This window comes from Nelumbo nucifera, chromosome 1 (genome assembly GCF_055504915.1).
Source record: "Nelumbo nucifera cultivar China Antique chromosome 1, China Antique-T2T, whole genome shotgun sequence".
Classification (NCBI taxonomy): Eukaryota; Viridiplantae; Streptophyta; class Magnoliopsida; order Proteales; family Nelumbonaceae; genus Nelumbo; species Nelumbo nucifera.
The window spans coordinates 144558196-144630284 of NC_142649.1; the positions used below are offsets into that span (position 1 = coordinate 144558196).

The 72089-nt window shown below is 38.7% G+C and overlaps 4 protein-coding genes across 7 annotated transcripts; 2 read left to right on the top strand and 2 right to left on the bottom strand.

Moving 5' to 3' along the window:
• The first annotated feature begins 455 nt into the window (after positions 1 to 455).
• LOC104610912 (polyadenylate-binding protein interacting protein) lies at positions 456 to 19667 on the top strand. Of its 4 annotated transcripts, none has more exons than XM_010277765.3 (13): positions 456 to 952; positions 1381 to 1502; positions 1596 to 1741; positions 11133 to 11307; positions 11419 to 11453; positions 13011 to 13086; positions 13196 to 13226; positions 13335 to 13612; positions 14060 to 14323; positions 15196 to 15297; positions 16298 to 16348; positions 18007 to 18094; positions 19191 to 19667. In XM_010277765.3, the coding sequence occupies exons 1-13, from the start codon at positions 781 to 783 to the stop codon at positions 19367 to 19369; spliced, it is 1719 nt and encodes a 572-aa protein (XP_010276067.1). In that variant the 5' UTR covers positions 456 to 780; the 3' UTR covers positions 19370 to 19667. The 4 variants fall into 4 exon arrangements, with proteins under 4 accessions (XP_010276067.1, XP_010276069.1, XP_010276068.1 ...); XM_010277767.3 differs by having other exon boundaries at positions 457 to 952; positions 18019 to 18094; XM_010277766.3 differs by having other exon boundaries at positions 462 to 952; positions 14069 to 14323.
• An 8751-nt stretch (positions 19668 to 28418) lies between these two features.
• On the top strand, positions 28419 to 29105 carry LOC104610913 (uncharacterized). The gene has a single exon (XM_010277769.3). It carries the CDS (start codon positions 28519 to 28521, stop codon positions 28843 to 28845), a length of 327 nt encoding a protein of 108 aa, XP_010276071.1. The 5' UTR covers positions 28419 to 28518; the 3' UTR covers positions 28846 to 29105.
• A 7338-nt stretch (positions 29106 to 36443) lies between these two features.
• Positions 36444 to 48396, bottom strand: LOC104610914 (protein DETOXIFICATION 40). The gene is made up of 7 exons (XM_010277770.3): positions 47809 to 48396; positions 47078 to 47709; positions 46905 to 46961; positions 46461 to 46699; positions 45450 to 45568; positions 37406 to 37492; positions 36444 to 36730 (listed from the first exon to the last, which is right to left on the bottom strand). The coding sequence occupies exons 1-7, from the start codon at positions 48145 to 48147 to the stop codon at positions 36665 to 36667; spliced, it is 1539 nt and encodes a 512-aa protein (XP_010276072.1). The 5' UTR covers positions 48148 to 48396; the 3' UTR covers positions 36444 to 36664.
• A 4485-nt stretch (positions 48397 to 52881) lies between these two features.
• Positions 52882 to 61185, bottom strand: LOC104610915 (Rho GTPase-activating protein). Its single transcript, XM_010277771.2, has 5 exons — positions 60852 to 61185; positions 58908 to 59739; positions 58564 to 58807; positions 55523 to 55585; positions 52882 to 53346 (listed from the first exon to the last, which is right to left on the bottom strand). Exons 1-5 carry the CDS (start codon positions 61183 to 61185, stop codon positions 53284 to 53286), a joined length of 1536 nt encoding a protein of 511 aa, XP_010276073.1. The 3' UTR covers positions 52882 to 53283.
• Positions 61186 to 72089: the final 10904 nt, after the last annotated feature.

Genomic DNA, 72089 nt, shown 5'->3' on the forward strand with positions numbered 1-72089 from the left:
TTGATTGAATATGGCTCGATAACACAACAACACTAACGCACCGTAACATGGCCCAGTAGAGGTATCATGGTCAATCATTATATGCAAGAAGGGTTTTGGTGTTTGTGAGTTGTGACAAAGAGCTTGGGAGCTTTTTCATCTTCTTGAGGAAGAAGATGATGAACACTGTGTTTTATTTTTAAGAGTAATTTTGACATTTTGAAAAGTCTTAAATCGTACATGAGGTCACGTGATATATATAACTACATAACTAACATTCCATTAACGACAGGTACTAGATTGTCACATTTAAAAAGGCCAGGTACTGGCACGGGACTAAATTATCACTCAAACCAATTTACAAGATAATGATCGGAAATTTTTCCAAAAAAAAAAGCCAAACGCCTCCTCGGAGATGAGGTGATATATATGATCTTTGTTGTTTGTGTACCATCATTGATCCATAGACTAACCCATCAATCTAGCGTCCATAAATATGCTTATGGTCTAGCAGCGGTTAATAGAGCATATGGCATTGTACTCGGGCGGGAGCGAGAGAGAGAGAGACCGAGAGAGGTGGGTCATTGTTGCTCCGGCAAGTAAAAGCTGCACGAGTTGGATCCATCGGTCCATCCACATATACATTTTCCATTTCAATTCCCTCCGTTGCAAGTAAATTCCGATCGCCATTGGAGTACCCTTTTTCAATCTCTCCATAAAGGCGAGAAGGAAAAGCAGGACAAAGAAAAAAGGGTGCAAAAAAGAACAGATTGGCAGTAGCAGCGGGCAGGGGAAGGCAATATGGGTTATAAAACCAGAGATCTTTCGGACGAAGGTATCGTCTCGCCTTCCCTGAGTGATGCATTACTGTTCACTACCATGTGCATCGTAGGGCTACCGGTGGAGGTTCAGGTCAAGGACGGCTCTACCTATTCTGGCATCTTTCACACAGCCTGCGTCGAAAAGGAATACGGTGCGTGGGTTAAGCTTCACTTTCATATCCAGCTTTCTTGAATCTGTTAGGTTGTTCCCTGAATTGGGTCGCTGGACTCCTTTCCGGATTATGCTTATATAACGTATTCCTACTTAGGTTTTGGTTTATCATTATTCATTCTTTACAAGGAGCTGTCGTAGTTATATTGGATTGGAATAAATTAGTATAGGCTTTGATCATTCCCCCCTGATTATCTTCCTCAACTAGTCTTTGTCTCCATTTGTATTTCGTTACCAGTTATTTGATTCAATAATTTTTAAATTTTTGGCTTTCCTTTGTATCTATTGGATTTATATGTGATTTTGTCTTTCTTTTGGTTGTATTGTCATCACATTAATGTTGATATTTTTTTACCCGTCTACTGTTCGATCTATCGGGAAATTCATTTAACATATCCTGTTCTTCAGCTATTGTTTTGAAAAGAGCAAGGATGATCAAAAAGGGAAAAAATGACGCTAACTTAACAAAGGGTGCTATCGTAGATACACTTGTGGTACTCTCAGGTGATCTTGTTCAAGTAGTTGCCAAGGTATTTTTCGCTTGGTCCCATTTTTCATCTGGGTACTTGTTTCCTCTATATTGCGATAAGTAATGCTTTGATATGGTGGTGTTTTTTATTTAGGGAGTTGCACTTCGGGTAGATGGAACCTTTGACAGTGTAGCTGATGATGAAGTTGAAGCAGTCGCAGGATCTGTTTCTCATATAGAGCGCTCAGAAAGTGAAGCAAAAGTTGTAGCTACGGATGCAAAGCAGATTAATCAAATTAGGTATTTGTTGATATCATAGGCTCTATAACATACAAATTGGTGGTTGTTTTACATGATCACAAGGGCTTAAGGCTGGTTTTCTCTTACATTTTTTCCCACTCATGTTCTCATTTCATTCCTCAATACTAACACGAATGTGAGATTTTATGTTGCATGCTTTTCTTTTTTATTTTCTGTTTTAATTGTATGCACTTAATTTCTAAAAAAGAAATCTGCATATGACCAAAATTATAAAATGTAAAGAAGAGAAAAGCCAAGCAAACCCATTTTATAATCATCCTTGTTTTCTGTGCTGGCATTGGTGGTGGAAGCACTTGTAAGGAGTACTTGTTTTTGGATGGCCCCATGAACAATGAATGAAATATCATTGAGCATGCTAGAATCTCATATGTAAGCCTGAGTGCTTTGGACAAAACTGGTAACTGTTAAATTTTTACTAAATAACAATAATGAATGGTTCATGTACAATTATTCCAAGCATCCCACATTTTTAGGATAGCTTCTGCCACCTAACCATTCGCTTTTTGTCTAAATTCCTTGGATATTCGGGATTAGATCCTTATGAGTATGGGAGGCTTATCTACCCTTTGAAGAGGAATCATTGAGTTGAGGACTACCCTTTTTTGCATTAATTAAGTTTCCTTATGATGAAAACAAAAAGTGCTGAAGGACTCAAAAGTTTCACATGTCTGGAAAGGGATAGAAGCCACTTTGGGAGGACAAGAGCAGTGGTGGCTCTTTTCTTTTTTTTTTTTTTCTTTTATTTTTTATTTCTTGGCTACACAACGGGGGGTAACCCATCCCCCAACCCCAGGTGCAGGCGGGATTCTTTTCATCACAACTTTCCTTCTATTTATTGATTGAAGGTTGTAAGAGTGTGGTCTGAGGTACTGCTTGAGAATTTCTGTAGGGGAATTGTGTGGCAGTAAGATTCTGGCACAGTATGATTGGGGGGTAGATTAGATGATTATGTTGTTAGCATGCTTAAATCAGATAACTGTAAATCCAAATTTGGATGACTCATGGATGTGGGGCTTGGAGCCCACTGTGCTTTCTTAGCAGAGCAGTTCTTATATGCCTTCTGGAGGAAGGAATAATGATGCATTTCTGTGGGATTTTATTTGTGACCCTCACCTTTGATTGAAGATCTCCTTTCCTGTGGAGTACATTTCTTGAGATACTTATAGTAGACGATATTATCTATAGAATACACATTATGGATGATGTCTGCTTCTTAATATGGATATAGAGGAGGAAGTTGTTCAACTTTTGACTAATCATGGATTCAGATATGGTGCCTTTTCAATTCCCTATTCCAAGAGAGCGAGTGATTCCTTGGGCATGGCATTGCTTGTTTATAGTAATTTGTACAAAGAAGTTTTGTCTTCAAACTGGATAACCTGGAAACTCTTGCAAATGCTATAACTTGTGGAATTGGAAGGGTTTCAGTTACATGTTTATGGGAGCATTTTACGGGCTTGCATTTGTTTTGGATCTAGTCATTTAAGAGAGTGGAGAAAACTTGTTCCATGGAAAAAAAATATCTCTCTGAAGGGACCAATCAACTTTGATCAAGCAGTTGAACCTCTATTCCTTGAACATCCATCTTTTGAACCAATTCTGAAAGTTTCATTTTTCGATTTTCTGCATATGAATGGTGCACCATGCAACAAGAACCCACCAAGATGTTCTTATGAACAGACTCAACAAGCCCTTGCATTTCATTGTTATCTTTTTGTTCTTTTCTTCTCCTGCTTTAATCTTGCTAAAAGGATCACTTTGCCTTCAGATACCATGAAACTGCCCATAAGTTGGTTTTACTAGTTGTTTTTTCTCATTCCCCCCCCCCATAAAACCCCTGAACAAGGATACGCTTTTCAACTTCTTTTACAACATTTTTTTTTTGATAATTGAAAAGAGAGTTATTAATGATATATCAGAAATGTTACAAGCACCCCAAGGAGAGGCACGAGGTGCAACCTCCCTTGAGATTAAAGTGTAAAAGCTACACTGAAAACATTACAATGTTGCCCAGTACAGGTGTTCCTTCAAAACCCCTTGTTTAGCAAGATGATCGGCCAAAGCATTTGCTGACCTGCTCACCCAATGTGAGCTAACAGACATGTTATTTGTTGACCAGCTTGCCTTTTTTAGGAAATCCTTGTAGCACCAAATGACTGATCCCGGCTCTATTAACCAGCCCACAACAATCTTAGAATCTCTTTTGATGAGAAGATTCTCAACTCCTAAATGGTTTGCTATCTGAATACCCTGTAAAGCCACTAATAATTCAGCCCTGACTGAGTCTCCTACTAGGGGTGGCAATGTTGACCCCAACCCACCCGCTTAAAAACCCACCCATACTCACCCATTTAAGATGTGGGTCATGGTCACTATGGGCCGAATCACCCATTTGGGTCAGGGTGGGGTTGGGTCGAGGGTACCCATTAGGTTGTGAAGGGTTAGGGTCAGTTGGGTCGAGGGAAGGGTCGAAAAGGGTCAGGGTGGACTCTCTATTTTGCCAATCCGCCAGGTTGGGGGAGAAAGGAATGAAATGTTCTCAATAGACGGCGATCAAAACCACCGGTAATTTTCTCCCTTCTCCCCTTCTCTCTCTCTCTCTCTCTCTCTCTCTTTCTTTCTTTCTTTATTCTTCTTCCTGGGTTCGCATAGCAGATCTCTGTCTGCTCTTTCCGCCATGGCAGATCAAGTGATAGGTTGACTAGATCTGGTTCAAACCTTCATTGTCTTCCTCTGTGAACACAGATCATGGTTCGCAAAACAGATCCACCGCAGAGATCACTAGATCTGGTTCAAACCTTCATTGTCTTCCTCTGTGAACACAGATCATGGTTCGCAAAACAGATCCACCGCAGAGATCACTAGATCTGGTTCAAACCTTCATTGTCTTCCTCTGTGAAGACAGATCTGGGTTTGCAAAACAAATCCAGATCACTAGATCTGTTCAAACCTTCATCGTCTTCCTTTGTGAAGGCAGATCTGAGTTTGCAAAAAAGATCCACCGCAGATTGCTAGATCTGGTTCAAACCCAGATTTGTTTTCACCGTCTTCCTCTGTGAAGACAAATCTGGGTTTGCTGCCCGTGTAAAAAAGATGGAATCAGATCTATTTTCTCAAAATTTCTTGTATTTTTCTATATATATATATATTTAAAATTTTCTATTAATTTAAAAAAATGATGGAAACTTGTATAAAAAATTTTACCTACATTTTTACATTTTATTTTCTTGTATTAAAAAATTCAAAAAATCCATCAATTTTTGTAGTTTTTGTACATTTTTTACGTTTGGTTTTCTTATACTTTAGGTATTTATTTGCATTTTTGTGTTTTGCTATAATTTCTGTTGTTTTTTCTGTAATTTTTATATTTTTCTAATTTTTTGTGTTCCCTTTAATTTTTGTGTTTTCTTTTCATTTTATCATTTTTCTAAATGTTTCATAAGTTCTGTTATTTTTTTTGTAGATTTATACATTTTCCTGTATTTTTGGTTATTTATTTGTAATGTTTGTGTTTTTCTATAATTTCTTCAGTTTTTATGCAACTTCTGTTTTTGATATTTTATATTTTCTAAATTTCTAAATTTCTAAATTTTTGTTTTTTTTTGCATTTTCTGTATTTTTCTATGTTTTTTACAGTTTTCTGTTTTTATGTGAAATGATACTTTCATTTACATTTTTTCTCTATAATTTTTGATGTTTTACATGAAATATATTTATCATTTTCAGTGTTTTTGTAATTTTTGTTTTTATTTGAAAAATATTTTTTGAACTTTTTATCATTTTTTTGTTTTCTTTTTTTTTTTTGTGAAAAATCCCAAGGCTATTTGAAAAGTGTTTAATGCATTTGAAAATAGAGAGAAATTAGAAAACATGTCATAGTTTGAGTTGGGATGGGTTGTATAGGTGGGTCATGGTCAGGGTGGGTTGTGAGTAGACCTGTTCATGGGCCGGGCCGGGCTGGGCTCGGGCCGGGCTTTTAGTGTTCATTAATGGAAAAATAATAGGCCCGAGCCTGAGCCCGGCCCGACCAACGGGCCTAGAACTTGGGCCCGAGCCCGGCCCTGATAAAAAGCCCGAAACCCGAGCCCGAGCCCGAAGCTCGACCTAATAAAAGAAATTAAAATTTTTCCCTACATTAACCTGCCTAATCAACCTGCCAAATCCAAAGCTCTGAGCAACTTCTGTTAGGTTTAACAAGGCTGGTGTCGCATTGATTAAATTGAGTCTAGATCTCAGGGATGGGCCTCAATTAACCCTAAACCTGGTTCAACCTGCCCAAATTGCAATCTTATTCTTTTCTGACTTCACAAACTCAGATCCAGAATCTTCTGGGGATCAAGATGATCAGATTATGGCTGTAAATGTGCTGTTCCTGGTCTGTGGCACTGCAGGAATTTTGAAGTAAATCAAGCCAAATGTAATTTAAATGAATAAATTTAGGTCTGAGATGCTAATGGCAGCCCAGAGCTTACACCCTTACACCAGATCAGATTGCCTAAAGCTTCCAAATAAGGACAAACCCAGTACTGGAAGGACAGAACAGCTCCGCACAAACTGCCATGAAGAAAAGATCAAAAGGTGAGTTATTTTTTTTTTAGAGTGTGGGAGATTGGTCCTCCAGCAACATTGAGAGAGGATTGCAGAAGCGCACCCACCAGCTCATCCTGTCTCAAGACACCCACAAAAGAATAACATACTTTCATCCGACATACTTCGGCTTCATCAGTTTTGAAAGGAATGATAATATCTCACTTCCCTTGACAGAACTGATAAAAATAAATCTTCTTTTCTGTAGTAAACACTCCTCAGTGTTGGCTGAACTGTATACAGAGTAAGAAAATGATTCTTTTGGACTCCTTTTCCTTGCAACTTTTCTCTACTTTTTCTTGTAAGGCTTTCCTGGCTTCCCATTTATCTAAACAAAGGCTTCTGCTCCTCATGTTACCATGATAAGTATTTAGGAACAGAGCATATTTAATGCTCTGCTCCTCATGTTACCATTTATCTAAACAAAGGCTTCCCATTTCTCTGCTCCTCATGCAGAGAAGTTGACTGAATTCATATTTAATGGAAACACAGTTATACCGCTAGAACATTTTCATATTTTTTAATAGCAGTTCTGATACTAACAGAATTTGTAATGCAGAGGCAAACCTGGTGGTGGTCGACTGGAAGTTGCAGAAGTTTATAAATTTCACGTATTGAAATGAGAGTAATAAATTTCACGTACAGGAAATATTCTGTGAATTGGGTACGAATTAATCGCTGATAAAAATCATGTTGAATCTTGTGTATTCTTCTTCCTTTTTTGACTTTTGATTTTTAACACAAAACACTTTTAGAGTTTAGAAAGCGCTTAATAAAACGAAAGAATAATGAGATAGGCAGATAGGTGGGTTGTGTCATTTATCTCCAACAGTTATAAAAACAGTAAACACTAAAGATTGTAATAGAATAAAATGGTAAAGAGGACTCACCGCCGCCGCCGGTGATTGTATTTGTCGGAGAGTTCGCGGTGAGTCGGTGACTGTGGTCTGTGAGCTGCGAGCCTGACCTGCGATTTTGACAATGATCACTTGATCAGTTCGCGTCTGAGAAAGAAAGAGAGAGAGAGAGCTCACTGCCGCCGCCGGAGTTGTTGCGCCGGTAAACGTTCGCCGCCTCGCCGTTTGTGGCTGCCTGAGAGTGTGAGGATGAGAACTGTGGTCTGTGGAGTGTGGAGGATGTGGAGATGGAGATGAAGGGTTCGGCTAGAAAAAAAAATTGGAAGAGTCAAAGATGTCTCGAGTAGGGTTTTAGGTTTAACTATGGTCGGGCCGGGCCGGGCTATTTTGGCAAATCCCGAGCTCCGCTCGAATTTATTGCGGGCCGGGCTTTTTGGCCCGAGGTTAAGCCCGTGGGCCCATATACCTGTTCAAGCCCATCCGGGGGCCGGCCCATCGGGCCGCCCGACCCATGAACAGGTCTAGTTGTGAGTTGTGACCCACTAACATCAATAAATATGGGTCGCAAATGGGTTGCAGGGTCAATATGGGTGGGTTGATACTCAACCCACACCCAACCTAACCCAACCCACCCATTTGCCACCCCTATCTCCTACTCCCATTGGACCAGAGTATAAGGCTAAGATGTTGCTGTCCTTATCTCTCAACACTCCTCCTATTGCCTGAGGTGCTAAGGTTTCCTTAAGTGCTTCCATCGAAATTCAACTTTACCCAACTGTTAGGTGGTGGGGTCCAAGGAATGATGACCTTTTCTTTCCTGAAGGAGCTGTTTGCCACTACTAATCAGTTCCTCCTAAGGTTGTCAAAGGAGAACAATTGGAAAGAATTCAGAGTTTTCAGCCAGTGAATTGCCCTTGTTAAGATACTCTTTTGTTGGGCCACACAAAAGCCGATGGATCAAAGAGTCGGCTTATATCTGCAGGTTGGTTCCACCTACATCCAAACAAGGCAAAAATCCAAACCCAAACATCTGCAACAAAGGTACAGGAAATTAGTAAGTGGAACCTCACCATTTGCTTTGCAAAGAATACACCAAGAAGGGGATAGGTGCAAAAAAGGTTTTTTCTTTTGCAAACAGTCCAAAGTATTAATCTTCCCAAGAAATACTTCCTAGTAGAACAAAGTGATTTTAGGGGGAATAGGCTTAGTCCAAAACTCCTTAACTGGAAAAACAAGTTGTGTAGTGGGAGTACAAATGGCCTTGAAGAAGGAGGCACAAGTAAAGAAACCTTTAGGATGGGGGGACCAAATTCTTTTGTCCGGCTTTAGGGGATCTAAACAGACACTATCTAGGACACAAAGAAGTTCTGAAACAATATCAAGTGTTCAACATCCCTTAAACCCCTACAAAAACCAAAATTCCAATTCAGGGACATCGAGGAAAAGGGGGAAGGGAGAAAATGGGAAGTGACCTTATGCTTAAACAAGGAAATGGAATAGAGTGAAGGGAAAAGGTCTTTGAGGGATGAAGAATCCACCCTAACATCTTCCCAGAACAAAACAAAGTTCCCAAAACAAGTATCATACCTGAAAAAGTTAAGAAATTGGGGAAGGATACTGTGAATCGCTTTCCAAGGATTAGTCGAAGTAGCCCGATGAGATACACCAGCATCCCAACCGTTCTCCAGGCAGCCATGAATACTTGCTATCACCTCACCCCATTACCTCTCTCTTTTTGGGCCATCTCCACAACCACTTACCTAATAAAGCTACATTCTTTAGGACCAAGTTCCCTATTCCCAACCTCCCTCTTCTTTACACCTGCAAACTACCTCCCACCTTACTAAGTGACTCGTCTTCTCTTCCCCAGGCTCCCATAGGAAATCCCTCATTAATTTCTCCAATTTCTTTGCCTCCCTATAGGGTATCCTAAACACAGAGAGATAATAAATTGGCAAGTTAGCTAGTGTGGCTTTAATCAAAGTTACCCTACCTCCTTGAGATATATAGTTCTTTTCCCAAGCCGCTAGTCTTTTTTTTTTTTTTCAAAATTTTCCAGGATTGGGGGTCCAACCCCCACTACCAGCATTTTCTCCGAGCTCCATTTTCATCATTGTTTTTTGATCAGCAACACAAAAGATTTTATTGATTGATTAAAATACAAAGAGATTACAACAAGAGGTTGTGGATACAATTTTACACACACACACCCCACCACTAGACTTGTTCATAGGCTGGGTAGCTTGACGGGCTGGCCCGACCCGGTTTGTTGTTAAGTCGGGCTTGGTTATAATTTTAGGTCCACGGGCTTGGGCTCGGGCTTTCTCAAAAAAGCCCGGCCCGAGCCCGAGCCCGAGCCTGACTTGATACAATATATTAAATAATAAAAATATATATACAATATTTTTTCTTTGTTCTTCTTCTCTTTTTTTCCAAGTAATATTATTTTTGAGTTTTTGAAGGTTTTTATATAAATAAAACACTTTTTATTGAATAAAAAAAAGAAAAAATTCTGTTTTTAAATTTTTGGCCGGGCTTGGGCTCAGGCCTGAGTGCATTTTGTTGATACATATACAGAGCCCGGCCCGGCCCATGAACAGGTCTACCCACCACCCTATTACAATTGTGCCTAAAACATTTGCTGTTTATGGATTGTTTGTTTCTTCTTACCCATTTTATTTGAATGTTCAAATCTATTGAGAGCCACTTGAAGCGTCTGATTTCATTTCTGAATTGCCAAAGCACCCCTTTACATTTTTTTTTCAGCCACCCTACTATGATCTTTGAATCTCCAGTTTCATCAATTCTCTGTCCTTGGAGTGGAGCCACCAGGTCCACCACCATTATTCCACCTTCAACCACCTTTTTCATTTGTTATTGCAATGAATGAGCTGAGAAATCTTTAAATGACACTTATAGAAGAGAAACTAGTTGTATAATCTTCCCAAAGCACATTTGAAGGCGCTCCATCCTTGATGTTTTTTCCCATTCTAGGGCATCACAGAGGATCAATGTTTGGCAAGGATTGAGCATTGTCCTTTTTAAAGGGCTCTTTGTATCTTATTGCTTCTTCTAATTCAATAAAGTCTCCTTATCATTATTGATCAAAAATAAAAAAAAGAAAGATTAGCTCCCTTTGTTCTCCTCATTCATTTCATCAAACCTTCAACTTGGGTGTCTAGCCATCTTAATTTGACTTTGTTGAACCATTGCCTAGGCAACTAACTTCCTAACTGTGGCAAGGGTATAGGCAGTTCGTGGCTTCGTGGATATTGGGTTGTTGATGACTATGAGGTTGCCTTATTTTTATCTTTTTCCTTCTAATTGATAATAAATGTTTTATTATTCCTGGCCTTTTCTTTATCTTATTTTCCCTGCTGAACTTGACTCATAGACTAAAAGGCATCGCTGAACTCCATTTGAGACCTTTGGCTTTTGATGAAAATCAAATGATGGTATAGGGCTAAGATGAAGAAATGATGGTATAGGTGGAGTTTCAAGGTGATAGGGTTTTTGAATGTGAGCATATCTTCCTCTTGAAGTTGTTCCAAGGAAATGTTGGGCCAAAAGATCTGACAATTTTTTGTTACAATTTGATTTCTTTTTTCTTCTTTCAATCATAAGAAGTACATTTACCGGCTTTTTTAGTTTTCACCTAATATTATATGAAAATAACATTCTTTGTTAAAACATGATAATGCTTTTTTAATTAACACGCAGAACACTGTCACCAAGAACAAATGAAAACAAAATACATATTTTAGACTCTACTCATTCTCATACAAAAAAATTAAGAGAAGCACAAAACCTGTGATGCATATTCATGTGCTGAAAAAAATTGAACTCTGCTAAGTTTTGAAATTCTCTATATTGTCTTCAGGCTTTTGTCAACGGAACTTTGTCCTCAATTAAACTTATTAATGCAGGAGTTTGGATCAAGATGAGAATAAGTCTTCTTATGATTTGACAAACACAACCTCTGAAGATGGATTGCTCATGAAAGTTGAAGAGGGCACTTTAATGAATAAAGCGGCAGCTGAGTCTTTTGGAAGTGGGCAGGGAGTTGAAAATGGGAAAAATAATAACATGATGTTAACAAAGGTTATCTTTTTGTGAACTTCCTAGGTGGATTTTTCTGTATATAGAATGTTCGTATATATTTTCATCTTTTGGGAGCATCTTCTCAGTTGTTGCTTTCCCTCCTTTTTGCAGACTGAAGAAGCTTTCTCTGTTCCAGTTGACATGGGGTAAGGGTTTCTTACAAATATATCTGTAAAGAATCACAGAATAATAATTTGCCCTTTTTGATGAATGGTGCATGTATCATATTATTATAATTGGGGGAACCCCAGAACAATGTAGAAACTTCATATGGTTAATGCATTTAAAACCATGTCCATCAATAGTATTTTTTTGATCAATGTCCATCAATAATGATTTGTTCTATTTATATTACTTAATGAAGAAACAAATAATAATAATTTGTCATATTAATTATTAAAATCTTCTAATATCATTCTATTCCACTAATCTCATGGTCTTTGCTTTTGCGTAGCTGTCAAGAATGGTAGAGGTTGGATACAATAGATTGTTGACTTCGAGGAAAATCCTTGATTCCTGAATTGATTCTGCTCTGAAGTTTGTTATGTCAGGTCAATAGAGTGACTCTGCATATGGAGAAAATTGCCTTAGTCCTATTCTTGACTCGTTGATTGGTTCTCCAACTTTAGCACTAGACTCAAGTCAAAAAACACTGAGGCCAAAGTGAAGGGCTTATAAGTACCTTTTATCAAAGAATTTATTGTGAAGAAATGCAAATTTCTTAGATTGTTTTGGTGAAGAATGGACTTTAGGGAGCCTCTATACATTAAACTTTCTTTATTTTATCTGTTATCAGAAAATATAAATTTACATTCTTTTAGATTGTAATGGAACTTAGTGATCGTTATTTTTTTTTTTTTTGGGGGGGGGGGATGGTTATAGAGTGCCAAAGTAATAGCTGCTTTATGCCTATTTTTTCATTTTTTTTGATAATTCCTATTTTTTCATATTATTGTATATTTCTTTTGTTTCTTATATTCTCTATTTGTTTTGATAATCCTAGTTTCTTTTTTTCTATTCACCAAATTGTATGGAATAATAATCCAAGTGCTGAGTTGTGATAAATGCTCATTGGGTATAGTAATATAGCTTATGTTGGACTTGTTAGATGTGAAACATTATTTTGAATAGTTGAATAATGCATTTTTGAGTCACTTGTGTATCCTATATTGAGCTAGCCCTTATTCTTTTTTCCAAATTATTAAATGCAGTGCTGCTTTGCTGATTTTGCATATGTCAATTTTGATTTTGGGTTCATCCTCAGTGCAAGGAAAGAAGTTAGCCTCTTTGTAATGATAAAATTTAATGCATTAGGTTACTTTCGTCTTTTAAAACAAGTACTGCTTGACAAATAGTTAAGACACACTCAGTTTACCTATAATAAGATGTTCATAAATTATCATCTAATCTTAATGACTTAAGAGACAAGACTTACATGGCTCCTCAAGACGACTTTACTGATTTCTGAGTAAAAAGTTGAATTCTGGTATTGCTGAATTGGGTCAATATTTTGAATCAGTGACTATGTATGGATTGTTGGTCTTGTATGTTGTGCTATCCATCAGTCTTTCCCGAGCACTTGTCCTAGCTGTATCTTTCTCGAAATCATACATAAATTTAGTTATGCATACATGCACTCCTTTTCTTCTTTCTTTGGTGCAAATATTTTTGACATCATGTTTTGTTGGTTAATCTGCTGACAGACAGGTTGGGAAAGACAAGTCACAAGGGAAAAAGAGTGGGTATGATCAGGAGCATGGGGCCCATAAGGAAGGCAATGTATGTCAAAGCAAATATAACCTGAATAATTTATATGAGATGCATTTTTAGTTAAAAAGTTGTATGTCAAAGCATGCTGTATTTAGTCTAGAATTGTTTTCTTTTGCAGATTCATGAAGTTCAGAGCTCAAGTACAATCAGTGAGTTCATCCTTTTTTTGAAGAGTTCATTCTTTTCTTACTCTTTGCAGGGTTGAAAAGTTTTTCAGTGCTCGTGTTTTAAATTGATTGTGATTTTTCTTTGTGCAGAGGTCTGTGATATGCAAGTAAAATCCGTGGATGGAAAGAATATTGTCGTTTCATCTAGTATTCTTCCCAATGGAACATCTTATGGTTGTCCTGAACCTCCACTTGCCAAGACAGAGGTTCAAGGTTCTGAGAGATCCACCTCAATACACTTCCCACAATCAGATGTTTCTACTTCTTCCACGTTAGTTGTAGATGGTAGCTCACAATCAGGTCCCAGTTCGTCAACATCAACTGTTGTGGTCCCTCCTAGAAGCTTGGTTTCTAATACAGGTGCCAAGGTATGGAGGTTGTTTGTAGGAATTATCTAGAACAATACCATTTAGTAAATGGTACTGTGGTTCCCTGCTTGCGATCTATTAGTGTATGATCACTTGTCTGGATCATCCAATTTGTAGTGTCTATTGACTGGTTAATGGCCTCAAAATTAAAAATCAGTTAAATGATCCTATGATGGTTAGCCTCTTTTATTCCATTGCCTATAGCCCTAGTAGACATTCAAAGTCAATTGCTGGATGGAAAGCTTGGATGTTCTGATCCTTGTGATGTTTTGGTACAAGAAGTTGCCTCCACAAAATACATTTACTAGTTTTATGGCTGATAAGAGAGTATGCCTTCTACAGTTTTACTGAGTGGCAACACCCTCACCAAAATCTTAGCCCAGTCATCTTCCTTTTGTTAGTACAGGTTATTAGCCAGCTTTTGAATAAACTGAATTGATTAAGTAGTCTGTGCAGGAATTTAAGCTTAACCCTGGGGCAAAGACCTTTTCACCATCATTTGCAATTCCAAGGTCGGCTACACCTCCTATGGTTCCAGCTATTGCAAACATGGCTTACATTCCAAACAGCTCTCCAGTGGTGCCTGTTGCTTGTCCACAGCCAGAAATTGAAATAAGTCCTTTTGCACCTCGTTCATCTCTGCCTGTAAAGCTTGTCCAATACAATCCAGTAGCTGGAAATGGTAGCAGTGGTTCTCAATATTCACAACCTGTACGCACTCTTTAGCCTTGTTGTGTTTATATAATTCTTATGTAGGTGCTATTTTTGTATTCCATTGGGGAACTGCATCTTGTTCCTTAATTTTCTTCACTTTTCTTTTTCAGGGGTGTTGCCTCAAAATTTTTGATATTTTTATATTCAATATTGAGATTATATGTATCTGGATTCCATTTTGTTTGTTTGTTTTTTTGAAATTAATTACATATTATCGAGCATTTGAGAATCTCATCCAATTTAAACCGAAATTAAATTCAGAATGAGGGAACTGATCCCAGATAATTGGGATAAAGGCTTTGTTGAGTTGATTTTAGATTAAGAAAAATTTTATATTGTTTTAAAGCCTGGGAACTTGATTAGGTCAATTTAGAAACTTGTTCGAGTTAGTACTAGAGGAATATGGTTTTGTGTCTTACCACAAAGTTGCTCCTTTTTAACCAAAGGTAAAAATTTCTGGTTTTGTTGCACTGTTTTTTGAGGGACATCTGTTCTCCAGCCATATGCAAATAAACAATCCTCCACGTTTAGGTGCTGCAATTCTCATGGTTTTCTTGATATCTTATAATTTTTTTTTGAAAAAGGTAACATATTGTATTATAAGCAAAAGATTACAGATCACAGACAAAATATAAAGACACTATAGGATTATACAGTATCCTGTGATTTTTTTGTGCAATTCCTGTTATGCCTAAAATCTTGTGATTTTTTTGGTTCTATAGAAGTCTGTTTCTTGATTTCATGTCATTTCAAAGCTTTTCTACTGTATTAATGAGAATTAGCTTTGAAGATCAGACTAGTCAGCAGCATTAGTATTACTGAATTAGCTCAAGGTGATATTCTCGTCTGATGTTATTTTGTGGCCATAGGTTGTGGGACATGTGGGAGGCAGGCCGCAGGCCATAAGATATGGTGGTCAACTTCATCCTGTTCAAGCAGGTCCTGCATATGTACATCCAAATTCTCAAGCTGTAAGTAGTTGGTGGATTTTCTTTTGTGTTTTTTGCAAAGTTGGTAGATTTCCATATACTTTGTTACATGCATGTTTTATAGTAAAATGGAAAATACTACATTAATTATAAGGGGGTGTTGAGAATTGAGATATCACTCTATCAACAAAAACCTCTCGCACAAGAACCAGACATAAAATAAAAAATCTAAACTTTCTCTACAATATCAAGAATATGCCAAAAATTGATCTTTCAGCACTTTTCAAATTCTTGGATAAACCATCAAATAGTCCATAGGAGAATTGCTATGAGTACAACATCTTCTATTATCCTGCCTCCTTCCTTTTGAACAGTCTTCTTGTCCCCTCTCTCTCTCTCTCTCCAAATCCCTCAATAGGTACAATTGTACAAAAGGAATAGTGCTTCAGAAAAGAAAAAAACCTCCCTTATTCTGGAAAGAATGCCACAATGAAAATATTTCATGAGGATCAGCAGGCCTGTATGGTGGCTTTCCTAATAAACAGAAAAGAAAGATCAAATAAAACTACAACCCTGAATTGATAAGTAAATGTCTAACGCCTTTTCCATTCTTGTTGCACATAAAGCATAAACTGATCTGAAAATGGTCAATAGTCAGACAAATATACAGTTGGGATTGGACTACCCCAAATACCTCCAAATTGTGAGTGATCCACCTGATTTATTACCACAGCATCATAAAATGATTTCATTGGAAAGCAACAGTTCATGCATTCCTTTCACCATCTTTCATCTTAGACCATGGGGAGATCTATGACACCTTAAACTTCCTGAAAAGAATAAGAAGTCCCTCAATCTATCTATCCAAATGTGGCCTTCTTAATGTGAGGCACCATACATCCTTGGAAGATCCATTTTCTTCCAAGTAAATTGTCTTAGTTTGGTAGCAGCAGTATGAATAAACTTTTCTTGATTACATTTGCTTATGATCTGTTAATTCTATTGAGATGATGCTATGCTATGTTTATTTTTGTCTTCACAGGTCATGGTCGGGCGATTTGGACAACTTGTCTATGTGCATCCTGTTTCGCATGTAAGATGGGATAACTAATATGTCAAATAATTGCATGACAACGTACACATCAATATTATTATTGTCAGTATTAGGCTGGAAGTTTACTTGTCTTTGTATTTATAAAAGTATTATTTGTTTAGATGAACAAGCAATGATTAACCGGGGGGGGTGTTCAAAATATTAAGGTGAATGGGACTGTTGACAAATTTTCCCTTGTTCTCCAAACATATTTTCACCTGGCAAGAGGAAGAAAGTAATCATTTTGTGGAGAAATAATGCAAGAGTAACGATTTTGTGGAATGCTAATTCATTTGCTGATACACTAGCAAAGCAGGGGGTGGGAAGGGATCATTTATTTTGGGCTGTATTATAATTATGTTGTCTGTTTTTGGGAGATATAAGAGAGTTTATCTCTCCCTTTGTCCCCTTTGTATACTCTCCTTATTATTCTAATAAATCAGTTTCTGATATTCATAAAAAAATAGAAATAATGCAAGAGGAACAGCCCTGGGGGGGTACCTTGATGCTAAATAAAATTTATGCTACTATCAAAGGGCCCCGCTACATTCTGCACAACAACAATATCAAAGGATATTTTATTCAGTACTTTGAAAAAGAGTGCAATCATCTGGCTGTATAGCTAGACAGAAAAACATCAAACTAAACCTCACAGTAGAGGTCAGCTAATAACATGTAACAAATAAAACAGCGATCCTTGTTCTCCTCATCTTGAACATTTGAGAAGCTTGACCAACTAATCCGTTGCTAGCAGCAGTAAAATTGATATTGACTTCAAATGAACAACATGAATGTGATGGATATAGAAAGAGGTCAAGCTCTCCAGCAGGTAAACTTATTTTCAGGGATCATGGCATGAATGGGTGATGCTGCACAAATGTTTGGAGTTTCCTTTGTTGGCTTGTTACTTCAAAGATTAAGGCCTTTATTTGTGAAGTGGTGCAACATACTTAACACATAAAATATACTTCAATCTTTGAACAAGAAGGCAGGAGCTAAAGGCATTGTCTCTCATAAGATAAGAGGGAGAAAAAGGCAATTCCATTATCCAATGATGGTCCCGACAATACTGTGTCTTGGGAGTGGTAGACTGGATATGGACCCAACCTTTGACATCTTTTTTCCTTGCAAAGGCATTCTCTCCTATATTTGTACATAACTCCATACTGCCCTATAATGAATTGGGATTAGTTAATTGATTTTCCCCAATTCGTTATAGTGTGTGTGTGGTGTTTCCTGTGAAAGTGGTTAATCTCCATGTCCAGTGGATGTAGGTTCCTTTTGTAAGAGGGAAGAGATCCTATGCAATATTTTGCTCCATGCTGTCTTTGGAGTGTTTAGGATGAACGAAACAAGAGTAATTGTGCACAAAAAATACCCATTTGTCTCCTCACTTGAGTGCTCCTCAACATAAAAATGAGAAAATATTCAGAAATAATTCCATGGAGTTAAATTCTACTTTTTTTTTCTAATTGTTTTCCAATTGACAATAATGCCAAAGTTTGTGGTCATGTTAATATGGAATTATTTCCTTAATTTTCCTAGATATTTTACTTGCTTTTCCTTGTGCTTCAATAGCTGGACATTTTTAAAAGTGGGATGCCTATCATTTATGTGATGATGTGATTTTTGGACTGACTAACATCTTTTATTCGAAGGATGTGGTTCAGAGTGCTGCAGCTCTCTCACAAGTACCTGCACGTCCTCTACTTGCTCCACATCAGACACATTTGCCGAAGCACCAAGGTATGAAATCATGCAAGATACAGTTGTGTAAATGTATAACAAAAAACTCAATTATGGTTCAAACTTCAAAAATTTTATCATGTGTCAAGGATCTGATGGTCGGGCTTGGACATGTAATTAGGCCCGCGGGCCTGACCTCGGGCCCAAAACACCAAGCCCGATTGTGTGTTGGGCCGGGCTCGGGATTTGTCAAAAAATCCCAGCCCAACTCATTTATATAATATAAAATATATAATATTTATTATAATATATATATATATATATATATATACATTAACAATTTAATATATACATTTTTTATTTTTTTCTTTATAATTTCTCTCTCTCTCTCTCTCTCTATTCAGCTGCTTCAGCACCGGCATATGCTATATACTTCGGGCTCGGGCCTTAAAAAAATCTGTTAATGCAGAGTGAAAGCCCGACCCATGAACAGGTCTAATGATGGTCAATCAACAGGATACACCAAACATGTGATGTATATGTATTTCATGGGGGAAAAATTTTGGCTGTTCGGAAAAAAACAGCCTGGTTTGTTTTCCAGCTTACTGTACATGACATGTTACCTAACTCAGGTCCTTGCTTGACTTTTCAACTAGAAGAATATTGATTGCAAATATTCTTGCCCACATTCGGGATTACGTGTCATGCGAAGAAGGCTCCCAAAACAGCCCAGGCTGTTTTCTCCAAACAGCCAAAGTTTTCCCTCTTCATGGTGCTTTGGATGGTTGGATGTTTTTAGATTTGTAACTATTTGTTTCATTTGAATGGTGGGAAAGAGATTGTGGGGGTGGCAGGAAAGAGCCTACATGATGGATGGTATCTTCATCCTTGTCTTCATCTTAGGAGATCTCTCAGATGGGTCTAATGAAGTGTAGGTCCTCTGTTGCATGGATGCCATTTACATCAGTATCTTCTGGTAAACCATAGCATTGCCTAATGGATGCCCAACCAAGTTTTATATTCGTTTGAATATAGATTAACCTTATACTTCCCATTCATAATGATATGGGATCTGGGTCTGCTTTTAAGCCCAAGAATTTCTACCTTCTTTTAGCTTTGATCTCTCATTGAGGCACATTAATGTTCAATTTTTTAGGGAGTGCAGCAGGCCAAGCATTGCAGCTTTGTGTGGCTCCACCTTTTGTAGCTGCTGCTGCTGGACAGCAACCTTTTGCAGTGCAAAGCCACATCCCATTCTCGCAGCCTCCCTTCCCTGCTATCCGCCCAATTCCAGTCTCTGGTCCCAATGGTTTCTTCAGCAGTAAGTTCCCGTGACTGTGTATCCATTATTACCCACTCACCAAATTTTGGTCAAAGTTAAAGCTTTATTATCATCTAGGAAAGAATTACCTGTTGAGAGTATTATTTTAGTTGTATGTGCTTGCACTGTTGCTGTTTGTATCTGAGTTGAACACTGTAAAGGCTAGTTTAACAGTGCAGCTTCATTGTTTGGAGAAGCGTGGGATGCTTATTTCTGTAAGAATGTAATTTTGATAGTGTTGAAAGGGACTTCAGAACTGAAAATTATTGACGCAAACAAAGAATAAAAGAAAAATATTTACTTTTTCTTTCACCCATAATTTCCAGATCAACATACGTTTGCAACTATAAGCTGATATTACAATAAGCCCTTGGGCATTATTTTCAACTAGAAAAGTTTGACTTGCAAGAACGTTATTTCAATTTTCTGCACTCTGCAAATGGCATAGTTGGAAGCATCTGTTCAACCATGTGGAGCATACAATATGTGCTTTGGGAAAGTATCAAGGTCTTCCTACTTATCTTAGAATCAAGGTGTACCTACTTCGGCAGTTGGTTCATGCTACACTTGGAATTGGGGAAGCTACTAGGTGTAGCTATACTATGTATAGCTCTTGCAATGGGGGGATAGAATGACACGAGCTGATTTTTTTTTTTTTTTAATCTTTTACAGCACTTGATTTGCATGGTGGATAACCATTAAAATGACCTTGAAAAGATACATACAGAACGCTAAGAATCAAATGGTTGAATTCTTTCTTTGTGCAAGTGATGCCCTTTGTGTCAGGTGGGAATCGTCGGATGGTTTCTATGGCTAAACTAGTGATATCAGATAACTACATTTAAAGCCGTTCTCTCTGCAACAATTAAATACAGACAAACCGTCTAAATTAAATCGATATGCAAATTCAAGCAGGTAGGTTTATGTTAACCAGATCCAGATGACCCCCAGCAGTGCTGTATTGGAAGAAATTTGGGATAAAATCTGAGTCACCACTCACAACCAATACTAATCAGTTGGTTAAATGCTCCTCGTACGAGGTTGCAAGCAATTCTTATTGACTCGCGGGTTGCGACTTAAACGGTACCTTTGGACTTTGAAGTACCCAAACTCTATCTCAGAATTCCAAAATTAATTCCCCAAATGTATTTATCCCCACCCCATTTCACCAGGGGCTCGGACCTGCTACCTACTAGTTGTTTTTACATCCCTACCCAGTATCTCCCCTTTTATTCATAGGGAGATGTTTCACATTTTGTGGGTAGTAGATCCAGAGTGTTTTGCCAGAACCCCAACAGCAAGTTCAAGCTTCTCAACCGAGGGCTGTCTCTGTCTGATGTTTTGCACTTTTCTATCAATTATCCACCCTACACTTGGCTGCAGTCAATCACAATGGTTTTTTATTAGAATTAATAATTAGGGTAAAATATAAAAACTTCCCCTCATTTTTCTTACAATCATATAAATCTCCCCTATGTTTTCACTATAATAAAAACCTCCCTTGCACAGGTTCTAAATATTGATATACCTGAAATGCCCTCGGGCAGTATCGATACTTTTTTTTTTTTCAAAACCGGTTCAGGGGGGCCGTTTTAAGGTTCCTCCACCCCCTGAATCAGTCAGAACCCCGATACACCCTCTGTAGGGGTGTATCGGAGTACTCCCGATACGATACTTATCGGCCAATATGATTTGATACGTGTCGATTTTTTTAACCTTGGTTTTAGGAAAATGTACACTTAATTCCCTTCTGTGTGTTTCCAAACGAAAAACCTTGGCATGATGCATTTATTTTTTAAAATACCATATTTATCCTTGATAAGATTTTAAATCATAAAATACAAAATACTATCCTGGAACTCCGGTTTCATCCGTTGAAACAACGACACTGCAGTGGAGCAGCAATCTTGGACCAGAGATTTGGTTAACTACAGTAGAAATATGATTAAGTAAAAGATGAAAAAAGAAGAGAAGATTCAAAAAAAAAAAAAAAAACAGACGAATGGATAAGAGATGAATAAAGAAGAGATTCGAAGGACAAAGAAAACCTAATTTGATCATGGAAACTATGAAACTGAAGTAGAAAACCTGATTTGATCTTGGAACTGTGAAACCAAAGTTTCTCCTATTCATAGGACTGGTGATCCATAACGATAACAACAATATGAAACTTCCAAAAGATTTATACACCAACATCTTCCTCTTTAGAGTTATAGATGAAGTTATATAATCGTCGTTACAATTTTGATAAGCTCTGATTAGGCCTGGTAGAAAAATAATAGGAAAAAGAACCAAGTTTCAGATCAAATCATGTAAACCCAAGCAAAAATTGTGAACTCTGTAAATTGTATAAGAGAATTTTTATTAAGACTCTCATAAGCAATTAATAAAAGAAGAAAACATTTTTCTAATAATAAGAGTTGGAAATATTCACGAAAAGGACAAGTTGGGTATGTTTGTTGTCTTAGTTTTCTGCAACGCAAGGAAAGATGCATTTCATGAATCATAGGGAGCTGCAACTCATATATAAAAGATATGGGACACTTTACAACAAGAGATGGAGATTTATGTCAGAGATAAAATCAGTGCGTTTGCATTTGAATATTTATTTACTAAATAAAAAATAAAGTTAGAATGATGAAAATGCCTACTTGAAGTACTGGTTATGTGGTACAGGAAATGGAGTCCATTGACCAATTGATATGACTCCTCCCCTATTCGCCTGCTATGGTGAAGATGTAAGTGAGATAGAGGGAAAGAGAAGGAGAATGGGGGCAAAAGAAAGAGAGGAGGGGACAAAAAATAGCTCAAAGAACCTTTCACCAATTGTGCACTCTGTCATTGGATCCGCCTGGCTCGTTGTAGGTTCGAGAGTTTGAAGAACATGAACAATGTTGTGTATTTTATCACACATTATACAAACGAACTTAAGGGTAAATATGGTATTAAAAACATAAATGCTCTACATCACCGTTTTTCGTCTAAAAAGACATTCGAAGGGAGGTAATTTTTCATTATCTCAAAATTAAAAGGGAGGTTTTTATTATAGTGAAAACACGGGGGAGGTTTATATGATTGTCAGAAAATTCAGTGGAGGTTTTTATATTTTACCCTAATAATTATAAGGTCATGTTCTTTTTTTGGAAACACATTTATTTGGATAAATGCACTTACCTGGTCAAGTGTTTCCCAGGTAACAGTTACCCGAATAAGTGCACTTACCCATGTTTTTTGTTTAATTTATTTGGGTAAGTCGTTATTTTTCACTTTTTATCAATCGTACCCTTTCATTATCAGCTTTTCTAGAAGGGGAAAGAACACTATCTGAAATATGTGAACCACTCAATTTTTTTTTAGATAAGAACCACTCAAAATTTTTGACGTCCAGGTATGACACATCTGGATAAGATCTACGTACTTATTTCGCAAATTTCAACCATTATCTTGCTGTTAACTATAGTTGAAACTGTTGGTCAAAATTTTGATTGAACAACACCTTTCGAGTTTGCACTACAAATTGGCGAACTGAACATAAAAAGCAAGGCCCAAGTCCCGAATTTCCTGGTCGGGCTTCCCATGCTGGGCTGGACCCTTCCTTACTGGACTGGGTACAAAAGTAAAACCAAAGCTTTGTGCTTTGTGGGTGGGACTAACAAGCATAGCTGCACGCGTGATTGCTTCTGTCATTTGGGCTAAATACATGAGGTGCATGTATGTCATGACTCATGCGTGAGTTCATACTTGATAGTTTATATTCATGCATCACTAATTTATTGGAATTGGAAGTATTTTGTGGTTTGACAACAACTGAAATTACTTGTTGCACTAGTGTGCACGCCACGTCATCTCATCGCCCCCTCTTCTCTTATATAATTCAAGAGAGGAAAGATATTACATCACATGCGCTAAAAACCATGGAGGAATTGCCAACCGTCCAATAAGGTGGGCCCTATGTGGTGGGTGTGGCCAGGCCAAGTTAGATAGTGCATGGATCCACGACTCTAGTCGAGCCGAGCGGGGCCGACATTCCACCCTGAATGGTTTCTGTTGAATCTCTAGGCACATCAGTTAGATAGTGCATGGATCCACGACTCTGTGGGCCTGGGCCATATACACTAAGTTTGTGTGACTCGCATAGCACCTTATTCTTTTTGTCTGAAATCAAAGTGTGCCCGAGAAAGCAATTCTTGGCTCAACCCACTAACCCGATACCCGTTTCTCTACATTATATATGTGTGTTTTCTAAAACTGAAACTAAAAATGGGTTCTTGATTTTTTTTTTTGTTTTGTTTGAAAAACTTGCTTTCGATTTTAATCATATAATACATTTCATCTCTTTCATAAATCATATTATCTATAATACAACATTTATTTTGTTTTAAAAATCATCATCTCAAAGCTCGAATTGTTTTTCTAAGCAAAACCAACTTGTTTCTCAAAACAAAAATATAGTTTAAGGAACATGCTTTTATCTTTCTACTGATGTGACAATTTCAGAAACAAATGAAAATAAAAAATTTCATGCATGATTTAAAGTATTGGTACATGTATCGACGAGGGTGTATCAATGCTTTTTAGTTTTACCCTATACGTTTTTTTTTAATTTTTTTATACATTTTTATATTCTTTAATTAATAAAGTAATTGATTTTCTAAAAATACCTTTAAATAAATGTACTAAAAACCCAATAATACAATACGATACACCCAATATTGATACTTTAAAAGATTAAATTAATGAGATTATACAAGTGATAATCAATCAACTGGTACTCATTAAAATTTCATGGGGTTATTCTAATCTGCCTCATAACCTTTCTTGGCATAATAGAAGTAGAGGTTGCTGTCAAAGAAGTTGACTCTCGAGAGAAGCCCCACTCACTTAGTAAGCTTTATTTCTGATTCCTGGGTTCCATGTTAACGCTTCCCTAGTTTCTTCTTCTTTGGCTTACCTCTTTTTAAATAATGGGCCCAATCAACCCTCCTCCGGTGTCGGCTGTCTGGTGGAAATTTTAGTAATAATTGTTTATAAAGACAAACTGCACACACACTCTCTCTCTCTACTCTACGCTCTTTGATTGTTTTGTTTGTGCTTTCTTTCTTTGGTTTTGACCTTTCATCATCATCACTTGGAAAGTCATCATTATATGAAAGTGCTCCCTCAATCTGGTTCATATATTGTAGCCCTGGCGGTGCCGTCTCTACATATAAAACACTGCAATAAAAACTTTTTTTTTTATTTTTATATGGATAAAACCACAATAATTACAAATAATTTAAGCTAAGACCTAAATAAATATGTGGACATTGTGCTTCAATCCTACTTATTCGGACAATGTCTCAAATTACCCACCCATCTGAACTATCTAAGTGCCATTTCTTGAATTCACAATATTCATACTAAACTGGCAAACCTAATGGTGGATGTATCTTCTATACTTTCTAATTTCTTCTCCTGTCATTAACTCGCAGAAGCTCACCTTATCAATCAAGTAGACTGCTCGGTTGAATGATATATATATATATATATATATATATATATATATATATATATATATATATACATTATATTTTTGAGTTAGTTTATTTCATCAATACAATGTCACTATGAAAGGAGTGTTACTACAAGTGGAAATTTAAGGGTTGTTCGATAATGATAATATGGTTGGGATTGCCACATCAGTAAAATTATATTCATTTTGCTAATGTGGCAACTTTTTTGTTTTAAAAAACAAAACCAACCATATTGTTGATGAATTCAGCCCCCCATAGGATAGTTTTCCACAACGTCCCACAGTACATTCTTGCCGTGTATTGAAAACATTTCCTGATAATGTCTCATTATTTTTGATATTATCATCATGAGGTGTTTCCAATACATGGCGAGGATATACTGTGAAAAACTATCTTGTGGGGGGCTGGTTTGAATTCAAAATAAACACACCCCATAGAGGAATTCGGATCTAATCCCAATATACAGGATTCCAATAGACGACGGTTTGAACAGCCATTACAGCCATACATCAGAAACATCACCCAAATGGTCCTCCAACAAGAGATTATTATAGCTTCAGCATCACATTCAAAAATTGCATCATTGATCTCCCAAATGGGAAGCTATAGAAATACTTTCAAGAAGTGTCCGAGATTCATTAATTATATATGGATGCAGTTACTTTCATATATATATATATATATACTAGTAATTAAGTATGTGCGTTGCATGTGAGAAAATTTTCTTCGTATATATATATATATATATATTCTAGTAATTAAGTAATTAAGTATGTGGTTTTCAAAACCGGACCAAAAAAACCAGGAACCGGTCACCTGACTGGTTCTATTTTCTGCCCAAATCATTGATTTTGGTTAGCAAACCGCTGAACCGACCGGTTAATCGTTTGAACGGTTTTGACTATTTTCCATTTTTTTTTAAATTTTATGTTAGAATGGGCCGGCCGTTCAGGTCGAACGGTCGGACCGTTCAAACCGGTAACCGAACCCCTGACCGGTTCGATCACCGATTCGTTTTTAAAAACCATGTATACCATAGTTAAAATAGAAATCGAAAATTAACAAAATTAACAATATGATTAAAAATAAACTTAAATACTTGCTATTCAATTATGACATCATGGGTTTCTTGGAAAAGTTGGATCATTGACCCACTATCTAGATAAGAAAATAGCATTGCTTTTGGATTAGTTTTAAATTAGGGGAAATTATAGTTAAAGTCGGTTGTATATTTAAAATTAGGCTACAAGTTGGTCCATAAACCAACATAACTCTGATAACTGACTCTACATTTCAAATTATAAAAACCCTAGCTATGTCATCAAAGGCGTATGTGGTTGTTGCCAACATGGGACTCTTAATCCATGTTGGACACAACAAAAAGTTATATTGAAATTACCTTTTAATGTTGGGTGATTGGAAAATAAAAAAGGGTTTTTAGTCTCTCTCTCTCTCTCTCTCTGTCTCTCAATCTCCCTTACACCATCTCACTCACAGTCATCTTTATCTGCTCAATGATTATGTGATTTGCAAATAAATAAAAATGGTTTTTGGTTTTTGTATTTACGTTCTCTATATCAATTTCTCTCATTCTCTTTTTACCTATCGTTCTCCCTCAACTGGAGAACGATAGAGATTGAGGGAGAAGGAGATATTGACCGAGAGGGAGAAGAATGAGAAAGATTGAGGGAGAACAATATAGAGAGCAAGAGAGAGAGATAGACCTGCGTTTCCATTCGATGGAGCGACAAAGGGAGATTGAGAGATGACTATGAGAGTGAAAGAGAAGGGGGGGGGGGGGGGGGGGAGGGGGAGATCGAGAGACAAAAGGAGTGGGAGAGAAACCAAAAACTTATTTTCGGTACAAGTTATTTGTTGTGTCCAACATGGACTAAAAGTCCCATGTTGGCAACAACCACATAAGCTTCCGATGACATGACGGGGGTTTTATAATTTGAAATGTAGAGCCGGTTATCAGAGTGTTGTTGGTTTTTGAACCAATCTGTAGCTTAATTTTAAATGCACAACCGACTACAATTTTTTCTTTAAATTATATATTTCATTTAGATTATATAAACCATTTTTTACTTTTTACACTTAATTTTTGTTTGTCTATGGTGTCATTTGATTCAAGCCACTAACCCACCATCTAAAAATAAAAATTGTTTGATTTCTATGTTAACACTAAAATTTGTATTACATTTTCATCACTGATAAAATTATTTTTTATGTATAAAACTTATTTTTGTTTAATATAATGAATGCACAATATTAGAGATGTGCCCAATATTTTATTTTTTTATAAATATATAACATTAGATATGTGCCCAAAATTTTCTCAATCATTTTTTTTTATTTTTGTAATTCTTTGTATTTTTTATTATCAAAAAATTTATTATTTGACTATTACATCATTTAATTTTTAGGTAGATTTTGAATTTGTCATTCCATTTTTATCATTAATAAAAATACTTCTTACACTTCATAGTTATATATTTTAATTTTTTATTATTTAATTATGGCATTATTTATTAATCCATTTGACCCCAGATGGTCAAATTGCTTGCCCACCAATGGGAGGGGAGAAAATGGCTTTGTTTTCAAATTACTTTTCAAAAGATTTATTTTTATACTATTAAAATTAATATTGTGGATTTAATTAAAAGGATTTAATGATGAAAAAAATATATCTTAAATATAAGATTTAATGAGAGAGAATAGAAAAATATTTTTATTTCCAATTGGTTTTAAATTTCATATTCCATTTCTATCATTAATAAAAACATTTCTTATTTATCATACTTATTATTGTTCAATATGTATCTCAAAAATGTTCCCAATTTTTTTTTTAATTTTATTATTTAGTTGTGACAACATGTAACCCATTTGACCCAAAATGATTTAATTTCTTACCACCACCTAGATGAAAACACTATTTTTGCTAGGTAGATTTTAAAAGTATAAGCTTTTATGTTATTGGAATTATTTATTTATAAAGTATGAATTTAATTGATAGAAATTAATGATGAGAATAAACAAAAATGACTTAAATATATGATTCAATGAACATGAATGCAAGTTAATAACTTAAATGTTGGATTTAATGAGAGAGAAATGAATGGATTGAATATCTTTAAATTACCTCTTTTCAACTCATTTAATATCAAGAGTCAATTATCTTATTTGTCTTCATTTTTTTATCAATAAATTTAAATATATAAAGGTAAATTTTATCCTTAAAAAATTCAAAAAATATTATAGAGGCTATTCATGGTGTATATATATATATTATCATCTCCCCTGTGAATTGGTTTCGGTGAGTTTAATTTTTTATTAGGAGAAAATTTCCTTGAAGTATGACGAGAGGCCAGCTAAGATGACATCGTTTTCTTCCTCCATTATTTTTTACCAAACCGTAGTCACTAAGTCGATCCATGTTGACTGTCCACATGCACTGCATCATCGCCTGATTACCTTCTCCATGGGCCATGGCCCACCACTAATGCAAGCTAGCTCTTGTGCCAATGCTATCTCTATATAAATACGCATTCCTCACACCTCTCCGTGCCACGACGAGTTCAGACTACATCTCTCAGCTCTCAGACCACTCACTCAGTGTGTCTCCATCTCTCTCAGTCAATCAAGAAAAGATGAGTCTTCCAAGGAGACCTTATGCTTACTCGAAGATGGAGAGAGAAGAGCCAGAAGAGAGAATTCATCGGAGAGCCCAGTTCTTGATCTACAAGGTTCTGGAACAAGCTGATTCGCGGAGAAGTGAATGGTCTCTAAGAGTGAGAGTATGCCGGTTGAAGGTGAAGATTGGGAAGAGACTCAAGAGGCTTAGAAAGACCATGTTGTTCACCATTTCTGCTGCTAGGACTTGTGTGTACAGGCAAGTGGCGACCAAACTGAAGATATGGAAGCGCTTCATTCGCGGTAGAGACACCATCGTCACTCTTCCTCCTATCTTCACTTAACTCTCCACTTTCGTTTCTTCTTCTTCTTCTACAACCCGCAACGTCAAGGTTGCAACTTCTAAAATATCGGATCTATCCATCTCTTTTGGTTTTTCTCTGTAACCGCCCGTCTGTTTTGGTAAGCGTACTGTAACAACATATAGTCGTTGGAATATGTTTTACATTTTTTACTGAGGAGGTCACTCTGTAGGTGTAGCTACACTGTTTGAATGGAATCGAAGGTGTAATGAAATGAAAAGGGCGCTTTTTTTTTTTTTCCACCATGTTAAGGGAACCACACTATCCCTTGCTTTACCAAGTAAACCAGATTAGAGTACCACAAACATCTCTCTCTCTCTGTGGATTCACTATTCAGTGATCCCCTTTTACAGGTTAAAGTCAATTAATGATGCCAACCTGTCAAAACATTGGTGGGGGTGGGGGATTGGATTCTCCTAACACTGACCGACCGGCCTCCATTTTTTTTGGCTCTTCCTTCCGACCAATTCATTGTGTTATTTTGTCGTCCATCAAGTCATTAACATAAGGGCCCGTCGTCGCTGCTATAGTGCTATTCATGACCAACAATCAAAAACAGGGTGATCATAAACAAAGTGATGCCAATTTCCATCTCTCTCTCTCTGTATTTGAAACACGTCGAATAAGAATCGACAACAATATATGCTCAGGTCTCAAGGCTTAAACATAAAAGGAATAGCCAGCAATGCAGAATTAATACATGTCGGGCCTGGAGCTGGTTTCTCCTTTAGGTTATGTTTGGTTTGAAGGAACATGCAGGGAAAGGTAGGAAAACCTTTACAAATATTGTATAGGTTTTCCTGTCTTTCCCTTCTTTTTTCCCTACCTTTTCCTTCAGACCAAACATAGCCTTAAGTACTATGCAAGCGAATTATCCATTGAAGCATCATATGGAATGCTAGCGTTAACTTGGGTTTCAATGGCCCTACTATCAAATCATTAAGCATAATAAAGAGCGAGCCTGGGCTCGAGCATTAGTTCACAATTGTCTCTTCTACATCCCAACCCAAGTTCTTGAGGATCTCAAAGTAATAAGCTTAGTTAGTCTAGCCAGGGTTTTGCCTAGTTTGCTTAATTTTGTCTAATTCTAACATACTCTATGCATGCTCCAATATTCAAAGTTCCCAAAGATCATTTAGTCACTGACAGACAACCCAAGGACAAAAGCTTCAGTTTGCCAATCCAAACCCAGCCTAAGTTGTGGCTGAGGTAGCCTAATTAGTACTGCAAGTTAGGTTGCCCTACTTGAAGAATTTCAATTTCTACATTTTGGGTTCAGGTTAAGGTTCCGGCCCATTGAAAATTTGACAAATTCCTAACCCCCGGCCCAACCCAAGTTGCACCCCTAAACCTAATACAACTCAGGTTTCTCTCAGCCTTGGCCCTTGGGTGGGCTTGGCTAAGTTGGTAGGAGATTGGCTTCAGTCACTGCAAGGCTCGTTCCTAAAATATGCCTTTCCGGTATGATATCTTTTGGCATAATAGATTTTTTTTCCTATAAATATGCATAACAAGTAATATTGTATTAAAGTGGCCATGGTAGTTTGTATGTGTGGACGCCAGATCTATTGCCCAGAACAACTCTGCCCACGTGTATTGGAAATATTTCCCTCTTTATAAGATGTTCTCCATGTGTGGCTGCGATGTCATATAGGTAGACATAGGCAGAGTTCTTAAGGGAAGGAGATCTGAACTCGTGAGTGTGTGTTATAAATTTGCTTCTAAGCTCTATCTGTGTCAATTACATTGAACCGGTCTGCCACATGGACATGATCAATTAGAAAGTGCGGGTAAAAGTACACATGAAAAATAATGTATATATACTAGATTCCTTCTCTTGAAGACACATTTGACAAATCTCTTCAATTCCTCTTTTTCTCTTGCTAATTAGTCAGTCCCTTGTAGGTAGGGGTGGATTCTAGCCCAGCCGAGTCGAATAGATAGTTATTCGAGCTCAGCTCGCCAAGGTAGTACGAGGCTCGAGATGGGCTCACCAAGGCAGTATGAAGCTTGAGCTCAGTTCGAGACTTCGAGTTAGAACCTTGAGCTCAAGCTTGGCACGAGTCAAAAGCTCGTAAACTCGAGCTCGGCTCAGCTCAAGCTCGATTTGAGAAAAATGTTTTATAAAAATAAAAAAATTATATATAAATTTTTTATTTGATATTTACAAAATTAAGAATGATAATAATTAGTTATTATTATTATATATATATAATATTTTTATTATATATTATTATTATTATTATTATTATTATTATTATTATTATTATATGTAGCTATTTGAGCTCAGCTCGAATCTCGGTTGAAACTGAGTCGAACCGAGCTTTTCATGAGCCAAGCTTGATTAGCTCGTGAAGAGATCGGCTCGTGGCCGCCCCTACTTATAGGAATTCCTTCACCATAAACCCTCCGAGGCTAGAATACCTGTATTTGGTATGGAGCAGCTGTTTTCCATAATCTTGACCATTTTTTTCTTTCATATGTTGAGCATGTTGAAGTCCTATAGAAGGATTTGTATGCTAATCATCTATTAACTCATAGACTTGTAAGTTAATTGTGTTGTTCTTCAATGCCCTCTCTCCCTTTTGGGTGCTAAATAGGCTTTGATTAGGATAATAAATGTCTTCTAAACTCGTAATACCCAAGCCACCCTCATTCTTGGGCCTTTGAAATATTGTTCCATGTAATGGGGTGATAAGGGTGAAGGGTCCTTCTTCTCTGCTCCCTCCCACCAGAATTTTCTGGTCCATTGTTCCATTTTACTATCAGTGGCTTTTTGGCAAAATGTTGTGGATCGAACATTTGATATATCGGTATAACTTGACCCACTGACTTAATTAAAAGTTGTTTAGTTACGAGCTCTTGATAATATTTGAAATTGCCATGCTTCCAACCTTTTCTTGACTTTGTTAAAAAGCTCTTTGATCAATAATTTTGTTCCCCAAATACTTGCCATCCAAGATAGGATTTTCATGTTTATCATTTGCCTCAATATCCTTTGATGTCTTCTATGTACATTCCTGCTAAAATGAACACTTGATTTTTTATAATTAATCCTTTGTCTAAAGTCCAAACCACTTTTCGAAAACTTCTAATTTATACTTCTTTGACCTTTTTTAAATTGGTTTAAGGCCATGCTTGGGAGTGCTTATTTAGGCCATTAAGCACTTATTAGTATTTGGGAAATAAGTCCGATATAAGTGCTTATTTTAAAAATAAGGACTTATTTTTTAAGCCCAAATTTTCAGCTTTTTTTAAGTGCTTATACAATAAGTACTTATTCAATTTTTTTCTTCCAAAATTATCCCTAGTTGAATTTTAAAATACCACTTATAATATCCCTAGTTGAATTTTATAAAAGTACTTTTGTGAAAGCATTTTTATGAAAGCACTTTTATAAAAGTACTTTTATGAAAGCACTTTTATAAAAGTACTTTTATGAAAACACTTATAAAAGCATTTTTACAAAAACACTTTTAAGAAAGTGCTTTTAAAATCACTTTTACGAAAGTAATTTTATGAATGAACTTTATAAAAGTACTTTTGTGAAAGTACTACAAAAGTGCTTTCGTAAGGGTACTTTCTTAAAAGTGCTCTCGTAAAATACTTTTATAAAAGTGCTTTCATAAAAGTACTTTCATAAAAATAATTTAATAAAAGTGTTTTCAAAGGGTATATTTTGAAAATTTGAAAGAAAATGAAGGACAAAATAGTCACAAATACTTATTTAAGTGCTTATTAGAGAAAAAGACTACCAAACACTCAATATAAAATAAGTGCTTATTTTAAGAAATAAGCACTTGAAAAAGTTGGGTGCCGAATGCAAATAAGTGCTTATTTGAATAAGAACTTGTTTTTATGCACTTATTTTTAACTTAAGCACTCCTAAACATGGCCGAACTCTACTTTAGAAAAGATTATATAGTCATTAGCAAATAATAAATGACTCTCTACCGGAGCTCTCCTTGCTATATTGACCCCTCGAATGTTCTTTCTTAATTCCTCTTTCTTAAGCAACTTTGATAGGACTTGCATTCCCAAAATAAATAATTATGGTGAAAGTGGATCAAGGTTTTAAAAGGCTAAAGGCGGAGGCGAGGCAGTTGGGTGCTAAAGAGGCGAGGCATAAGCCTCGAGGTGGTTTGAGGTGTAAGCCTCAAATTAAAAACTTAAAAATTATGAAAAAATAAATAATTGAAAGTTTATACAATTGTTTGTGACTTAATGTATGGTTCAACAATTGATGATTGTTCAAATCAAGTTGAACATGCCAAAATTTGTATAAAAAATAACCCAAGGATAAATCAACAAAAAAGGAAACATTCAAATGAGAATAACAAATTTATAGTCAAATTAATAAAATAACAATATCACGTTCATTGTATGCAACATGTATCATCACAACACTTATCATGTTCATTGAAATATCAAATTAATATTGATCCAGATTCAATATATTTCTGGAATGCATTTCAGCTCAGGAAATATTGAAATGCATTTTAATATTGAATCTGGATTCATACAGGAAAAGGAGGCGGCGGAAGAGGACCTGTACACACTATGCAGTACGCACGATTCAAGGAGGAGGACCTGTACTTTGTATGCACAATTTGATTTGTCTTCCTCCCTCCAATATTCTTGATCTTGAATATTGAGTTCAGTCTATGAGCACTAAGAAGTCTTCTTGAAATCTTGAGTTCGATCGGTTGTACAAAAAAGGGGGAACAACAGTTTTGGTCGATGGAAACCCACATTTTTTGGGGTTTCACTTTTTCTTTTATTTTTTTCAAAAACTACCCATCATGAAATCAAGTTTTCCCCATCCAAAACCCTTTTAACTTGAGGCGAAAGGCCTATGTAAATTGAGGCGAAAGGCCAAAGGCCTATGCCTCACTAAAGCTGAGGCTTATGCCCCTTGATCTAAGACTGAGGCTACCAAGGCCAGGCGAAATTTGGCTGCCTCACCTTGAGGCGTGCGCCTCTCGCCTCACCTCAGCCGCCTTTTAAAACCATGAAGTGGGTTGCCTTGTCTTGAACTTCTCTTGGGCTTGAAGATATTAAATTGTTCTCCATTTAGTTTTATTGAGAAAGAAACTGAAGTAATACATTAGGTTATTAACTGAATCCATTTATTAAGAAAGCCCATTTTTCTTAAGACCTTGAAGGGAACCACCATCCTATTCTATCAAAAGGTTTTAACATGTCGATCTTTAAAATTGTACATCTTTTTTTCATTTTTTGTCTCCTCATATAGTGTGTTGTTTCCTTTGCAAGAACAATGTTATCTTCAATTTATCTTCCTTGTACAAAGAACCTTATCTCTTTGCTAAAACATTGGCTATCACTTATATACCATGTTGCACAAGCTAATGGTTTAAGTTTTTTAAAATCCCGTGTCCAGAGATGGCATAGTCACCCATTCCTTAATTCTCCGTCCAATATCTATTAGCACATGACATCATATGTGGTTTAAGTTTTTTAAAAATCTCAATTTTATCCATCATTATCTCTTTGCTTAGTTTTCTTAAAAAATCCTCATAAAGAAAAAAGTAACCTTGAACAGATTCATACTTGTTTTTAGATTTTCTTTTATCTTTTTATTTGGTTGACTTTTGTGTTAATTCAATCGTGGACACAATGTGGTATGTATGGTTAAAATAAAAAAAAAATCATAAAATTGCAATATCTTTCTACAAAATAAAAAAAAAAATAGATAAAAAGGATTTATTGATGAAAGTTTCAAGTTAATATTTAACAAAATAAGTTCATAAAAATACTCATTTACCCTTTTGTGAGGAAATTAAGATCACCAATTCTTAATTACCATCGAAGAAACCCACTTTCTAGTTAATAAAAAAAAGTGCAAGAATCAGAAACAAAAAAAGAAAAATGTCAAAAAAGGTATCTTAAGCAACCTTTTCATAATTCATCGATGCAATCATTGTCTGTTACACTATGGGTGTAGATGCAAGAGTTCTTGCTCCACCATGGCAGTCAAGTTTTACTATTTCAAAGGTTGAAGACAATGGGTTTTTTCACTTTAAATTAATTATAAACTATTAGCCAATCAAATCCCAAATTTAATTTGGGGTATAGTCTTTTTCCTTTTTCTGTCAAAGGTAACCATTTATAAATGTGAGAGGGGAGGTCTAAGTCCAGTTTGAAAAATGAAGGGATATTTCAGTATTTATGTAAAATATGAGGAGAGGTTTAGTATTTTACCCTAAAAAATTGCTCTTATAAAAACTGAATTTACTAATTAGGGTGAAAGTGAAAAGGGCAATTAATTAACTAGGCTCTCACTAATTTATACTAATCCCAAACTAATAAAAAACAATTCTCCCTCTCCTATTTCCTCACTTTTTAACATAGAAAAAGAAGAAATTAAATATGAGCATTGACCAGATCACCCCGGAAAATGGTAATTGCGGAAGTTGGCCAAGCCATATAGAAAAGTATATTGGGCTTGGGCCTTCGGGTCCAGCTCCAGCAGGGGTAAGGGTAAGGCACTAATCCGCCCCCGTTTGCGGAGCTGAAGTGGCAACCTGAAATTGACGCAATGTTTTCTCAATTACTCCTTTTTTACGGTGCATGGCACATATCTGCGACCACCGTAGCAACAGCAATCTCTTGCGACCCCATAATGAAGTAAGGGAGACGGTCGCAGCAGATGTAGTCTCAAGTTCCATTAATTTGTCTCAAGTAAGGGAAACGACCCCATAATGTAGTCTCAGCTGTAACTTCTTTGTTCCGAGCATGACATGATTTTTATTACATAAATTGAATAATTGCAGAAGATGTAAGATTGAATGGATAAAATAGAAAAAAACAGGGGCAGAGTGGTGTTGGGAGAAGAAGAAGGAGAAGAGAGAGAGAGAGATGGGTCTCCTCTCTTTCTTCGTTGTTGATGATCAAACCAGAGAGAGAAAGGAAGGGATGAGAAGTTTCCATTCCAATCACAGCCATCATTGTAGCTAGTAAACAATCCTCTTTCTCTCTCTCAATAGCCCACCGACTAAGCCCACCACATTCAAATTGGTGGCACATCAATTAAATCCACCATTTAAGTTTTATTAGGGGTGAAGACTTATTTTTCATAATACCCATTATACCCCTCTATGCAGATATACATAATTTGACCAAATCAGGTTAAATCTGGTGTTCTCTTTTTTTTTCTTTCTGTTATATTTTCAGCTGTCATTCCAACACTCAATGTTCTTTTCTCTTGCCGTGCTTTCTATTTTTTTCTTTTTCCATTTACTAGCTCAATAGTTTGATCATGCTTTCAAGATCAAAACTGTAATTATCTATCATAAGCTCCTAAATTATTGGCAACATCGCCTTAGGGAAAACCTTCTAACAAAACACAGGTTTATCTTCATCGCTATTTCTCTTTTGTTTTATAACTTTTATTTTAATGTGTTTTTAAAGAGAACCTTTAAACAGAACATCTTTTAGTGTTCAACTATTAACCGTGTGGTGGTATTTCATGCTTCTAATGTATAAATTTTTTAATCCGCATGATAATTGACGTGTATCACTCTGATAGGTCAGCGCAGGAAAATGTGTAGGAAGACATGTGCAGGATATACGGACTCCTTTTTATCACTCTTCATTACAAAAGTTCCAATTAATTCACATACATTAACAAAGGATTCGACCCTATATGAGAGAAAGAGAGAGAGGCTTTCAACTTAATATCGAGAATATCGATGGCATTATCTCGCGGTGGGTAGAAGAATATCAAATCAAATGCTGCCATTATACGACGTAAAATTGATCCATCATCATCATCAATGGTTTAATCCTTCAAAAGTGGCTCTGGTTTGTCTTCCCATTTATTAAGTCGCTTTGTGGCTTCCTCCACCTGAAATATCAATTTCCAAAAAGCTGGCAATATATATATATATATATATAAAGAGAGAAAGAGAGAGATAAAGAAGTTTGTGATGGTTTGTAAACTGTAAAATATATCGACCCATCTTCTCCTTCTGGGAGTAGGCCTAGCCTCTTCCTTTCCTCCATTTAGTAAACCGTCTTCCGACAATCCGACGGTGGGTAGTGGATCGGTCCACGTCGCTCAATTCTTAAATTTTTTGATGTGATAACAGCCAACAGGAGTAACGTGGCGGTATTTTCCACCGGCCCAAGAGCAAGAGTGAACATGAACTTGCTTTTGGAAGACATATTAACAGTTGGTCGTCTCGTCTCTGCGACTAGAGGTTATGCCACCAAACTTTCTTGTGGAGAATTAGTTAGTTAGTCAATACGAAAAGCGACTCTTGTCTTGTCAGAACTCAGGAACTAAGAAGAAAACGAAAAACAATTATGCAGCTAAATGAAGGGTGGCATTTTTACAGGTCCTGTCCGGCATATATCTCTAGACTCCAGTGCAGAGGAAAAGAACCACTGTTGATTCTGACGAAATTCACAAAACGAAGATGTTTGTGTTTTTGTCTCATAGAAATTGGAAGTGCCCAAATCAGTTCCCCAGGTGGTTAGTGATAACTGATAAGTAAGAATTAATGGGTAGTAGGAATACCTCTTTGTTCCAGTTTGTCCGATACGTAACCCAGAGCAAAATCAGAGTTTGCATCATAGTGCCGCCGATCATCCCAGACCATATGCCCTGCACAACGCCATTTATAATGATCATGTAATTAAGACAGAATCCTTCCTTTCAATTTCAAATGCTTTATTTTATTTTATTTATTTTTTGTATTCGTCGGAATGCAAGTTACGTGGAGAAATGCTGCCCGTCTATGCAAGTAAGTTATGGGCCGGGTACGTATGGGCTACCTCCATTAAATTGTATCTTTATAATTGAATTGATGGATATTACACAGAAAGGTCCCTGGGCATTTAAATTTGACTACGGCCCGTATGCCTTTGATCTCGACATGTGATACTGTGTGCAATCCGGAGAATATCAAACTACTTGGGCAACTTTACCCGATGTAGATATTTTAGATGTTTAAGTCAATGAATTAGAGTTTTTCTACGAGCTAAAAAGCAAGAGAGAGTTAGAGAGCTTGAATACTAAATTGCACTTACCTTATAAGGCTAGAGGTGACTCGCTTATATAGCGAGCTGTCATGAACCTCACGAAATGCATATGGGATTTCCAGCCTATCTGGTTCGAAGGTGGTTTCACACCTGGAGGTGGACTCTGTGTAAGCAGATAGTGTTTACCCAATTCCGTTTGAAACGGGCGGGGTGATAACCAGCTCTTGTATCATGATATCGTGATCTCGAGGAATTTGGAGGCGATACACCGCTTAAGGGGGAGGTCACTCAACGCGTTAGGCAAATCACTAACCGAAGCCAGGGCAGTTCGGTGAAAGCAGGTTGCCTTTTACATCGACCTGAAGTCTTGCCTAGCTGTTCACAACTTGGTCTACTAGGGTGGTGTCGAGGTCGTTGAGGCAATTGGGAAGTATCTGAAGTGCTTTTGGGTCTGCTTATGTGGTGCCGAGGTGTCACCCTATTGTTCTACGATGCCACATGTCATGATATCATTGGAGGACCAAATTATCCCTCATCAATTTTCCCTCACTCCCAAGTCCAGCGTGATCTGTCTGGTGAGGGAGTAGTCTTAACCCGAGATGATTTGGTTTGTTCTCCATCCTTGTTTGTAGTCCGACCAATGGTTCGGGATCGAGTTGGTTCGGTCAGTCTGACCTAAGCACAAGGTAGCGTACTAGGGACACACGGATGTCATGCAACCATTAGGCCACGCAGACGTAAAAAATGCACTAAACTGATTTCACCTCAAAATACAAACTGTTGCACCCTTGCGAACCATTGGATCCAATTGATCTCAACCGTCCATAGTTCGGTTCATCCATCTATAAATAGGACCCTCGGGGGTCCATTTCTATCATCCCTGTCTTTGGAGTTCTTGGTGAGATCGCGGAGCTCGGCATTGTCAAAGTGATCGATATTGTTGACGAGGTCAGTTTATTCATCCTAGGTGAGTCATCTTCCTTAGTCTTGTTTCATTCATAATGTTTGGTAGTGAGTCAAAGGAAGAGGGTGGTCCGTCTTGTCAGGCCAAGGAAGGGACCTCAGCTCAAGACCAGTGAGGTTCTCATAAGAGGGTCTCGTTTTCCCGTAGGGCTAAAGCACTGGACTAGTTTAGTCCCATCAAGCTCTCTACCGATAACGTTTACGAGCGTGTAGACCGGTATAGGATTCCAAATCAGTTCGGATATTCTCTTCCCCTTGAGGGATACCCATGGGAGCACGAGGACGACGAGGTCGCTGTCTTTGAGGAGGCCCTAAAAGTGGGTCTTCGGTTCCCTCTTCATCTGCTTATTCCTGAGGTATTGAATTATTATAACATTAGCTTAAGTCAGCTTCATCCCAACTCCATTAGGACCTGGTTGGTGCTATCAGACTTCTTCTACCAGGTCGAGGTTAGTCCACAACTCATCCTCGTTAGCCTCCTCATCGTATGTCTCAGACCACAAGGTCAACACCTAGATCTCGGTTGGGATGACAACCACCATCCCGTACGTTAGGTTGAAAGGAGTCTCCTTGGTCGTCGTCTTAATGGTAGCTCGATAAGCCCAAAGGACACTGGGCAGTTTGTCCACCCACAAACCCTTAACTCGGGAGAGATGATCTTTGAGTCAATGAAGTATTGCCCTGTTCATAGCTTTGGCTTGACCATTTTCCTGAGGGTGAGCTACCGAGGTGAAGTTCTATTGAATTCCCATCTCGCCACACCAATACTAGAACTTGATGCCTTCGAATTACTTCCCGTTGTTTGATATCAACACCTTGGGGAGTCTAAATCTATAGATAATGTTCCTCCAGAAAAATTTATGCACGTTCAGAGCTATGATGGATAATAGCAGCTCGACCTCCACCTACTTCGTAAAGTAGTCAACAACAATGACCAAGAACATCCTCTGTCTAGTGAAAAGTGGAAAGGGACCAATGATATCTATCCCCCATTGTGTGTAAATGGCCACGGGCTGATAAGGTACCTCAAGTTGGCAGCGGGTTAGTGTGGTATGTTGGCTTATTGTTGGCACTTGTCGCACTTTAAAACAAATTTCAGTGTGTTTGCCTTCATCATGGGCTAGTAATAGCCTTGTCGTAGCGCCTTTCCCCCAGGTGTCCTCCACAGAGACCTCCGTGGATCTCACATAACACCTAGGGGTGTCCATGAAAAATCGAAAAACCAAACCGAAAAATGCAGTTAACCGAACCAATCAGTTAAATATTTTTGAAAAACCGAAGGACTGGTTCGATTTTCTGTTAACCTACAAAACAACCGGTATATATATTTATATGTATATTTTATATATATTTTTAATATATCACATATATTATATATATTATATATAAATATATATATATATATAAATATACATATATTATATATTTTTATAATATTTATAATATAATTTATTATTTATAATATAATATTATACATATATTTATATAATATATATTATAAATATAAAAAACCGAAAAATCGAAGAACTAAACTGGTCAAAAACCGAAACCGACAGACCAATTAACCAGTGGTATTGGTTCGGTTTACAAAAGCTGCCCATGGTTCGGTTAACCGAATCGTGGACACCCTTAATAGCACCTAGCTTGCTTCACTTGGGTGCAAGCAGTGCAGGTAAGGGATTATGAATGACTTGCGATACAATTGCTCGCTTATGATTACATAGTGAGCTGACTGCCGCTCCACCCTTCGAGATGCATTACACTATGTAGGTAGGTTTTCGAGGCATAGATAGTCAACGAGTGGATCCATCCAGCTCGGCTTTGTCGCCAAAACAAGAGCGACCTCTACTCTTACCCTTTCTATGCTAGGTCGTGGAAGGTCTTCAATGTAGGTCGTTCTCCTCGTAGTGTTCATCGCATTAGCCAACTTCGAAAGCGCATCGGTTTTGGTGTTCTTGGACCTCGGTACTTGCTGGATGAACCAAGAGTGGAAGTAGGGTAGGAACTCCCTAACTTTGGCCTAGTAGGCTGACATGGTGGGCTCCCGGGCCTCATACTGTCCATTCACTTGGTTCACCACTAGCTGTGAGTCGCTGCATACCACGAGGTGTTTCACACCGACCTCCTTCGCCAACGATAGCCTGTCTATCAATGCCTAGTACTCTTGGCTTCATTGTTCGACGTTCGGAATGTGAACCAGAGAGCATACTCCAGCTTCACCTTGCTAGGCCCGTAAAGTATCAGCCCAGCTCTGCTTCCACGTTAGTTGGACGACCTATCCACATAGAGGATCCAGGGCTCCTCGTCCCAAGTCGGGCCAGGTGCCACATTGGTTGGATGTGCCCTCGCCGACTTCAGGAATCAGCGTGTTGAACGTGCACTTGACGACGAAGTCAGCCAGGACCCGTGCCTTAATCGCTGGGCACAACTCAAACCAGATGTCGTACTCATTGAGCTTGATTGCCCATTTTGTCAACCTTCCCGAGACTTCGGGCTTCTAAAGAACTTGCCTCAGAGATTGATCAGGACTACTATTGTGTGGGCTTGGAAGTAAGGGCACAATTCGCAGGCCTCTAACACTAGCGAGAAGGCCAGATTCTTGATATTTGGGTACCTCATATCGGTAGCACGCAAGACTTTACTTACGTAGTAGAAAAGTCATTACACCTTGTTTAACTCGCGAATTAGGACCTCGAGCTGACTACCTCGTCACTCGCTGAGAGCTAGAGTTTTATCTCAATTCTAGGTTCTGGCTTGGTCAACAAAGGTGGCAGACTGAGATACCTCTTGAGCTCGTCAAACACGAGTTGACACTCTTTAGTCCACTCAAAGTCTTGGTTCTTCTTGATAGCTTTATAGAACGGAAGGCATCACCCAGCCAACTTAGACATAAACCGATTCAGTGCAGCTATCCGACTTGTCAGCCTTTAAACTTACTTAATTGACCTATGGGGTCTCATATCTAGGATATCCTGGATTTTATCCAGATTGGCTTCAATGCCACGTTGGTTCACTATGTACCTGAGGAACTTGCTCGACGTGACCTCGAAGACACACATGTTCAAGTTGAGTTTCATGTTGTATTTTCTTAGAATGTCAAAAACACAATTAAGATCAGAAATCAAAGAATTTGAAAATTGGGTTTTCACTAACATATCATCAACATAAGCTTCAATTTTATTTCCAATTAAATTAGAAAAAACTTTGTTTATAAGGCGTTGGTAGGTCGCTCCAACATTTTTTAAACCAAAGGGCATAACTTTATAACAATACAAGTCCATCTCAGTTACAAAAGCAGTATTTTCTTCATCGACCAGATCCATTTGGATTTGTAGCCGGAGCATGTATTCATGAAACTCAATAGCTCGACACACATGTGTCACTTGTCATTGGCTTTCTTCACGAGCACTGGGTTGGCAATCCAACTCAGGTATTGGACATCTCTAACAAAGTTTGTTGCAAAGAGCTTCCTAACCTCCTCATCTACTATCCTCCACCGCTCCTGGGTGAGGTTCCTCTTCCTTTGTCTGACTAGTCTGACTAAAGGGTCAACATTTAGCCTATGAGTTATGACGGAGGGGTCTATGCTGGGCATTTCTGTTGGTGTTCAAGCAAAAATATCTATATCTTTAATTAAAAAACTTACCAGGTCAATGTACAATGGTTCCGTGAGGCGGTATCCGATCTACACCATCTTCTCAGGGCCGGTATCTAAGACCGACACCAGGACGATGTCTTCCATGGGGCAAGCTCTCTCATTGTCATTCTCCTGTGGTGGCTCAAAGTCAATGTTAATGGCCTGATTTCCTTTCCCCTTTAGTGCGGCCACGTAGCAATTGCGAGACTCAAGCTAATCACCTTACACCACTCCTACATACTCCATAATTTGTTGAAAACTTCATGGATAAGTAGTAGGTCAACATTACTGCTTGAAGGGTGTGCAAAATAGGTTGGCCTAGAATGACATTGTAGGGCAAGGGGGTCACGACCACTAGGAAGTCGTGATTGAAATGCACTGAGTTTGGTGTCGAGCCCATCATTACTAGCACTCACACCCGGCCTAGGGGTCGGACTACTCCGCTAAAGCCAACCAAGGGGACGTCGGTTGGTTGTAAGTCCCTCCTCTCGAGCTCCATCCACTCGAATTCCTCCAATAAAATGATATCGGCCGAGCTTCTGGAGTCAACTAGAATTTGCTTTACCTCGAAGTCGTTTATGATCAACTTGACTATGAGGGCGTCATCGTGCAGATACTGGATTCTGCGAGCGTCATCCTTGGTGAAGTAAATCACTTTCTCCTACGAGGGCGCTTCGGCGGGTTCTTGTCCTCATGCTCGAGCTCCCGAGCTGAGTTTTTTCCCGTCGAGGTACTACATCCTGCTACTATGGACCCTCCCGTGATCATGTTAATAACACCATGGATGGGCCGCTCTACTAGTGGTGGGTCTGGGGAAACTAGTCTCCATTCTGGTCCCTACTCGACTGTGGCACTTTTCTTTGTTGGTCGGCAGGTCGGCTTCGGTCCTCCCACTTGATGAACTACTTCAAATAACCTCAATGGATCAGCTCCTCAATCAAGTCCTTGAGGTTATGGTAGTTCTCAGTGTCGTGGCCGATGTCCCAATGAAAGTGGCAGTATTTGTTCAGGTTCCTGTTGGAGGGGTCTCTTCTCATCTGAGGTGGCCATCTAACGTACTTGGCCATCTTAGTCTGCATCAGAATTTTCCCCTTCTTCGCGTTCAATGCGGTGTAATTACGGTTCTGGACGGGGGAGTACGAGAACGCTAACTCGAAGACCTACTGCTTTTATACAGAGACCTGCTTCTTCTCTACGGCGACCTACTACGACGGTTGTGGGGGGGACCTACTACGCCTTGGTGGCTTGCTCTTTCAACGTTGTTTGCTACTCCTCGTCTCATCTTCTGACCTCTTCCATTTACCACTCAGCTCCAACCGAGATCCAAGCGCTTCTTACAACACAACCATCCCTTGTTCTTGCTTCAACACCTACATCGTCCCTATGGTGTGTCTTCTAACACTTGAAGATGCTGAAGATCACATGTGGTTTGCTACCCACCGTTGTTGTACAATTAATTACACAATCAAAACAAATAAACAGAAGAAAAGGGGATTTTTGCCTTGTTTCTTTACTGGCCGGAAGAAACCTCTCTCGATCTATTTGTACAGAAGAAGTATTAAGAATTCCTTTGATTTAATCGAAAAAACAGGAAAGTTTGTGAGATTTTTGACTGAATTGGTTGGTCGAGATTGACTGAGTCCACAACTTCTAAGATTGATTGAAGCCCAATGTTGAAGGTAGCCTTCATACTTTAATTCATTTGCATGATTGCTATAGCCTACGGTTTATTCATAACAAAGCATTGCATGCATTTTTTCTCCTTTACTAGTTGAATTGTCTTTTCTCTCTGCCCTGTTTTTTTTCCTTGCATTGATTTCCCAATTTCACTATGCTTGTTAATTTTATAGCGAAAGATTTGAATGCACCGGCTGACATATACTGCTCAGGTGACATCGAGACAAAGGCAATTCTAGTTAAGAGAGCATCAGGTTCTTCCAAACATGGATTTTTTACTGGTCGTAATTGATTGAAATGATTTGGTACCAGTTGTGGGGCTAGAAAAAACATTGGATGAGATGGAATAGTAGAGAACTCAGCCCATTTTTTTTGTTCATTTACATGACTTTCTTTCTTTTTCCTAACAAAGGTGGAAAGCGGGAAAATAAAAGGAAAAAAGAAAAAAAAAAAACTTTTTGTTCTCTTTAAAGAAACGAAGAATAAGGTTGAAAGAAAGAGGGCCGGGAAAGGAAGGTTTTTGTCGCCCGATTAGGGCAAATATGGTACTTTACAAAATCATTAAATGACGCTAGGGTATTTGTATCTATTGATATTTTCTGTCTTGTTCATTGGTGAAAAGGAGGTTTTTGTTAAAGTGAAACTATAATGAGGTGAGGTTTTTATGATTGTCAAAAACTTTGAAGGAGATTTTTGTATTTTACCAAAAAACAAAGAAAAGGACTCTTGCGTTTTTATGCTGGTTTGATTGATTTGTATGATGGGTATGGTCTTGATGTTGAGAAGGAAAAGGAGACGCTTGGCAAATCGGAAGGATGGTGTGTGGTGTATATGATGGACGTTAAAGATGTGACGCTTGACCAGCAAACTGAAGCTTTGGTTGAGCTGCTTTCAAGTGAACTGCTTTGGAGAAGCTACTAATTTGGTTTTACTGGATTTTTCATCAAACGTCCGAGTAACTGAGTAAGGAGGCCCGACTCTCAAAGCCAAAAGCTGACACAGCAAAGCCCTATACCTTTTGAAAATGGCTGAAACTTTCTCAGTTCTTTAGAAATAGGCTACATCCCTATCACATATGTCTGCACAACACAGACCTCCTTCCATTAGAAATCCAAGTTTTCATCTCCGAAAGCACCTTGTCATTACAAATTTCTATTTATCTTTATAAGTTTTCATGTATCTTTTAATAGGGATGTCCTAAGAAAGTCCTACCGATCTGTTTCAAAATGTATGGCAGATGTTTGAGTAATTTTCCCAATAGAGAGAGAGATAATTAACTTCTGTATTTTATTTCATTACGTACCTTAGCACCAAGATCGAACTTAAAACCAAGCAGGGCCCCCAGTGGAATTCCAAGAATGTAGTAACATCCAACGTTAACATACGCTACAAAAGCTTGCCATCCACATCCAACCGCCACACCTTCCAGGCAACAAAATAGCTTTTTCTTCAGTAGGTTAGACCGTTAGAGAAAGAAAAGGTACAAAGAATTCAACCGCTAAGAAGGAATCAGGGTGCTGTCCCTTTCCCAATCTGATAGATTGTCTTTGCAGTGCAATTTCATTTGTACTAATACAAATGCATGAGAATGTAAATGAGAAAATTATAAATTTAGGTTCGTTTTTGTTTCGGATTTTATTTTATTTTGCTAGCTAACTGCTGATTCTATTTTTCTCTGTCTTTTATTGTAAATAAAAAATAAATAAAACCCATAACAAAATGAAACCAAAATTTAGACGTTAACTCATTTGTGGTCGGTCCCATACTTTTGCATCAGTGCAAATAAAATTGCATAGCAAACAAACAAGGCCAAAGTGGCCAAGTTCGAATTAGGGTAAATTTCTGAAACCTATCCTGAAGTTTCTTACCACTGCTGGAATATTTTCTGAAGTCTAGTGATTGTAATCACTTCCCCTAAATTTTCTAATATAGTTGTAAGTAGTCCCTCTGTATTAGAATCTTCTAAAAAAGACATAAAATCTCTAAAATATTCATGAAATTATTATTGAAGCTAGTTTTTACAAGGATTTATAAAAAAAAAGTATTTGAAGTTGCAATTTTACCTTTGAGTGATTGATATCTAAAGAAAAAATTTGAAAAAAAAAATCAATTTAAGAGATCGAAAATGGGGTAGTGATTCATCATATGAAAGTTGCAACAATGTCAGAGTTAAGGGAGGTGATTGGAATAACCAAACTTCAGGAAAGGTATTTAGCAACAACCAGAAACTTCAAGGAGGTTTTAGCAAACCCTTAAAATTGTCTACATAAAATTTTAATCCAGGAATCATTTAAGGCTAGAAATTAAGCAGCACCTGAAAGGACGGGTTGGACTCCATTGAGGATGAGAGTGATGCTCAGCAGCGGACACAAGTCTGAAACCGCGTTGGCCACCGCTTCGCCGCTGGTAAAGGCGTAGCTGATGACATGGCGTAGCTCCAGCACGGTTATGGCCGCGATCACAGCTATTATGAAGGACGATGAAGTAACGATCACCACGGAGAATGCCGCCGACTTTGGATTTCCGGCACCCAGCTCGTTGCTCACGCGAACACTGTTACATATATCATTTTGATTAATTATTACGATTATTATTGAAAGCAAAACAGATCCAAAGCTTAAATAACCATCGATGATGTACTTCAATCTGTATGTTATTTTTCACCATCTGTGCACTAATATTTGATAAGCTTTACTTATTTAATCCCCATCTTCTTCTTAGGTGATAGAACTAATTAACTTGGACTGTCTATATATACCTTGCAGCTGCGTTGAAGCCAACTGAAACCATGAACACCCAACCTGATATCGTCATGCTGAACAGGGCAAAGAGTAGTTTCACATGTTAATGAATAACAATTTATCACATGGCAGTAGCCAAGTGCTCTCATCACCAGATCTAATTGCCATAGCAAAACCATCATTTTCTTACCAAACAGAGAGAGAATCAAGCGCCAATTCGGGGTTCTTGAGCAACCCAGCAATCAGAACCAGTATCTGGAAATACCAAGTTTCCAAGCACAGCATCACCGCTGAAGCTACCGATAGTTTCAAGAAATCGAACAAACCAGAGAACGCCTGCATGCTAAAACCAGTCCATGTGTACTTACACTTCTCGCTCACCACGATGTAGAGGAACTGAGCCGCCACGATGATCCACCACGACAGACTCAAAACCAGCGAGGCTCCTAACAAGCCCAGACCCACCTTAAACACAACGATCCAGCTTAGGAAGAGATGCACGACAAGGGTAGCCGTTGATATGTAGGCGCTGGGAGTCACAATGCTCTGCGCCTGCAGGAATTTCTGTATTGGGAAGTTGGCAGCGTAGCCGAATATCTGTGGGATAAGGCCGTAGACGAACAACGCTGCCGCCGATGCGATCTCCGATGATTCACCGAGCGCAATCAGGATGGGCTTGGAGAAGATATATATCACCATGAGTAGAATCCCAGTTGCCATAAGGATTACAGTTGATCTTTGGAGATAGATGCCTAGCATTCCGTACTTGCCAGCACCGTATGCTTGGCCGCACAGTGTCTCAACTGCGCTCCCCATGCCCAGCTGAAAATAATTTCAGAACTCTATATATATATCAGACAGAGAATAAGCAAGTAGAAGTAGTCGGTACTAGCTAGAACTTGTGTGTTTGAGTTTATGTACCATGAGACCATAGGCGAAAACTTGAATACCGGTGTTGCCCAGAGAGGCAGCAGCGAGCTCCAGGTTGCCGAGGTGGCCAGAGAAGATCTGGGTGGACATGGACATGGAATAGTTGATCATGTATACGACCACGGCGGGGGCAGCGAGGAGAAAGAGGCGCTTTAGTTCGATCCAAGTGGCCATCCGATAGCGCTTCAACGTCGGTATATGGGGATCCGTTAGTATCTTTTCCAGTTGGTCGCTCCATCTGTACTCCCCGGCCGACGACTGCCGTGATACGGACGGTGATTTTAATTGTAAGATAGGTTGCTGGAGTTCTTCATGAGAGCACTCCTCCATTTCTTTTTTTCTTTTCTGGTTGTTGTGGTCGTGGTGGTAAGGATGGCGATATATTTGTATAATAAGGATGGTGACTGGGGAAGAAAATTGAAGAGTGTAGAGAGAGTAGTAGGAGTAGCTTACTGAAAGTCTGAAATGGGATTTTAATTTACAGGAGAAGAAACGGATGGAGACGAGATGTGTGTGGCCCTTGTTTCAGCTACTAGAATCAGTCCGGACTTCCTACCAACTTCCTTCTACTCCCCTCTCTACTAACCCAATAAAATGATTGCAGCTGTTTTTAGTGGAGTCCGACTTTTGTGTTACAACTACCCAAGAGCTTAATCCCTCCGTTAATACTCTTTTTAAAATATATCAATTCTTCAAACATTAATTAAACCTTTCTTAAAAATTAGATATTTCATTTAAGCCCAAATTCTTCTTCCCCATTCTCTTTCTTCTTCTTCTTCTTCTCTTCTCAGAAATCTTTTGTTCTGTGCTTGATAGTTAATATACAAAAAGCCCCTTTCAGATTTCTTCAAGGATTAAGAAAAAACTCTCTGTAAGCTCTAGCCACACTCCACACCAACCGATAGAAAAATTATACAAATTCTCTCATGCTACCTATCAATATTCGAATCTTCTGTCTCAGTTGTTTGCCCTGCCTCTAGAAACTATCTATTTTACCACAAGTAATTTAAATTTTTCCCACAATCCAAAAACCTTCTCAAAATTTATTTCTTTATAGGAGAAAATCCAATGTATAGGAGGAAATCGAATGTGTACAGTGTCCTTTGCAAAAGAACTCAGTTTGATCTTTATATGTTTTAAACCCACAATCGATCAAGGGTTAAGAGGGTCCCTAATTATTATTTCATTTGCAGATGCCACGGGATATGTTGAGACTCCATGGCTAGGTTCAGGTCCCTAAACCAAGTGTGACAAAATTAAACAAAGATTTAGCCCTATGCTTCTAACCCTAAGACAATTGGCTCACGGATGCTAATGTTTTGGCATCTATTCATGGTCATATTTCATTTTACGTTATAGACAAACTGGCAAAGCTTTGAATGTACTGCCTTAACCAATCGAGGGCTGGCTTCTTGGTGTGTTAGTTGGTTTGTTCCAGTTGACGTGGAATCAAATCCCCCTACCAGCAATTTGGGGAAAAATGGTCACGGAGAAGTTATTAATGGTGCCTATTATCGAATACCAAAAAACAAAAAGAATGTACTAGCTCATAATTTTGCTAGTTAGTCTTATTAATTGGAGTTAATGTTGTGAATAGGGGTGTAATCTAGCCTAGGCCAGCTGAACTTTGGCATGTCTTGTCTTGACTCGACTAAACTACTAAGAGTTAGAGTTTAAATTTGATTTCAAATCTATTTTTTGGTTTGAGTTCAGTTCAAAAGATAAAAAATGGTTATATTTTTATATTTTATAAATATATGATATATTTTTATAATATATAATATATTCTTATATTATATATAAAATATAAAACATATTTTACATAAAAAAAATTTATATAATATATAATAAAATATATTTTTGTATTCTATAATATATCATGAGATTTCGAGTCAAATTTTTTATTGATTGATCTCAAGTTCAAATAACTAATCAAACTTATCCTAAGATTTAAAACTTGAGCCCAAACTATTCGATTAGAGCTCAATTCGATTGCACCCCTAGTGGTGATTGGATTAAATGTTCTTGTGATTGTATTAGTTGTTTAATTAATGAATTTTATTTTAGAAGTGAAAAAATCATAACTAGTATTGCTTTTGACCACTATTAGTTATCCACACTCAAATGATGTGGCTCTTCCCGGATAGGGATGTTAATGGATTGAGTTAAATGGTAAACCCACCTTGTTGGGCCATGATATCCCCACACTAGACATGTTCACGGGCCGGGTTTGGGTCAGGCTTTGTCTTTATATTAAATTATTAACATAAAACATCCAAACCCGAGTCCGAACCTAACTAGAAAAATTGGGAAAATGAGTTTTTCTTTTTTATTCAATAAAAACTAATTTATTTATATTAAAAAACATTAAAACTAAAAAATAATGAAAATTCTCACTACAACTTGAAAAAAGAGAAGAGAAATAAAGAAAACAATATATTATACATATATATTTATTATATAAAATATATTTTTTTGTTAGCATGAGCTCGAGCCCATGGGCCTAAACTCATGTTCAAAGCCCAACTTAGAATAGGCCAGGTTGGGCCAACCCATCGGGCTACCCAGCCCATGAACAGGTCTACCCCATACATATATAGGGCATTCTTGTAATTTGCTAACTTCTAAGTCCATAACTTCAAAATCTAGGATTTCTTTTCATGTTTCTTTTGGTTTTTCTTCTCTTGATGATGGAGAAAGTGACATTTTAAAACCTATACACCAATTTCCAACTTAAATTAAGGGTTTTTAGGTTTTCAAAATGTGTTATAAAAGTACAATTGAAAGGATGTGGATCGGATGGGTCAAGATCAGGTTAAACCGTATAGCAAGGTTCAAAATATCAATACGTGTCGGCCCATATTGACCAATACGCCTCTACGGAGGGTGTATCAGGGTTTTGACCGTTTTAGGAGGTGGATGGACCTTAAACTAGATTTGAAAAAAAAAAAGATCTAAAAAATTTTAAAAAACTACCGATACTGCCTGATATGCCTCTACCGGTGTATCGGGTGTGTTAATATTTTGAACCTTGCCCTATAGGATCAGTTCAAGTTTAGAAATTGCATATTATTAGATCGGGTTGGGATGCTGGAGGGTCGGGTTAGGGTTGAGGCAAACCCATACCATTAGCATTCCTATTCTCGGATGTTGGTCCAACTAACCAACCCATCCTATATTTTTGACACCTGCCAGATTTCTAATTTATTTTAATCTTTTCATTATTTTTTTATTTCTTTTATAAAAGTCATACCTCTCACAGCCTGAAACGAGCCCACTTGGGCTCATGCCACAGGCCGTGCCGGACCTGACCTTATAAGGGTCCTGGGCCAGGCAGGCACGGCCCACCCAGGCTGCATACCTGCATGACAAAGCCTGCTAAAGCACGGGTGTCCCACAAAATCAGGCCCGCACAGCAAGGCCCATTTTACACCTCTATTAACAGCCTTGTCATGTTACAATATGCCATTGCAGCCACGCATTGAAAATATCTCTCATGAAATGATTTTATGGCCTATTTTGAATGGACGGCTGAAGTGACCTGTTGTGACTGACAGTGTTGGGAGAGTTTAATTGCCTTTCTCAAACCATATAGGTGGCTGGGAGGGAACGGAACTGCTCCTCACACTTGGGCGTTTCACATGCACATCCACCGTGCAATGGGAACATCTCCCGTGAATAATAACTTAAAAAGTATGGGAGATATTCCTAATGCATGATAGCATGTGTGTGTAAGGCGCCATATGTGAGGAGCAGATCCGGTCTTGTCTGGGAGATATGTTTGCTGCAACCAGGTGGTTAGCATGGAGAAACAAACAGAAGTGTCAAAAACTCAGGAGTTGACCGTCCATGTACGTCCACCAGTTCAGCCACCTGGTCACACACACCACACACAAGGCTCACTGGCATTCACAAAGAGCCTACCACCGCTCACCTCAAAATAAGGGAAACCAACTAACCAAGCCACAAGATGAGGAACCCAAGCCATTTAGGTGGGCAGCTCCTGAGGTACCAAATCAGCATTTTGATTACAAGAAAGACCGGATCCTGTAACGAAGTTTCCTTCCCTGGGCCGGCTAAATTTTGGCTGGACCGGTTGGTCGGAGTGACCTCAACCCATACCAGAACCTGTAACGAAGTTTCCTTCCCTGGGCACCAAGCCATGCACACCCACTAATATCACCACTGCCACGTACAAAATTTTCCATCACCACCGCCACGTACAGAACCTAAGTCTGCTCACCGGCTGTCCACCCCACCCTTTGCAAAAGAGACAATGTAACACAACCACGGTTCCTTGCTACAAAGTATCAAAATGTATTTATACATATCAGCCGATATGAATCGGCTTTCAAAGTTTCAAACCCTATTTTCAATCGCTAATAACTAACACATTTCATAAAGTATTATCTGGTTCAAATCTTGAAAACTGAAAGTCTGAAACTAGTCTTACTATTAGTATCGCCCCTTTTAATCTTCCGAGGTTGCCTTTCTTTCTGAAAATGATATTAATGAGAATATGCACACTGTTAACGGAGTAAGATGTTTGACCAAGATGCTTCAAAGTAATACCCGTTCCAGCCACTGAAATTCATAATAGGCTTTTTAGTTTGTAAAAACTTTCGAAGTTTCAACTAATCGCTCATTGCTTAGTAAGTTAACAATGTTGTAAAATAGAGTTCTAAGTTTGTGGAGAACATCTTTTCAGGTTTCTTTTCTTACCCAAATCAAAGTGATCTGGTGGCGGCTTTGGCCACCATTGCCAACCATTATGTAATTAATCATTCAGAAATGATATCTATTCCCATACTCTCTTGTTCTGTTTCCTTTTCCCTCTTGCTCCAGAAACAGCCTTTTTTCCAGCTTGCAATTGAAGATTGTTGAGCTTGCCAACCATACCAATTACCATGTTCTCTTGACCTTTGTCTCCATAAGCCTTCACTCCCAACATCTGGTTTCTCCCAAGAAACCATTGGCAAATCTTCATTATAGAAAAGCAACATAATGACCAGAGGAAGATAATATTTTAAAAGTCGATCCATCCACAATTGGAACAGCCAAACAGGAAAAGAAACAGCAAGATATATTCAACCCGAACTTGTTGCTTATTTGATGAAATTTGGGTTCGAAAATAGAAGTACAGAAAGACCAATATTACAAGTATACCACGTTTTATTGGCTTCATGTTTTTAGGTTCAAAGTGGGAATAGGATGGGCCATCGCAATCTCTTCACAATCCGTAGAGTACCATATGGCTCCCAACTTCCATTGTGGTTCTAAGCTAAGCACATAAGTGAAGTTCAGTCCAGGGACATTAGAGCAGGTCAGCAGGGTACACCATCTGTAATCAGTGAATGTGAAAAACTACTCTTCCAGTTTCTTCTGTGCTGAGTAATCTCGACGAAGTTGTATAATTGAAAACATGAGGCATGAGAATGGCAAAGCAATACAAGGCAATGGTAAATCCTATCGTTTTGACTTCTTGGCAGTAACTTTCTTCCTAGCCTTCTTAAACCCCTTCCCACTCTCCTGTAAGAAAAGAGTAAAACTGTCAAATGTAACAAATTTATGGTTGATACATAAAAAAAACCACAGCAGATGCCATATTTCAATCATAACCGGGCCAAAACATTAAAGCCAATAACATGATGATCCTGGTAAACAAACAGCAAGTAAAAAATCCATGCAGGCCTCGCCTAGTGGACAATGTTTATATTACAAATGCATATGCATCATGTTGTAGAATTACCTGATCAAATTTTAGGCAATTATAGATGAAGGGATATATTAACTATTTTGGTTTTGTTTCTCTTTTCTTATATTTAGCATTAGAGCTAAGCATTATCAGTAACTATAAAATTAACAGGTGTTTACAAATTACAATTATTAATTTATTACATTAAACAGTAAGATACATCTCAGACTAGGTCTCATAATTAAATGGTATAGCTGAACAGAATGGAATGGTGAAACAGGATTTATGTAGCCAACCCCATACGATGACAGCTCAACCTAGGTACAGCAGTAAACAGGTCAGATTCAGATCCAATACACCCAGATATGAATTCAATCTGATTATATATTTTCTATATGCAGGATGCAGCATCTGGCAATTTGACCTAAATCCAACTACTTTACTCAGGTCAGACTATGACTGCATTTGTATATTGTATGTTCTTAGTGAAATCAACTACAAACTCATCTCCATGGGACTTCAACTTACAACTATCTACTTAAACCAATGTTTTAAAAAACGACCCGGAACCAGAGCAATCTGGCCACCGGTTTCTGGGTCAATGGTTCAACTGTCCAGTTTGAACAGGTGGGGCCTGTTCTGACAAAAAATTAAAAAATAATTAAAATAAAAAATGGCCAAAACCATTGAACAGGTCAAACGGGTCGATGGTTTGCCCACCCAGGTCAACAGGTTGTTGACCAATTCAGCGGTTTTTGGACAGGGACCAGGTTTGGGGTAAAACAGAACCGGTTGCCTGGACGGTTCCCAGGCCAAACAGTCTGACCGTCCAGGTCAACAGTAGTTCAAAAACCATGAGTTAAACAATACTAAAATAGCACATTAAACTGACTTTAAACAATGTACAATTATTTCTTTTGGCTCAGTAACAAGATACAATCATATTCATTGAGGTGGAAGGAGACTAACTATTAATAGGAGGGCTACAGACAAAAAGCTTGGGTGTATGGACTCTTAGACAACAAATGAGGGAAATACTTTACCTAGCAAGGGAAGCTGGAGTAACACTCAAGTGGGTAAGAAGGTCAGCCAATTCTGTGGCTGATACACTAGCAAAGCAGGGGACCTTCCGGGAAAACCTTTTTTTGGCTGTGCTGTAAGAATTTAAAGTTGTTTGGGGTCCACTCGTATTCTGAATGGTTGACAGTGTACATGATTAACTATCAAGTCCAATGAAAGTTACTGTTTCCAATAAAAAAATATTGTTGAAACAGATCTTTACAGGATGTGATTGGGGGTTCAGATTTCATTGTAAACAAATTTACAGCTTGATATCCATATCCAGATCAATCAGATCAAATCCAGATCATGGTCCAAACCATTGACAACCATTGGTGCAATGTAGCTCAAGCTACTTGATGGAACGCTAAGCCTTCCTAACAGAATGATTTGTGCTTTATAGCTCTGATTCTTCCATTTCCTCATGTTTGCAGCCACTTGGCAGTGGCAATTATATGGTAATAAAGGAAGCATGAATCTTGAATTGTGAACATATGAATAATTGCACTAGAAAGGGCTTGAGTTACTGTCTTTAATGTTGTCAAATGACCAATTTGTTCAAGAACGTCAGTATTTTCTGAGCTAAATGATTTTAAATGAAAATTGACACTAGATTTTTCAAGAACAAGCAAAGCTTAGTTGGTACTTGGTATGTGAGTTCAGTGAACCAATAGCACAAAAGAGTGAAATAAATAAAAGCTGATTAGTTCAGACACAAGAGGCCATTGCATGGTAAATGATACAATTTCAGGCTGACAAATGCAAGAACATGGGTTCAAGTGTGAGAGCAACAACTTTGTTCAAAAAATGTCAAAAGTTAGGTCTGTAACTCTGTATCCAGTCTACCCCCCCCAAGACCCCAGATAGCTGGGACCAATATTGGGTAATTGCCTTTTTTTAATTAGTTCATATGCACAGAGATAACACACGAGCACATTTATCTACATGTACCTTTCTATAATGCCTATAAGCAGTTGCACCTGTCAACTCTTGTCCATTTGTAGTCACATAAACCTGAAAAATATTCAGAAACGCACATTTTAAAAACAGGTTGTTATAAATCATGAACACAGGAGAAACAACCAAGCATGCATCAACAACAAAACATATTTGAAAAACTGTGCATAAGATTATTAAAAAATAAGCGGAAAAGCATGATACTGGAGCATGTGTCTGTCTATGAGAAACCAGTATGGAATCTTCATTTTTGCCTTTTCTTTTTAGTAAAACATAGAACTCAATTGTAAATCATCATTAACATTATTTGAAGGGTTAGCATTTGTGTGGTTCAAACATGTATCTAGCATCATGTATATGCCCTGCACTTTTTTTTGAAGGTAAAGTTTATTAATAGAAGATCAAATTCATAGTAAAACAGGACCCAGACAACAACATAGATCCAGAGGGGTCCATTCCCCCAACAAGGAGTTCCCCTTACAAATCCCAAAGAAGAAAACACTGAACCTCCCACCCATGTTTCTGAACGAAAAACAGCCAACAAGAGACAGTGACAAAGATCTCCAACTACTGAAAAAACCATCAACCTATCGCATCCAAGCTATCAGACTCAACAATACAGAGCTTCCAAGCATATTGTTAAATCATACATGTCAGAGGTAAAAACAAATTCTTGTCAAGTTAGCATTCATGGACCTAAATAATGAATTTTGTGCCTATCCACTCATAGTAGACTATGTTGGGATTATCTTCTATGGGATTTTTTCTCCAGCATGGATCACTCTTTCTGATTCACTCAGTTTTGTATTCCTGCATTTTCATTTTTTTAAACTGATGAAAAAGGGAAAAAAGATAACCAACCCAGACACCATAGTTGGCACTTCTGATGAGTGATGAATCTGATGACGTTACCACTATGTCATGCTTTTTTCTCCCTTTCCCCGTCTGTGTATGCATGTGTCTCAGTGTGTGTATAGAGGGGAACTAAAAGAAACCTACACAAGATTCGCCAACTGTTAGCAGCTGTGTATTTAGTAAAGAAGAAGAGTTTGCTGATCACATCATTTACTTAGTTTCCCTAATTGACCTTGGGAGACATGCTGCAACTTAGTTTGGTGCTGCAAAGGTGTCTTCATATCCCTGTCCTCACCTTTATTCATGGAAAAATGTTGAACCTAAAAGACTTTGCCCCATGCCCATAAAGAATAGAATTAATTGGGTGAGCTGGGATCTTATTAGCAAATAAACACATCATTTTAATTTGGCCTTGCTGGCCAAATTTGCATAGTGGCTCTTTATGGAACCTCAATCTTTATGAGCAAAAACCATAGCTAAATATTTACATTCAAAGGGCTTAACTTCCAACTTGCACAAAAATGGTTCTTGGGGGTTGGTGGATATTCTTGTAAGAGAAATCTTATTGAAAATTTAAAGATGCATGTTGGTTGGACAACTTTTGAGTGGATCTTAATATGTAGAGTAACCCCTTAATTCCAAATGTGGGAGAGTTTAGAACCATAGGGCCAAAACCTAAATCAAATGCTCCAACCAAGTTGTCTTATCCAAGGAACAGTGTGGAACAAATTGGAGCCTTCTAAGTACCCTAGAAGTGACTGCGAAATTCATATAAGAGAAGGGTGCTAAATAATTTCAAATGCTAGATCTATAAAAGAGAATAATCTATAAAGGATACACTATTTTAATATGACCATTCTAGATCTATGTGCATGTGCTTCAGGAACCCTATTGTATTAAAATTTGATGATCGAAATTTGACAAGATGTATGGCATTGCTCAAAAGGAACAACTGTAATATTTTTACTATTTATTATTTATTTCTTGATCAGAAAATAATTTACTAAAATCAGATTAAGGAAAAAGAATACAGAGAAAAAGATGCATTATCCCTCATTAAAATACAATTGAACCATCCTGCTCACTTCCAAAGATATTACAGAACACACTACCTGCCCCTGAATTATGATAAACTTTTATCCTAATAAATTTCTATAGTCTAGGTTCAACTGAGTTATTTAAAGAAAGAGTCCAACTATGATACCAAAATGACATGATACCTAATCAACCAGTATCATAAAAGCGGAAACCTATCAGCTGGCATTCATCAAAAGTCAGTGGTAACATATAATGAAGTGAATATGCTTCACTTCCACCCTATAAAAGTGGTAACCTATAAAATAATTAAGTGAATATGCTTCATTTTCAAAAGTGGTAACCTATAAAATAGTATATTGAAGAGAAATAGCTAATCATTTCCACCCTAATTAAGGTTCTAAAGGAGTGTGAAAGTTACAAGAAATTAGTGATTTTAATTTATATGCCTTGGAGTTAAAGATGGCAATTTGACCCGTCTCCGTGGGGCCCCACCCCAATCAGGGTGGGTTTTTTTAAAACTGATCGAGGCTCAGGGCGAGTTCAAGGAAAGCCCGAAACCCTAGGGTCAAGGACAAGGCAAGGACGGTATTTGTCCACCCTGCCCCAACTATATTATATAACTTAATATATATATATATATAAAATTATTAATATATATATATATATATATTGTATTATATATTAAATTATACTATATTGTATTACGTAATATAAAATAGTTCTAGCCTCTAGGTAGGTTTCAAAAAAATAAAAACAAATTAATTAATAAGTATACAAGTAAGAATGACAGGGGCAAGGCTGGGTGGGGGTACGGGGCAAAGTCGGGGATCCCCGTTCCTCACGAGGACGGGGATGGGGTTAGGATTTTTAGCCCTGCCGAGGTTTGGGGGCGTGTACAGAGCGGGGAATTTGATTTCAGGGTTGGGTATGGGGCAGGCAAAACCCAACCCCGCCCCGCACCGTTGCCATTCCTACTTGGAGTGGTGATGTTTCTACTTGGTGCATAAAGAGTAACTTTATGGTTCCCATGAATTTCCTAGAAATGCTTATGAAGAAACAGACACAAAATGGATTCAATTTGGTTAAACATAGAACTGATTTGAATGACCAAAAACCAAGCACTAAATAACATTTTTGTATACCTTTCTTCCATCTTGTCCTGTAAACCAGTAACCACTAGAGCAACCATTTGCATGAACTCGTCTTTTTCCAGCATCTCTTGGATTGTTAGCATTGCTTCTAGGGTTGACCCAGCTTCCAGAAGCTTGTGAGATCTCTTCAGCCTTTGAAGGTTTTGAGTTCTGTCTGCCCTTTTTTTTGCTACCTCCAAGGCTTGTCTTTCCAGTTTCTTGTAATTGATGGCCTTCTTTATGGCCAAATTGACTCCTGCAGTGACATTTATATGGAGTGTTAAAACATGCATAAAAAATTTCCCACAATATCAGTAACTACAAATATATAATGTAAGATGAAATAGATGAATTACATGTAATCAATTACTGCTGCATCAGGTTGCATCCTTTCTCTGTGATTCAAAGCACCAAGAGGGAAAAAGTTACATAAGCGGTTGCGGACTAATCTCCTAATCCTTGGGTCACCATGATAAAAATACCGATGAGCAGGAGGAAATTTTTTTTGATAATCACGAGCAGGAGGAAAATAATCTTCCAGGTTCCTGATGCACTCATCCTTTCCACTGGTGCTGCACTTTTGATCAGTTCTGGAGCTGTTAGCACATACATCTCCCTCCATTCTCTGAAAGACATTTACTTTGCTGCTATTGCTTTTCATGTGGCTTTTGGAACTTAGGCATATATCACTCTCCATCCTCTGCCAAGAATTGTTATTCTTCAATGACTGGAAGTATTCGTCACAATATTCATCCAGACCAGGTGTAGAAATACTTATATTCTTTTGTGGACAAAAACCTTCCCATAAATCCTCATCTTGGACTGTAACTTTTGAAGTTTCTACTCCCTTCTGTTGATTCCAAGTTGCAACTTGGGTAGGCTTGTACTGTCTCTCTATTGGAGATGTCTTAGTCTTAATAGCATCTTCACATGCATCTACACTGGAAGAAGGATCCTCTGAATCAGAATCAAGCAATTGGAATCTCTTAAGGGGACTGATGGTTAAATTTGGAAACATCAGCTTGCTGCTGCTTGCATCCAAATTCGCAGAAGTTGAGGCATTGGACACTGGTGCGCTTATATGTACCTTTGCCTTGCTTGTTGACTGTGTCATAAGGGCTCTATGACCATGCAATGGAAACTTTGAACTGCTACATGCAGAACGATTTTGTCTTGCTGAATGCTTAACTGTTTTAACAATTAAAAAAATGAAACAACAATGAATTCTTTGATAAGCATGTTGAAAAGGCTATAAATGTACCTAAGCAAGGGTAATTGGATTAAATCTCACGTAAAGTTTTAAGTCAACAATAATATCCCTACTTCCCTAGAAAAGAGGGATGAAAATAAAGACATACCACCAAAGGTGGAACTACTTGAAGGAGATCCTAAGAACAAAAGCTGGGAATCAACAACAAATGTTTTTTCTATTGTTAACAGAAAACTTTATTAATTATGAAAATAAATGTTATGTACAAATGATTGTTCTGTTAGGCTGGTTTTGCACCACCTAACCCAGTAACCCCTTTGCATACAGATTTACAAAATAATAATAATAATAATAATTTGTCATCCCCCAATACAATTGCACCATGTTTAGCAAGCAAATCAGCAAATAATTTTCTGATCTCTGTACCCACACAACTGAAACTACAAATGCAATTAGAGAGCTCCACATAAGTAATTTCTTTGTTTCGATATCAACAACTGCTCCAAATTAGGATATGGATGCAATAGCCAGCGTTTCTTGTGCTTATATTTGATTGTGCCATTTGCCATTTCCCATTGGACCGTATGTTGTTACTAGTTGCTCCTGAAACAATACCATCTTGCCTAAAAATTGGTTCTAAGTGATTTTGTTTGTGGGTCTAGTTAATATTTCATCAAGCACGTAATCCATGACATCTAGGTTTTAAGAATTTCAGGATGCTAATACGGTAATTTACACGGCTCTCGGATTCTATATTGGTACATCAATGATATTGAAGCCACTACTGCATTCTAAAATATTTTCTTCTCTTTTGTTCCTTCAGGCGGATCATTACCATTACCCTCGTTTCTGAACAAGTTGAGTCGAACATCTGCAACGAAGTCCACTCCAGACTGTGACAATTTTTTTGTTCGTTTACTATTGCCTCCTAAATCGACTCCCAAACACATTTCCCAAGTTTGAGTTACTGGCATATACGTAACAGAATTGATTTCAAATGAGAATTTTTCCACTCCGTGTAAATAATCACGGAAAGAAATTCCAGCATTAAAAAAAACAAAACAAAAACAAAAGCGTCGTAAGTTCTTACCTTCTCGTGGGTCCTCTTGGGATGAGAACTCCTCAATGTCATCATCAAAACCCAAATAGGGAGGCGCAGGTTGTTTATCGAAGACACGAGACAACTGAGTCGCAGGTCCCCGCTTAAGCCGCTTGAGCCTCGGAGGAGGATCTTCAGATTGTAGACCTGGATCCAAAGCTGGAAGTTGGAAATCTCCATCGTCTTGGAAGGTCTCAAAGCTTGCATTATTTGATGTTTCCGGGACCTCTTGAGAAGGCGATGCTTCTATTGGAGCTGTTTGGGGTTCTGAATCGAAGTCCAAATCCAGGCCAAGAGAAAACGATGGAGCTGTAAAATCCTCCATGGAAATGTCGTGAGAGAAAGAGAGAGAGATGGGGACGGATTTGATATAAAGAGAGAGAGAGAGAGAATTGGAGGGAGGATAGATGATTTTGAATGAAATTTGAGTTGAATTTTACATAAAAATTTCGACCCTTTTGCGCCAAAAACTGAACAACAATGTAATGGGCTCGCACTTTGCAGGCAAGGGCCAAGGAGCGCGTGGCGAGCGTGGCGAGCGGGGATGGGTTGGAAACTCGGAATTTGGAGCAGCGACTCCATCGAGCATTTTGAAATGACATAACTACTCATCCATATTTCCGCAAATTACAAATGCATAATAGATCCTTTTCTTTAGAGGCCCAAAGATGAATGTGGCAGCCCGTGGGCCTGGTTTGGTAGCAGAGAACCCATTCACTTTGGTGTTTAGATGGGTAAGATATGTATTCTCCTTATGAATTGAGTTATTTGGGCTTTATGATGTATGTGCACCTTTTCTTAGAGTTTGTCAAATTTTGAATATTGGACCGAACAGAACTTTTATTTTAGGGAAAATTTCAGATTAGTATCATGCGTAGTGTCAAGTTAGTACCCAAACTTTAAATTATGTCATTGTAGTACTTAAATTGTCAAAGACTATCAATTTAGTCCTTATAGTTAGCGGTCTGTCAATTATTTTATCATTTGATGACATGTGCAACTTAATTTTTTTTTTGAAAATGTCAAAATTATCCTTCAAAAGAAGACATTGTTCATTGTCTTATACCTTCAAAGAATATATTGTTGAGACTGAATTAGATGAGGTGTTTGAGATTTTGGACTAATGAAGACATCGTTCATTGTCTTTTATGGTTTTACCTTTAAATGGTAGGCCCACCTCTAACCAAAACAAGGAGGGATGGGAAACGGTGATAAGGATAAGGATGGTATGAACTATGATGGTCATAACCATATCAGGTAAAAAACAACGATGTTGATGATGCGCATTTCTACAGCTCCTGGCTGGCAGGTGATTCGGATGTCTGGCTGAATAATCCCTATCTGGAATATGGCTTGGATGCTTAGCTGAATGGTTCTTACCTAGAAGGTGGCTTCGATGCCTAGCTGAATGGTGATGAGCTGGAGAGGTGGCTCTGATGCCTAGCTGAATGGTGACGAGTTGGAGACGTGGCTCTGATGCCTAACTGAGTCGTGACAAACTGGAGAGGTGGATCTGATGTCTAGCTGAGTGGTGACGAGCTGGAGAAGTGGCTTTGATGTCTAGCTGAATGGTGACGAGCTGGAGAGGTGGCTCTGATGCCTAGCTAAATGGTGACGAGCTGGAGAGGTGGTACTGATGTCTAGCTAAGTGGTGACGAGCTGGAGAGGTGGCTTTGATGCCTAGCTAAATGGTGACGAGCTGGAGAGGTGGCTCTGATGCCTAGCTGAATGGTGACGAGTTGGAGAGTGGCTCTGATGTCTAACTGAGTGGTGACGAGCTGGAGAGGTGGCTCTGACACCTAACTGAGTGGTGACGAGTTGGAGAGGTGGCTTTGATGTCTAGCTGAATGGTGACGAGTTAGAGAGGTGGCTCTGATGTCTAACTAAGTGGTGACGAGCTGGAGAAGTGGCTCTAATGTCTAACTGAGTGGTGATGAGCTGGAGAGGTGGCTCTGATGCCTAACTGAGTGGTGACGAGCTGGAGAGGTGGCTCTAATGTCTAGCAGAACGGTGACGAGCTGGAGAGGTGGCTCTAATGCCGAGCTAAACGGTGGCGAGCTGGAGAGGTGGCTCTTATTCGACCTACAAGGAAATAGTATCAGAGTGCCCGGGTTGCTTTACCCGGAGTGGGCACGCCGATGCTTAAGTTAGCGAATCAGAGATTTTAAGATAGCTAAATGTGAGAGAGTTGGAGAGCTACGAGAACTAAATTGTGCATCTACCTGGGTCTTAGGGGCTGATGCCCTTATATAGTTGGGTTGTCGTGGGTATTGCGAAACGCTCCCGGAATCTTCGGCCCACGACGTAGGGGTCAGTTCCGCTTTAGAAGAAGGATAACATGCCGGTTAATAAGGCTTACCGTTTCCCTCCGATTGGGGCGGGATGAGGATAAGGCCTACGGATATGCAGCGTGATCTCGAAAGGCTCGGAGACAACTGGCAAACTTCTAGATAGGTAGGTTTCCAGGTCGGCGACAAAGGCAGATTGCCAGGTTGCCAGGTCGGTGACAGAGGCAAGTCGTCGGGTCGGCAGCAGAAGTAGGTCGTCCGGTCGGCGGCAGAGGCAGGTCGCCAGGTCGGCAACAGAAGTAGGTTGTCAGGTCAGCGGTAGAGGTAGGTTGCCAGGTTGGCGATAGAGGTAGGTCGCCAGCTGGGACCCCATTTTGGCTAAGACAAGTTGTCGCCTAGGTGATGCTGGGATGTAGTCCAATTGTTCTGATATGCCATGTGTCATGATGTTAGTGGAGGGCCAAATCTGCCCTCATCAATTGTCCCCCACTCCCGAGCTGAGATCATCTCAGCAAAGGGAGTAGATTCGTGCTTCGTTGTTGGTCCTTTGGCCTGTTACCAACATATTTCGAGGTCAGTTTAGGGGTCCTTGATGCTGAAAGCGATTTGGCTTCCCCTTGCAATATGTGTGTTGATGTTGGAATTTAAATAGCGGGTCGGTGTCACGGCTGCACTATGTCAGTCCTCTAAGGTGTTGGTCATTTACTCCTACGATAAGCCACAAGGAGCTCAACTAGTGGGGGCAGTTTTACTAACTGCAGGTTGCCAGCTCGCATGGGAACCTTGAAAGGCTCAACCCGCAAGGGTGATTGTAGTCCATTGGCCGCCAATTCCAGGGGAGCCACGGAGGGCTCGACATGTAGGGGGACCTTGCGGGGCTGACAAGGCTCGTCTGGGCTGATTACATGTGTTGCCAGGTCGGTAGAGGTAGGTCGCCATCTCGGTGTCAAAGGCAAATCGCTAGGTCGGTGAAAGTAGGTCATCAGACCGACGGAAGCAGGTCTCCAGGTCATCGGAATTTTGACAGTCTAGTTTTGCTCTCAGCACCTCGGCCTACAGACGCCTCGTCACCTCGGCAAGACTGACCTACGAGTGCAGCTCCACAACCTGCTGGCCATCAACTCCTATGTAAAGCATAGAGGGCTCGATTTGCAGTGTGACCTCACAGTTTGTTGGCTATCAACTCCCATAGGAACCACGGAGGGTGAAAGGATGGTAGGATCCATCTAATGGACGCCATAAAGGTTGCAGAATGGGTGGGCGAATTTCAAAAATTTTCCTACCTTCTCCCAACTGGGAATCGCATTCCCTAAATTTAGAATACAATATTCAAGGATTCTACTTGAACCATAATCGAACCAGATCTGAACCAAAAAGAAAAAGGGAGGATTATACCTAATCTGGAGAAACAGTATCTCCCAAAGTTGGTGTTCACGCCCAAAGAAGATACCAAGATCCGCTCCTGCTGAATATGACACAGCTGTGGGTGGAACGGAACCAGCAGAGTGCGTCCTACACACTAGATCCTTCGCAAGAACCCTTTGGAAACTCTGGACACTGAATCTTTTTCAGTCTTTTCGCAAGACTGATGTCAAGAACTGATTTCTTGACTTCCTATTGCTGCAAAGATCAAATCTTGCAAGAGGGAATGGCGGCGCCTAGAAGAGACTCCTGGGACGAAGATGGCTGAACTGTTTCTCTTCTCTTTGGAGTTTTGTATGAGATCTAATCTCTGTTTGCAGGATGATTTCTTGCCAAAAAAAAACCCTTGGTTCGAAATCTGATATATTTCTCTTGGGTTTCTCCTCCTTTATTCTTGATTAAGAAAACCTCATAATTAGGAGTTATCCCAATCCAAATCAGTATTTGAATAGGGGATTATCGTAATCCTATCTGCAGATTAAGTTAGGTTATTCCTGATCTTATCAGGAGGTTACCAGATTCAAATCTAATTTGAATTTGGTCTCCTAGAGTGGATAAGGTTAAAGGCCCAATCCTTTTACTAACATTAACCTCAGATTCGCCCCATAGATGGGTGATCATATCAGCCCAGCTCGAAATGGGCTTTTGGCCCATTATATATTCAGTGTTTAACTAGTTTCCAATCTGCTGCCCAGTTGGGCTTCTTTGTATGGCGTGGGACCCAAGCATTGATCTACACACTAGCCACATGGGTTCGGCCCAACCTTTATTACAAGGCCCAGCCGAATTCACTGAAAAACTCAGTGAACCCCTGAGTCCAACACATGGACCCTATGGGCCCAACACTTACATTAAGTGGTCCCTGGGCCAAGTCATCTTATAAAAACCCAAGGACTGTGGGCAGGTGCAAGATTAGCCCATCAGGTATTATCTTAAATGGTCTTACAGTTAACCTCTCAGCCCTTAATGATCAAACACTGCCCGACAAGAGAGGACCTCTCCCTTGGCTGCAAGGAACAGTGCCGCACTCTCTACTCACATGGATCCCGAGAATTAAAACCATTTGCAAACATTTCGAAACCGTACATATATATATATATTAACTGTCGGCAGTTTGGTTTCCATCAGAGAGAGTGCATTCCCGATCATTACCTTTGTCCGACATACCCAGGTTTTGATCCCCACCAAGGATCTCACTGATTGGCATATCAAAGATAGCCTGATCCGACACCTAGTGAAGTATCATAATCGAGTCTAGGGGTTCAGGTGTAACTTTCCAGTTTTGCCCATTTGTCTCCAAGGTCTAGGGCAATACTGGAAATCTGGTCCGGTTCAAGGATTCGAGTAATCCCATACTGCATGTGCTTTGGGTCTTACCCTGGTGGCCGAGACAGGCCATCCCAACACTTGGTGGCACACCAGTATCAGCCTTGGCAGGATAAATCTCCCCAGATTTATCCAATGGCTATGAACATTTAAAACTAACACGAGTCTCTATAAGTGTCCAGTTTTAGGGTCTTACATAGAATTATACCAAACAACATGAATCAAACATGCACTTTATTTATTTACACTAAATGTCAAAAGTACATCAAATCGGATTGAAGCTAAGGTCATACAAGACTGTCTAACAGGAGGGCTCGACCTGTGGGGTGGCCTCACATTCTATTGGCCATCAACTCTTACAGAAAGCACGTAGAGCTCGACATATGGGGGTGGCCTCACAATTAGGGAGATTCTGTCCGGGCAAGACTATGAAAACTCGTTTGGGCTAATCATTTTGCTTCTGCCCCCCTAGGGGGTTCTTTCGATCAAGTGTTGTTGTTGTTGCTTGAAGATGTTATTACTTGAGGCTCAGAGAATTGGGTGAGAACATAGCCTTTTGTAGTGTTTCCCAAAGACGACGCCAATTGATGATGCGCATTTCGGCAGCTTCCGGCTGGCACATGACTCGGATGCCTGGCTGAATAATCCCTACCTGGAATGTGGCTTGGATGCCTAGCTAAATGGTTCCTACCTGGAAGGTGGCTTGGACGCCTAGCTTAATGGTGACGAGCTGGAGAGGTGGCTTTAATGCCTAGCTGAATGGTGACGAGTTGGAGAGGTGGCTCTGATGCCTAGGTGAATGGTTACGAGCTGGAGAGGTGGCTCTAATGCCTAACTGAGTGGTGATGAGCTGGAGAGGTGGCTCTGACGCCTAACTAAGTGGTGACGAACTGGAGAAGTGGCTCTGATGTTTTGTTGAATGGTGATGAGCTGGAGAGGTGGCTCTGATGCCTAGATAAATGGTGATGAGCTAGAGAGGTGGCTCTGATGCCTAGATAAATGGTGACGATTTGGAGAGGTGGCTCTGATGTCTAGCTGAGTAGTGACGAGCTAGAGAAGTGGCTTTGATGCCTAGCTAAATGGTGACGAGCTAGAGAGGTGGCTCTGATGCCTAGCTAAATGGTGACGAGCTGGAGAAGTGGCTCTAATGTCCTACTGAGTGGTGACGAGCTGGAGAGGTGGCTCTGACGCTTAACTGAGTGGATATAATGTCTAGCTGAAGGGTGACGAGCTGGAGAGGTGGCTCTAAGTGCCCGGATTTCTTTACTCAGGGTGGGCACTCCGATGCTTAAGTTAGCAAATAAGAGATTTTAAGATAGCTAAATGTGAGAGAGCTGGAGAGCTGGGAGAATAAATTACGCATCTACCTGGGTCTCAGGGGCTAACACCCTTATATAGTTGGGCTGTCGTGGGTATTGCGAAACACTCCCAAAATCCTCAGCCCACAACGTAGGGGTCCATTCTGCTTTGGAGGGAGGATAACGTGCCAGTTAATAAGGCTTACCGTTTCCCTCCGATTCGAGCAAGATGAGGATAAGGCCTACGGTTACGCAACGTGATTCCAAAAGGTTCGGAGACAACTAGCAAGCTTCTAGAGAGGTAGTTCACCAGGTCGGCGACAGAGGTAGATCGCCAGGTCGGCAGCAGAGGCAGGTCGCCAGCTGGGACCCCATTTTGGCTAAGGCAAGTTGTCGCTTAGGTGATGCTGGGATGTTGTCTAGCTGCTCTGATATGCCATGTGTCATGATGTTAGTGAAGGGCCAAATCTGCCCTCATCAGGTGCTTACATGGAACTCGATTATTTTGACAAAAAGAAATTATAAGAGTACAAAGGAAATCCCCATCCTCTACGATCATAAGAAGCAGCAGCAACAACAACAACAACAACAACAACAATGAGGATGGAAAACCCAAAAAGAACGGTAACATAGCACCAACAACATGAAAGAACCTACTTGTCACTAAAGCGGGTAGGACGAATTGAGGTGGGATCAGATACATGCCTGGCGAAGGTAACTAGATAGCGAAGCCTAAAGGGTAGTAGGAACATAAAGTGGAGTGGTCTGGTCGTGGTTTCGGCGAACAACCACAGCAATCGAGTGGTTGAGAACATTGGCTGCCCCCGATGTTAGAGTTTGTTGGATCATGCTAATCCAGCTCTCATGGTTCCAAACAAATCTCACCCCCCAAAAAAATAATGACCCATTCGAAGTCAACCAATTCAAAGTTAAAACCCGAGAAAAAGCTCTATCTGAATTTCATTAGATTCTCTTCTTCTTCAAACCCAAAACCCAATTCAAATTAAACCCAACAATCTAAATTTGTCTATCTGCATCCATAAACCTAATAAACTGTACTTGAAATCTTTCAACTCCAACAAGAGCATCAAAATAGGTACAATCCTTCTTCAACAAAAGAGAGTAGAAATTCAACTCCTCACCTGCATTGTCTTCTTATTTGCCTATGTCCTTAATGGGTCTTGTTGTTCTTCCCCCTATTAGCAGTAGCAAAACATGTACAATCAGGGGTTCCCTCGAAGGCTGTTCTGGCTTCTGGGTTTCAGTTTTGTAAGTAGGGGTGGCAACGAGCCAAGCTTTTCACGAGTTGCTCGAGCTTGGCTCGGTTTCAGCCAAGCTCGAGTTCGAGCTCGAGCTTAATTCAGTGGCTTGATTATTAAACAAATCGATCTCGAGCCTACTAGAGCTCGGCTCCTGAGGCTCACGAGCCAGCTCATATATATATATATATATATATATATATAATTATAGAAAATAATATATATTATAAAAATATTATAATTATTAATTATTATAATTTTTAATTTTTTAAATATAAAATAAAAAAATTATATATAATTTTTATTTTTATAAAATATTTTTATAATAAAATATAAAACGAACCGAGCTCGAGCTCAAGGTTCTGCTCGAACCGAGCTCGAGCCTTATAGAATAGTCTCAAGCCGAGCAACCTGGTACTATTCAACTTGGCTCGGCTCGAATCCACCCCTATTTGTAAGTTTCATAAGGTGTGAACGCTTATGAAAGGACAAATTCACACTTTTTTTGTATTTCTATGGTTGACGTGAATACATGAATCCATAACTAGCTCAACATTGGAGGTTGTTAGAGATACAATACGATTCATAGGAAAATTATATGATAGGTGAAGGACATTTTGGTTCTTTTACATGATAATTAACGTCTATTAACGGTTTTGGATCAACTTAATAGTTTTTAGAAGTTTAGGTACTACAGTGGCACAATTTGAAGTTTGGATACTAACTTGACACTACACCTAAAGTACAAGGTACTAATATGGAATTTTCCCTTAATTTTATTATAGAACCACTGATTGTGTGTATTCATTATTAACTCACCAAACATTATCTTCAATCATCTAACTCTTTCATGGGGCGAAGCATTTCCCGAAGTACGTCAACTTTCTTCACTCTTTGGTAAGTTATTTATCTAGGTAAATGCACTTACCCAAATAAGTGTTTCCTGTGAAACACTTACCTATATAAGTACATTTACTCGTATTCTTTTATTTTCCAAGTAAATAAAACAATGGCAAATTTCTTAAACTACCCCTACTATTTAGCTAATTAACTAAATATACCTTTACTGTTTAATTATTGTCTTGTACCACCCCAATGTTTCTAACAATTACCTAAAACCTCCCTTACCATTAATGATCCGTCATAAACCATTTACATGTGACATCATGTGATTGTTATATTTTTAAAAAATCCCTAACTTACCCCTTTATTGTTGGAAGTGGCCTTTTGAGTGAGTTCGGCTTCGGCCAGGCAAAGCCCGTTCGAGCAATCTTTACAACTCTCTGCATTGAGAATATCTCCGTACTTGTATGCTTTATTTCATGGGGAGATATTCCCAATGCAATGTTGCAAAAGGCGGTGGGAACGTTGTGGGCATGAGCTTGCTCTGATGGAAGCTAGTCTCCTTTTTGGTTTGCCCTCTCTGGAGCTCGTAGCTGGTGAAAGGGAGTATCCTAGCTCTGTTCTTCTCCTTTATCTAGTCGTCTTTTCCATTTCGTTTCAAGGCCGACGTGAGCTTGAAGTAATACCAGGTGGTGGCGATGGTGTTTTACGTATGAGGAGATTTTGCCCACAAAATTTCTTCATTTTGAAAAGATTTTTCCCAATAAGGACCATTGAGAAAGGTCGATTTTCTAGAGGGCCCACAAAGTTGTTATGGATTTTTTCAAAGACCACCGAGAAAGGTTGTGAGGTCAAACCTAATGGAGAAAGGTTGTTATGGATTTTCTAGAGGGCCCACAAGCATCACCATCGTTACCTTCTTAACAAACATCAATTTTAGCGTGCTACTCCAATTTCATTTTGGGTTCCAATTTTATCAGCAGTGCTTCCAAGAAACCGATGGTTTTATCATTCCCAAGTGTGGCCAAACATATTACTATTTAACATACCCTTTGAGTTTCTCCTTCAAAACCAATGTACTCCATATTCCAGTCTATGTATTTTTTTTCCTTGTCTAAGAATCTGAGGAGAAAAATGAATTCTATAATTTGAATATATAGAGAATACAGGTTGGTATGGCAAAGTCCAGTTGGCTAACAAATTTTACAACAAATCAAAATGGCATAACCGTCTTCAAGATTGTAATAATCCCCCTCAAGTTGGAGCATGGACACCCAACTTGGAAAGTAAATGATGGAGGTGATCTCGCCCTAACGCTTTAGTGAATATATCAACTAGTTGGAATTGAGAGCTAATGTGAACTGTGGTGATAGCCTTAGAACGTAGATGCTCTCAAATGAAATGTCAGTCAATCTCAATGTGTTTGGTGCATTCATGAAACACGGGGCTGGCTGCAATGTGAAGCATAGCTTTGTTGTCACAAAAAAGGTGCATAGGCTGAGAATGAGTAAGTTCTAAATTAGCAAATAGTTGCTTTAACCATGTCAGCTCGCTAGTGGCTGCAGCCATGGCATGGTATTTCGCTTCTATTAAAGAGTGGGAGATTGTGTTCTGCTTCTTAATTTTCCACGACAAAGGAGAGGATCCTAGGAAAGTAATCTAGCTCAATCTGAATTGCAATAGGCGCGAATGAGTAAGTCACTTGAGGAAGACAATAAAATACCATGCTCGGGGGAAGACTTTTAGTATCGAAGCACATGCATGGTAGCTTCAAGATGACGTTGTTGAGGATCCCCCATGAACTGGCTGAGGGTATGGATGACATAGCTGAGTTCTGGCCTTGTAATGGTTAGATAAATGAGATGACCAACCAGGCACCAATATCGATCAAGATCAAATATTGAATTTATAGAATCAAGCCCAAGATGATGTTGTTCCATTGGAAAGGAGTTGGGCTTGTAGCCCAACATACCAACTTCTTGAAGAATATCCAATGTGTATTTGCGTTCACTAAGAAACAATCCAAAAGATGAGCGGGATATTTCAAACCCAAGAAAAAACTGTAGATGGCCAAGATCCTTTATAGGAAAGCAATGGTTGAGATATTTCTTGAGGTCATTAATAGCAATAGGATCATCACCTGCGATGACTAAATCATCCACATATGCAAGTACAACTAGGAATGAACCCGACTTGCATTTAGTAAAGAGTGCGTTGTCAACCAATGATTGATGAAAACCACATTGTTTAAGAGCATGAATGTGTGTTTCAAACTAGTTCCTCGATGCTTACTTGAGCCTATAGATAGATTTATTCAATTTGCACACGTGTGCTTTTCAGAAGAAGCAAACTTAGGGGAGGAAGAATATGCACCTCTTCGTGAAGATAGCCATGAAGAAAAGCATTGTTTACATTCATTTGATGAAGTTCCAAACCTTTGGCTACAACAAGTGCTAATAAGCAATGTATTGATACAAATTTGGCAACTGGGGCAAAGGTCTTAGCATAATCAATGTCCTCTCTTTATGTATGGCCTCTTGAAACAATGCGTGCTCTGTAATGCTCAATTGTACCATCATGCTTATACTTGATCTTGTAAATCCATTTGCATCCGATGGGCTTTTTGTTAGGTGGCAATCTGTCAAAGTCAATGTATAAGTATTTTAAAGTGTTGACAATATTGGGAAGATGGGAATATTGTTAGGTGGCAACTCTGTCTGAGAATATGTGGTGGGCTTAGGTGGTTGAATAGTTTGGGAAGCTAAGCAAGAGAGTAGAAAATTAGATATGGGA

Coding starts and splice junctions, on each gene's coding strand:
- LOC104610912 (XM_010277765.3), top strand. CDS start 781: ATGGGTTATAAAACCAGAGATCTTTCGGACGAAGGTATCGTCTCGCCT. Junction 953..1,380: donor CTGCGTCGAAAAGGAATACG/GTGCGTGGGTTA, acceptor CCTGTTCTTCAG/CTATTGTTTTGAAAAGAGCA. Junction 14,324..15,195: donor GTTCTCAATATTCACAACCT/GTACGCACTCTT, acceptor TTGTGGCCATAG/GTTGTGGGACATGTGGGAGG.
- LOC104610913 (XM_010277769.3), top strand. CDS start 28,519: ATGAGTCTTCCAAGGAGACCTTATGCTTACTCGAAGATGGAGAGAGAA.
- LOC104610914 (XM_010277770.3), bottom strand. CDS start 48,147: ATGGAGGAGTGCTCTCATGAAGAACTCCAGCAACCTATCTTACAATTA. Junction 46,700..46,904: donor GGCTTCAACGCAGCTGCAAG/GTATATATAGAC, acceptor TATATGTAACAG/TGTTCGCGTGAGCAACGAGC. Junction 37,493..45,449: donor AGTTCGATCTTGGTGCTAAG/GTACGTAATGAA, acceptor GGCGTTGTGCAG/GGCATATGGTCTGGGATGAT.
- LOC104610915 (XM_010277771.2), bottom strand. CDS start 61,185: ATGGAGGATTTTACAGCTCCATCGTTTTCTCTTGGCCTGGATTTGGAC. Junction 58,808..58,907: donor GCAGCAGTAATTGATTACAT/GTAATTCATCTA, acceptor ATGTCACTGCAG/GAGTCAATTTGGCCATAAAG. Junction 55,586..58,563: donor CAGGACAAGATGGAAGAAAG/GTATACAAAAAT, acceptor AATATTTTTCAG/GTTTATGTGACTACAAATGG.